Below are 72,089 nucleotides of genomic sequence, written 5' to 3' on the forward strand. Positions count from 1 at the left end.
GGGGGACTGAAACCTCCTCCTTAGCAGTCACACCGGATGGAACCGAGGATCCTAAACACTCCCGGTGGCAGGTTTCGCTCCACTGAACCACAACCCCAGACGGCCAGTCAATCCGGGGATTGTGTTTTAACACCCATGGAAAACCCAAAATCACTCGGGAGGTAGAAGGTGTTACATAAAACACAATCTCCTCCCTGTGATTCCCAGACACCACCAATGTCACTGGCTGTGTCTGGTGTGTGATTAGTGGAAGAAGGGTGCCATCTAGTGCCCGCACCGAAAATGGTGATGGTAAGGCCACTAGAGGGAGCCCAACCTCCTTTGCCCATCTGCTATCCAGCAGATTCCCCTCTGACCCCGTGTCCACCATTGCTGGGGCGTGAAGGGTTAAATCCCCACTCAGGATCGTGACTGGGATTCGTGCAGATCTTCGGGGTTTCCCCACGTGGGTGTTGTGACCCACCCTTAGCCCAGTCTCTAAGGACGATTGCTGTTGTTTTGACCGTTTGGGGCATTCTCTCTGTATGTGCTTGGTAGAGCTGCAGAGAAAACACTCTCCACGGATCAGCATCCTTTGTCTCTGATCTGATCATTTTTTGGCCCTGCTCGTTTCCATAGCAACGTCAGCAGGGGGAGCTGTTGTCACGTGGATAGCCCTGGCAGTGGAGCGTGGGGAAGTCGGCTTCCTTTCGGACCCGGGAGGAAGAGGGACGGCTTGTGCCTGGCCACGCCCCCTGTCTCGTTCCCGTCGGTGTTCAGTTAATCGGTTGTCTAACCGTATAACCAGGTCGATAAGCCCATCTAAATCCCGCGGCTCGTCCTTCGCCACCAGGTGCTCCTTAAGGACCAGAGACAGTCCATTTACAAAGGTGGCGCGGAGCGCAACAGCATTCCAGCCAGCTCGCGCTGCCGCGATGCGGAAGTCGACTGCATACTTCGCTGCGCTCTGACGCCCCTGCTGTATCGACAGCAGCACACTTGAAGCGGTCTCGCCTCTATGAGGGTGGTCGAACACCTGTCGGAACTCCCTCACAAACTCAGTATAAACTGTTAGCAGCCGTGAATTCTGCTCCCAAAGCGCCGTACCCCATGCGCGTGCCTCTCCTCGAAGCAAATTGATCACATAAGCCACCCGGCTGGCGTCTGCTGCGTACATGACGGGACGCTGTGAAAAGACGAGCGAGCACTGCATCAAGAAGTCCGCGCACGTCTCCACACAGCCTCTGTACGGCTCCGGAGGACTTATGTATGCTTCAGGGGAAGGTGAGGGGGTTCGTTGAACGACCAGCGGAATGTCTGTTTCTGGCACACGGTCAGCAGGAGGAGGTGCTGCAGCAGCGCGCTGAGCATGCGCTTCCACCTGGGCGGTGAGAGCCTCCATCCTACGATTGAGAACACTGCTCTGCTCAGTAATTAAATCCAACCGAGCGGTAAAGGCGGTCACGATGTGCTGCAGCTCACCCAACACGCCTCCTGCTGGCGCCTGTGCACCTCGCTCTTCCATTGGCTGTTCAAGCGATGGTTGACGCCCCTCGGGATCCATGACGCTGGCCGAGAAATCCTGTTGTGAAAGTGTCGTGACACGGACCCACAACAGGGGGCGTTAATGAACGGACAATGGATAAGCCAAAAAGTAACAATTTAATGTTGTGAATCACACAACGATGTACAGACAATAACAATATAGTGACTGTCAATCATACACCAGGTGACGTGTGGGCAGGCTCGACGATAGAAGACGCCTGGCGAGAGAGAAGCCGGATCCACACAGCTTCCACCACCAACGGAGCTGAAGAACACCGGAGCCGCCAAGCCCTGCACCCCAGGTGGCCGCTGTCTTCAGCAGTCAGACCCGGTACTGCTGGCAGAGAACAGAGACAGTCCAGATGAGTGTGAGGACACACACTCAGTAATCCCACAGTCTGTATGCAGTAAGGAGGGAGAACCTCCACCTCCAATCACACACTCGTGCAGCTCCTGTCTAACCACTTATCTGATTGGAGTGTGAAGCAAAGCCATCGCTGATCACACCAAACGCCAATCCCACAGATAAGGCAAGCACCACAGGAAAACGGCTGCAAAAGAAGTCAGATTATTACTCAACGTTTTGAGTCAGCAGAGACAATTACCTGATTGGTAGTTGATTTCTCGGCGGGGAGGTGGAGTTGCAGTCCGGCCTTTATGGTGGTGGTGATGAGTAGTGGATGAGTGACAGCTGGTACGGATGATGAGTGACAGCTGTCACTCCTGGTCGCTCCGACGCCCTCTCGTGCTTGAAGCCCGCACTTCAAGCAGGGCGCCATCTTGTGGTGGTGGGCCAGCAGTACCTCCTCTTCAGCGAACCACACAACAACTCCCATAATACTTTGGGATGCCTGTAAAGCTGTCCTTAGAGGAAAAATAATAGGCTATAGTTCAAATCTAAAACATTCAAGGCAGCATAAATTATTAATACTGGAATCTGAATTGGCAAAGCTGGAACATTATTACAAACAAAAAGGGGACCACAAAATAAAAACAGAAATACGAGGTCTATTAGAAAAATATCCTACCTTTTTATTTTTTAAAAAAACTATATGGATTTGAATGACGTGCGATTACACCAATCATGCTTGAACCCTCGTACGCATGCGTGAGTTTTTTCACGTGTGTCGGTGATGTCATTTCCCTGTGGGCAGGCCTTGAGTGAGATGTGGTCCCGCCCTCTCGGCTGAATTCCTTTGTTTCACACGCTGCTCGAGACGGCGCGCATTGCTTTATCAAAAAATTTTCTGGACCTGTGAGGAATATCCGAGTGGACACTATTCGAGAAATTAAGCTGGTTTTCGGTGAAAGGTTTAACGGCTGATGAGAGATTATGGGGTGTTTCTGTCGGTGTAAGGACTTCCCACGGAGCGGGACGTCGCGCAGCGCTTCCAGGCGCCGTCGTCGGCCTGTTTCGACCTGAAAACATCCTAATTTAAGGCTTAATTCACCCAGGACGTCATGAGAGAACAGAGAAGATTCAGAAGAGGCCGGCATGAGGACTTTATGCGGACATTCCACTGTTTGAGGACATTTTGTAATGAAAGACGTGCGCGCAAATTCGCCAAGTCGTTTCCGTGACGACTCGGCGAATCTGTGTGCGCCGCGACAGGAAAAACACCTCCGTGTTGAAAACCATTTGTAAAATTCAGGTGGCTTTTGATGGCTTTCAACAAGTGAGTAACTGAGAAATTGTTTAACAGCTTGGGCAACTTGCCCGTTAAGGTTTCCAACACGGAGGTGTTTTTCCTGTCGCGACCCCCCGCGGTCGGGTCCGACCCGATATGCGACTCTGCCCGCACGTTCTTTCATTACAAAATGTCCGTTAACAATGGAATGTCCGAATAAACTCCTCATGCCGACTTCTTCTGAAAGTTCTCTGTTCTCTGACGACTTCCTGGGTCAACAGAGCCTGAAATGTGGAAGTTTTCAGCTTGAAACGGCGAGATGCTGCCGCCTCGAAGCGCAGATCGCCGTCAGGCACCGTGGGCCGTCCTTAAAGCGACACTACCAGACCAAAATCTCTCATCAGCCATTAAAATTTTTACCGAAAACCAGCTGAATTTATCGAATGGTGTCCACTCAGTTGTGCCTTACAGTTTTGAAAAAATTTTGATCAAACAAAGCAGCAGTCTCTGAGCCATTCCTAAACAATGAAAAAATCGACGAGAGGGTGGGCGACTCCTCACTCAAAGACTGCCCACAGGCGAATGACGTAACCGACAGGCATGAAAAAACTCTCGCATGCCCACGAGGGTTCAAGCATGTCTGATGTAATCACACGTGATTCAAATCCATATGGTTTTTGAAAAAAATAATAAGGTCGGATACTTTTCTAATAGACCTCGTAGTCAAAAAGAAAAACAAAATAGATGAGCAGTACACTAAAGATATTCAGAAGAAAATGATGTTTATGAAGCAGACTTACTATGAGGGTGGGGCAAAAGCTACTAGACTGTTGGCTTACAAATTTAAAAAACAGCAAGCAGAAAACTCAGTTTACCAAATTCGAAATTCTGAAACAAAGCACATTGAACATAAACTACCACAGATTCAAAAATGTTTTGAAACACTATAAAAAATTATACTCAAAGGCTCCATGTGACCAAGTGAAAATGCAGAACTTTTTTGATCAAATTAATTTACCAAAATTGACTATAGAACAAAGAAAAGATCTTGTAAAACACATTTCAAAAAATTAAATTGAGGCAGCAATAAAACACCTTAAATCAAATAAAATAGCCGGACCAGATGGGTTCTCTCCAGAATTCTACAAGGAAATGACAGATTCCTTGGTTCCAATTTTGGAGCATACTTTCAACTGGATCCTGCAAGAAAACAGAACCCCTCCCTCGTGGAGTGAAGCAGTAATATCATGAATTCCAAAGGAAGGCAAGGACAAACTTGAATGGAGCAATTTTAGACCAATAAGTGTCCTGAATCAGGACTACAAAATTTTCACCCATATTCTAGCCAAAAGAATGGAAATAGTTCTCCCACAGATCATTAGTCTAGACCAGACTGGTTTCATTCGGGAACGCAGGACACAGGGCAACATACGCCGTGCCCTACATGTAGTAAATCACATAACAATGCATAACACACCTGCAATAGTAGGTTTAGATGCAGAGAAGGCGTTTGACTGTGTAAGCTGGTCTTTTCCGTATGAAACCTTGTGTAGATTTGGTTTTGATGATAAAATGATAAAAACAATACAAGCATTATACTATGAGCCAAAGGCAAAAATTAAGGTGAATGGGGCAGTATCTCAATTTATAAAACTAGAGAGAGGGTCAAGACAAGGCTGCCCCCTGAGCCCGTTGCTATTCGCTGTTTTTATTGAGCCATTAAGTCGGTGCATCACCCAGAATCAGGATATCAAGGGTATTGATATGAAAGGGGGTAATCAAAAAATGTCATTGTTTGCGGACGATGTATTACTTTATTTATCCGGTCCAGAGACTTTCTTTATATACTTTGGTTATGCAAACCGATTGTTTCAGCAGCTGTCCGAGTGGCTGGTCTCAGACGATCTTGGAGGTGAACATGCTGGATGTGGAGGTCCTGGGCTGGTGTGGTTACATGTGGTCTGCGGTTGTGAGGCTGGTTGGATGTACTGCCAAATTCTCTGAAACGACTTTGGAGACGGCTTATGGTAGAGACATGAACATTCAATACACGAGCAACAGCTCTGGTTGACATTCCTGCTGTCAGCATGCCAACTGCACGCTCCCTCAAATCTTGCGACATCTGTGGCATTGTGCTGTGTGATAAAACTGCACCTTTCAGAGTGGCCTTTTATTGTGGGCAGTCTAAGGCATACCTGTGCATTAATCATGGTGTCTAATCAGCATCTTGATATGGCACACCTGTGAGGTGGGATGGATTATCTCAGCAAAGGGGAAGTGCTCACTATCACAGATTTAGACTGGTTTGTGAACAATATTTGAGGGAAATGGTGATATTGTGTATGTGGAAAAAGATTTAGATCTTTGAGTTCATCTCATACAAAATGGGAGCAAAACCAAAAGTGTTGCATTTAATTACACTACTAGAAGACTATGGAACATTCTCTGGCTACAAGTTAAATTTATCAAAAACACAAGTTATGTGCTTTAGGTATAATCCCACAAAAAACATGTCTGAAAAATACCCATTAAATTGGGGAGCTACTAAAATGAAATACCTCGGGGTTGAAATCTCCAAAGATTTAACAAATTTATACTCTGATAACTACCTACCATTAAATAAAAAAACTCAAGGAGGATGTTCAGAGGTGGAGTGCCATTCCCCTTCTTGGTTTTGGACCCAGAGTACAATCAGTTCAAATGAATATTCTACCTAGACTACTTTACTTGTTTCAATCCCTTCCTGTGGAGATACCAGACCAACAATTCCATGGAGTGGGACAGACTAATTTCATGTTATGTCTGGCAAGGCAAAAAACCAAGAATCAAATACAAAAACTTACAATTATCTAAGAGTAGGGGGGGAGTGGCGCTCCCTCCCCTCAAAGATTATTATGTGGCTGCACAACTTAGACCACTTGTGTGCTTATGTAATCCTGACTACTTTGCTAAATGGAAAGAAATTGAAGAGGCATCAACAAACGGGTATCCAATTCAAGAGCTAATAGGAGAAAAAATTAGATTGGACAGATTAGACTGTTTGAAAAATCCATTTATTACTTTACCTATTAAATGATGGGAAAATGGGAAAAAGAGGGGAATTTACATATCTCTGATGAGGAATGGACAACAATCTGTGAGGTACAATGGAAAACTACCAACTCAGTAATCTGGAGAGAGTTTTGTTGGAAAAACTTGGTTAGGTTTTTCAAAACACCGGCACAAAGAAAACACTTCACCAAATCAGCAACCTGTTGGAGGCAATGCGGAGAACAGGAAGCAAACCATTGCCACATCTTCTGGACATGCTCTCTGATTGTTCCATTTTGGACTGATGTTCATAAAATCTTTGAAAAAGTGTTTCACATGGACATACTGTTCCAATTTACATCACTGTACCTAGGTTCCTTGCTAGATGACAATATATCATATAAAAGTAAATACTTATTCCAAATTTTAAGTGCGGCTGCTATGAAAGCAATTACTAGAAAGTGGTTAAACCACAAATACCATCAATAAATGAATGGTTTGATATCATATATGACATTTTCAAACTAGAGAGAATAACATTCAGTATTAGATTACAACGAGACAAGTTTGAAGACCAATGGAAGCGGTGGATTGAGTTTATTACAACCACTAGACCAGATTTTATTTAACTTCTCAGAGATTGTATTTCATTGTTTGTATTTATGGTAATCTTGTATTTACATCATCGGCACACCCTCTGTGTTATATGTTACTTGGAAAATGTTTATTTTTCTGCAAAAATTGAAAATAAAGAATTTCAAAAAAAGAAAGGTGGGGAGTCTGGTTATTGCCATGCAAATGCTCCCCTGAAGCATTTACTCATAATAGTCTGAAGAACCTAAATGACATGGTGAGATGCTGACGAGCTTCACTCGTTCATGTCCGCGACATATGCATATTAATAATAATTTTTTTTTTCTGTCGTTAAAAACACATTTCATAAAATTGGCCTGATCATGAACCCATCCAGGAAAGTATGTCACTTTCAACGAATCAATCAAAATGGCAACTCCAGAGGGAAAAAGCCTAATAAGCTAGAAAAACACTGGTAAAGCAAGAAATCTGCCTATTAATTAGCACACCCCCCCCCCCCCAAAAAAAAAAAAAATATTTCAAATAGAACAGCATGCTCATACAGCAAAAACCTCCACCAACACTAGTTTCTAATTCCACCATTTCTTACCTTGGAAAAAAAAATTCAAGGTCAAAGTCCTGTTAGAAGTGGCTTTTCATAAGCTAAAATATAAAACAAATATATAGATCAAAAGTGCTTTTCAATGTTAAAAAGAATCAAATATCTGCTAAATCCCCAATCCGGATCAGATATGGATCAAACTTAGTTTATTCATTGAGAGTGCCAGTTTGTACGTCATTGTCACAAATAAGAGTGATTGGGGCACTTTTGATTGAGATATAATTTAAAATGTACATCAAATGGGCCTTTCAATATTAAATTCAAATGTCTACAAAATCCACAATCCAGATCAGATCTGGATCAAACTTTGTTAGGTGATAGTGAGTGTCAGTCTGCACCTCACTTTCAAATATGACGTTTGATTAAGATATAATGTAAAATATACATCAAATGGGGTTTTCAATGCTACATTTAAATGGCCACAAAATCTATAATCTCGATCAGATTTGGATCACTACATAAGGAAATATGATGAGGGATTTGAACATAAAAATGACTGATTTCCACACTACACCATCCCCCCATTTGGATGTGTGTACCCTCAAATTACACCAGAAACACTGAAATGTGATCACACATTATTTATTTTCATTGAGCGCTAACATTTTATTATAAAAACTATACCCACAGCATTCCTCTCACATAACCAGCTTTCAGCTGTATGCGCTCATTCTGTGTATTATGGATCCAAATGGGGGTTGAAGTGGACTGGCTGATCAGCTGGGTTCTGTTGGAGAGGTAGCTGATGAAGCAGATGAAGGAGATGGCTACGACCAAGGAACTTCCAAACCCCACCAGCAGTCCGTACAGCAGTGGCAGGAACAAATCCAGAGGACATTTCTGGTACTCGGTGTTTGGAGTCCGCATTATGATCAGATCCAGATCACGCCATGACAGGTCCCTTACTAATCCAGACACAAAGAAAATATGGTTTTGTCAGTTCAGAATTCAACAGACTTAAAATAGTTGTAGATTTCATTTGACAGTGTGGAAGACAACAAAGGAACAAATAACTAAAAGAATGTGCATGACGCAGCTTGTAATGTTCTGATTCTGGCGGTCTGGTGACCAGGCATTGAATGTATGAACATTTACTGTATTTATTGGCTGCATAATAGCATCACTCTGGCAGGGTATTTGTTTCTCTTCCAAAGCCCCATTCAACTGTAGTTGCATGACTTCTAAGTGAGACTACAACAATAAAAAAATTGATATCAACCAATGCAATAACACCTTGATTCAATTTAATATGCGACAATCAAAGTGAAGGAACAGCGTTAGGTTTGAGTCTGCACATGGTTTTAAAGATGATACTGTATTTAAAACAAGTAACACTGATCTACAGCCACAAACCTCTAAGATAAATGTAATCACAGAGAATGAAAATGATGTTTGAGATTGCTGATTGGCTCGAGTTTTTATGATGTGCTACTGGGTCAGCGTATACAACCCTGACATAAGAACTACAGAGGACGCGTGAATTATAAAGGGAAGGGATCTTAATTTAAGTCAGAAGTGGCTAAATACGTCTTTGACTGAATCTAGGAATAAACCTAAGATAAATACGTTCAATGCTGTAGCGTAACAAAGAGCACGTGTTGTTTCTGAAGCACGCAAGTTCTAAAAATTTGGATATCAGTGTCATGTGCATGCTAGTGCACATGCACGCTGTGTTGATTGTAGCCTTTAAATATGAACTTCAAAAAGTACTTGTTTCAAATCATCTGCTGATGAACTGAGGTCTCTTCTAGCACCGTTAGTGATGTCTTCCATTTGATATGGGCTCTTGAACAATGTTCAAAACCTGTTTTGAAGCATTCCGGGACCTTGTTTTGCATCAGCACAACTAATTTGCAGCACTGACAATGTAGAGTGGTAATACCTATACAGAATGTGACATAGGTGCTTTTACTGACATTTGTTACTTTTATTTGTGGAAAAAGACGGAATCCACAGTGTGGATTTTGTTTTACCTTCTTTCACCTGTTATCATCCAACTTCTTTCCCAGAAGGTTAAATTGGAATCAAACGACGCTAGCGGCGAGGCTATAAATTCTCAAATTGCTTCACATATAGATGATAACAAACTTGTTGAAATTTCTTGCTACAGCTGACACAGATCATTTTATGAATCGATCAGACGGTGCATGTACAACGTCATTCATCTGAATGACGTTGAAAACATTCGCTTCTTCGCTCCCAAAACTAACCCAAACCTTGTCTTGCTTGTATTTTTATTTCCTTTCTTGTGTCAAAATGATGGTTCCCATACGGTATGAGTGAATATTACGATACCCACTTATACATTTTGGAGCAAGAAAGGAAACGAGTTCCCACAACATGATTAATTACAAGCACGCACACACCCACACACCCAAAACAGGACACACATTTTGAATCTCAAAGGACTGCGGCAGCATCCTTTGTCAAGTTTCATCTTTAATAAGGTGCCCAGGAGGATTCGGGGTGGAAAAAAGGACAGGTGATAATTACATTTTAAAGTTTCTGGGTGTCCCTATATTATGACAGATACATCAAAAATGTATTTTGAGTGTGCGTGTGCATGGATGCTTTGGATGAAAAAAAAAAAAAAGACAGCAATCCAAAGTCTTGGTAAATTAAAAGACAGCAACTATTCGCGGCGACCCGACCGCCATTTCTTTATTTTAATTTTTTATGTTGAACTGTTCTATGTGAGGTGCCTTGAGATGGCTTTTGTTGTGATTTGGCGCTTCATAAGCCGATTAAATTGAAATTGAATTGAACAACATTTTATTGAGTGTTAAAGTAAATAAATATGAAATTTGTCACTGGATCCTTAAACTTTGGACATAATAAACTCTATATGGTGGATCTTTGATCTCTGGACATAAATACAAATAAACAAAATCTGTAGTTTTTGTTAAAAGTATTTCCTTTCAGACATTTTGGCATGAATGTCTTTCCATATATCTGAGCTGAGCTCTTACAGCTGGCTGTGCTGTATGCCAGTATCAGTTTAATTCATAAAGAACACAGGACGTCTCATTTTGGAAAGAAAAAAAAAACAAAAAACGTTTTAGACGATTGTAGTTTATTTTCTGTTTTACAGCGTTTGGAAAGAGGTGTCATTTTATTTAAAGCAGCAATTTTGTGTCAACGGAACGGAGGACGATTCTCATTTCTTGACTACAACATGACAAGAGTCCCAGTTAGTGACTTTAATCCACACAAAAGCGACTCACGATATTTTAATGGCTTTGAGAGGAGTTAAGAAGCGGACTTACCGCTTCTCAAGAGCAGCGAATCAAAGAACCACAAGCCAGTGGTTCGAAGCATTGCTTCAATGGCTCACGCATCAAAGAGGAGTCGCGCTGCAGAAACAGTTGATTACAGAGCCGCTGGAGACCAAACCCTGAATATCCGTAAGACTTTATTCGTATATCCGTATGACTCTGATACTCGGAAAAATCCATATAATTTACAAACAATCCGTATAGGTTGACATGTATGGATTTGAGGAAATAAAAATTAATGTTTTGCTAGTTCTTTTAGACGGCGAGATTTTGACTTCATATTATAACTTCTTTGTGAATTGATCACAAATATTTTACTGATCAAAATGAGCTTTTGATCAAATCTTGAGCCACACTGGCAGCTGACATGTTAAACATGATTTTTTAAGCTATTTTTTTACTTTTACCTTGACCAATTTGCACCACAAGTTAATGATCTGCAGACACTAACCCGGGTAATATCCCAACCAAGGTTGGTGAAAATCCATCATGCCATTGTTTAGTTATTTTGTTCGCACACAGACACACACACATGGTTACAGTGACTATACCTTGTCTTTTAAACATCTTCAGCTGCCCATGCTGGTGCTCCTTCTTCTCTTCCTTTGCCTTTGGGATCTCGCGAGAGCTCACAAATCTGTGATAGTCTTCAACGTAGCGCTTCAGGGCCTGGATCTTATCCTGGTTAATGTTCTTCCCCACTTCTATAACAAGAACAATCAGAGAGATTGTCTCTGTGCCAAAAGTGAATGAATTTGTTTCTATAGTAGTTTGTCAATGCAAATATAATTGTTGTTTTATTTCCTTGAGTGTAATTAATTCTGGCAGTAGACTAGAGCTGAAACAACTAATCGAGTTAATCAATTAAAATCTATTATTAAAATAGTTGTCAACTAATTTAGTCATCGATTAGTTGCTAAATAACTTAAATCTTGAACCAATGAAGGAGTGCTTCGAGCTGCTGCTTTGTTGGTTTCATTTGTTTTATTTCACTTTATCTTAATTTTTTCCCACTAAAACCCTAAAGAGCATATGTCTGTGAGGAATATTTACATTTTTATGTTAAACTGACCTGTTATGGTCTTCTGAAAGAGTTGATAGATGTATTTTATGCTAACGCCGATGCTAATGCATTAGCATGTCTATGGCATTTTCAGTGTTAAAGTTAGCATTAAGCTGCTGGCATTTCAGCGTGTTTGTGCATTTGTTTTCTGTATAATAACTAATGGCTCAGGATTTGTTGTCATAAAAGAGTCAAATGTATTACAAATTCTAATATTTTTTAATATATTTTATTTATATATTAATTTGCAGTAAAACAAAGTTATTTAGCAACTAATCGATGACTAAATTAGTTGACAACTATTTTAATAATCAATTTTAATCGATTAACTCGATTACTTGTTTCAGCTCTAATCAAAAACACTGCACTGTGCACACAGCGTGATCCGTTGTAATTTGAAAGCACTGCATTAGAACCGCTATAAAAAAAAAAATCTATTTTAAACAGAACTGTTGAATGTCACAGAAAACCAACATTATTTGCTCTGTATGTTTCTCGTTGTGTCTTACCGGAAGCGATGTCTGTTCTCCCGATGTGGTGCAGGGCACGAGAAAGCCTGTCGAAGTAAATCTGCTCACCGTACCTCAGCAGCCATTCTGTTAGGGTCACCCGGCACTCGACTTCAGGATCTAGTAAACACAAAACATGTCACTCAGTCCACACTGTACTGCACATTTGGAAAAGAAATTCATAGCAGGCTTCAGTCATGCCCCTTGACAGCTCATATTTTGCTTCTTATTTCTGTAATTTAGCAGAATTTTCTTCAATTCTTTATATATAAAGTATGAATAGGCAGACATTTGTGAACTTTAACCCCCTTAGTTATGGATGACAGAGGAGAACCAAACAGAAGACTTATTATGCACTTGTTTGAAATCTGAGTTTCCCACAAGCATGAAAAAGCAAAAACTGTTGCAGCACAAATCTAACACAATCACAGGCCAGCCCAAATTGTTGGGCGCGGCTTGAGGATGGTGTCATTTGCTCCAGCATTTTTTTTAATGATGAAGCCAGAATAAACATATATTTAGGCCATATTCATTAGTGTAGTCAGATGATAAGCATTGCAAAATTACCCCAAGATCAACCTTCATAAAAGCCCAGATTATGAGCAATAAAAGTAGTTGTTTTTGACTTTTCCCAATTTGCTCATGGTTGCCACAGTAGTTTTGATGTGGCACAATTTCTCCTCCAGATCTTGACATATGCTGTGTTCAGAACCCTCAGAAGCTCGGAAAGCCCAGACATAAAATCCCCTACTTCCAGAAAAAGTGAAATCATGCGATTTCCTCAGAGACACATATGGATCAACTACTTAGCCTATCACAGTAGAGCTAGGCTAACATTATCTTTTGGGCTAAATGAATTCGCCACTGACATTTTTTTTGCTGATGTGTGGTGCTGGAAATGTAACTAACGGCACATGGAATGTGAAAATATTATATAGTAGTGTTGAGAATAATAGTAGTGCTATGTGACTAAAAAGATTAATCCAGGTTTTGAGTATATTTCTTATTGTTACATGGGAAACAAGGTACCAGTAGATTCAGTAGATTCTCACAAATCCAACAAGACCAAGCATTCATGATATACACACTCTTAAAGCTATGAAATTGGGTTATTAGTAAAAAAAAGTAGAAAAGGGGGTGTTCACAATAATAGTAGCATCTGCTGTTGACACTACAGACTCAAAACTATTATGTTCAAACTGCTTTTTTAGCAATCCTGTGAATCACTAGACTAGTATTTAGTTGTATAACCACAGTTTTTCATAATTTCTTCACATCTGCGAGACATTAATTTTGTTGGTTTGAAACCAAGATTTTGCTCATTTACTAGTGTACTTGGGGTCATTGTCTTGTTGAAACACCCATTTCAAGGGCATGTCCTCTTTAGCATAAGGCAACATGACCTCTTCAAGTATTTTGACATATCCAAACTGATCCATGATACCTGGTATGTGATATATAGGCCCAACACCATAGTAGAAGAAACATGCCCATATCATGATGCTTGCACCACCATGCTTCACTGTCTTCACTGTGAACTGTGGCTTGAAATCAGAGTTTGGGGGTCATCTCACAAACTGTCTGCGGCCCTTGGACCCAAAAAGAACAATTTTACTCTCATCAGTCCACAAAATATTCCTCCATTTCTCTTTAGGCCAGTTGATGTGTTCTTTGGCAAATTGTAACCTCTTCTGCACATGTCTTTTATTTAACAGAGGGACTTTGCGGGGGATTCTTGCAAATAAATTAGCTTCACACAGGCATCTTCTAACTGTCACAGCACTTACAGGTAACTCCAGACTGTCTTTGATCATCCTGGAGCTGATCAGTGGGTGAGCCTTTGCCATTCTGGTTATTCTTCTATCCATTTTGATGGTTGTTTTCCGTTTTCTTCCACGCGTCTCTGGTTTTTTTGTCCAATTTAAAGCATTGGAGATCAATGTACATGAACAGCTTATAATTTTTTGCACCTGCGTATAGGTTTTCCCCTCTCCAAACAACTTTTTAATCAAACTACGCTGTTCTTCTGAACAATGTCTTGGACGTCCCATTTTCCTCAGGCTTTCAAAGAGAAAAGCATGTTCAACAGGTGCTGGCTTCATCCTTACACAGGGGACACCTGATTCACACCTGTTTGTTCCTCAAAATTGACGAAATCACTGACTGAATGCCACACTACTATTATTGTGAACACCCCCTTTTCTACTTTTTTTTTTACTAATAGCCCAATTTCATAGCCTTAAGAGTGTGCATATCATGAACGCTTGGTCTTGTTGGATTTGTGAGAATCTACTGAATCTACTCGCACCTTGTTTCCCATATAACAATAAGAAATATACTCAAAACATGGATTAATCTTTTTAGTCACATAGCACTACTATTATTCTGAACACTACTGTATATAGCAGTAATGCATTTTCAACATTAGTAACATTGTTGCCTCACTAGTCGCAAATGCGGCTCCCGTGACTGTGATGTCAAGCCAAATATCTCTGGTTCCTCAATTTACTCACATATTTTGAGTGAAAATTCCAGCCCGACAGAAAGTTCAAGGCTAGAGGTTGGAATTTCTATATATGCACATCAGCTGGTAGGAAAACATACATTTTAAGCTAACCATCATGCTAACAGCTCGGGCAGTGCTTTGCTAATATACATGTGCAAGAGCAGGCATGGCATAATACTAGCTCAACTCAACCTTTATTTCTAAAGCACGTTTAAAACAACGACAGTCTACCAAAGTGTTAAAAATGGTCACCAAGTTACCAGTTTAATATATATATATATATATATATATACAAGGTCTGTGATAAAAGTAACGGACCTTATTATTTTTTTCAAAAAACATATGGATTTGAATCACGTGTGATTACATCAGACATGCTTAAACCCTCGTGGGCATGTGAGAGTTTTTTCACACCTGTCGGCTACGTCATTCGCCTGTGGGCAGTCTTTGAGTGAGGAGTCGCCCACCCTCTCGTCGTTTTTTCATTGTTTAGGAATGGCTCAGAGACTGCTGCTTTGTTTGATCAAAAAAATTTTTTCAAAAACTGTAAGGCACAACTGAGTGGACACCATTCGATAAATTCAGCTGGTTTTCGGTAAAAATTTTAACGGCTGATGAGAGATTTTGGTCTGGTAGTGTCGCTTTAAGGACGGCCCATGGCGCCTGATGGCGATCTGTGCTTCGAGGCGGCAGTGTCTCGCCGTTTCAAGTTGAAAACTTCCACATTTCAGGCTCTATTGATCCAGTAAGTCGTCAGAGAACAGAGAACTTTCAGAAGAAGTCGGCATGAGGAGTTTATTTGGACATTCCATTGTTAACGGACATTTTGTAATGAAAGAACGTGTGGGCAGAGTCGCATGTCGGGCCGGACACGACCGCGGGGGGTCGCAACAGGAAAAACACAGTTACTCACTTGTTGAAAGCCATCAAAAGCCGCCTGAATTTTACAAATGGTTTTCAACACGAAGGTGTTTTTCCTGTCGCGGCGCACACAGATTCGCCGAGTCGTCACGGAAACGACTCTGCAAACTTACAGACAGAAACACCCCATAATCTCTCATCAGCCGTTAAACTTTTCACCGAAAACCAGCTTAATTTCTTGAATAGTGTCCACTCGGATATCCCTCACAGGTCCAGAAAAAATGTTGATAAAGCAACGCGCGCCGTCCGCAGCGGCTATTCAGACAAAGAGATTCCGACGGGTGGGGTGGAGCACTCCTCACTCGAGGCCTGCCCACAGGCGAATGACGTCACCGACGCGTGAAAAAACTCACGCATGCGCACGAGGGTTCAAGCTTGTCTGACGTAAAAACATATGAATCAAATCCATTTATTTTTTGAAAAAAATAAAAAGGACCGCTTTTTTCATCACAGACCTCGTGTGTATATATAGTGTCCATATATATATATATACACTCAACAAAAATATAAACGCAACACTTTTGGTTTTGCTCCCATTTTGTATGAGATGAACTCAAAGATCTAAAACTTTTTCCACATACACAATATCACCATTTCCCTCAAATATTATTCACAAACCAGTCTAAATCTGTGATAGTGAGCACTTCTCCTTTGCTGAGATAATCCATCCCACCTCACAGGTGTGCCATACCAAGATGCTGATTAGACACCATGATTAGTGCACAGGTGTGCCTTAGACTGCCCACAATAAAAGGCCACTCTGAAAGTTGCAGTTTTGTTTTATTGTGGGGGGGAGATACCAGTCAGTATCTGGTGTGACCACCATTTGCCTCATGCAGTGCAGCACATCCCCTTTGCATAGAGTTGATCAGGTTGTCAGTTGTGGCCTGTGGAATGTTGGTCCACTCCTCTTCAATGACTGTGCAAAGTTGCTGGATATTGGCAGGAACTGGTACACGCTGTCGTATACGCCGGTCCAGAGCATCCTAAACATGCTCAATGGGTGACATGTCCGGTGAGTATGCCGGCCATGCAAGAACTGGGACATTTTCAGCTTCCACGAATTGTGTACAGATCCTTGCAACATGGGGCCGTGCATTATCCTGCTGCAACATGAGGTGATGTTCTTGGATGTATGGCACAACAATGGGCCTCAGGATCTCGTCACGGTATCTCTCTGCATTCAAAATGCCATCAATAAAATGCACCTGTGTTCTTCGTCCATAACAGACGCCTGCCCATACCATAACCTCACCACCACCATGGGCCACTCGATCCACAACATTGACATCAGAAAACCGCTCACCCACATGACGCCACACACGCTGTCTGCCATCTGCCCTGGACAGTGTGAACCGGGATTCATCCGTGAAGAGAACACCTCTCCAACGTGCCAAATGCCAGCGAATGTGAGCATTTGCCCACTCAAGTCGGTTACGATGACGAACTGGAGTCAGGTCGAGACCCCGATGAGGACGACGAGCATGCAGATGAGCTTCCCTGAGACGGTTTCTGACAGTTTGTGCAGAAATTCTTTGGTTATGCAAACCGATTGTTTCAGCAGCTGTCCGAGTGGCTGGTCTCAGACGATCTTGGAGGTGAACATGCTGGATGTGGAGGTCCTGAGCTAGTGTGGTTACACGTGGTCTGCGGTTGTGAGGCTGGTTGGATGTACTGCCAAATTCTCTGAAACGCCTTTGGAGACAGCTTATGGTAGAGAAATGAACATTCAATACACGAGCAACAGCTCTGGTTGACATTCCTGCTGTCAGCATGCCAATTGCACATTCCCTCAAATTTTGCGACATCTGTGGCATTGTGCTGTGTGATAAAACTGCACCTTTCAGAGTGGCCTTTTATTGTAGACAGTCTAAGGCACACCTGTGCACTAATCATGGTGTCTAATCAGCATCTTGATATGGCACACCTGTGAGGTGGGATGGATTATCTCAGCAAAGGAGAAGTGCTCACTATCACAGATTTAGACTGGTTTGTGAACAATATTTGAGGGAAATGGTGATATTGTGTATGTGGAAGAAGTTTTAGATCTTTGAGTTCATCTCATACAGAATGGGAGCAAAACCAAAAGTGTTGCGTTTATATTTTTGTTGAGTATATGAACCACAATATTTAAGAGCTTCATGAGCATTTATAATGTCACCATAAGTTGGATAAGAGGTTGAATTTACTCTATGGGACATGTTACTTATGTGGTTACAGTGATATTAGCTTAACTCAGCAACTGGTTTTCTTGTTAAAACGATGGGAAACATAACCCAAGTATGTAATAGCACATCCACTTTTTGCATGTAAAATTAATATAATCTCCTACAAACTATTCCTTGGTTCTGAATATTTTGGTCTAAAGTCTAAAAGGATTCAGGATGATGTGAGCTTTTGGCAAATATAATGTACCGGTATCCACAGAAGAAGCAGTTCTTTTGGTTCGATGCTGGCTGGTGGGTGGATTTGTAGTTGTAGATGCTGAAGCACCCACAGCCGATGAGATGTCCCTCTTGCCTCGAGACGATAAACCAAGAGGATTACTTTCAGCGGAGAGTTTATTAATCCTCTGGATGATGTCTTCCTCTGGATTTGAGAGGATAGCCAGGAGGTTCTCACACTCACTGATGGTCAGCATGTCCACTAATAGCTCCAGCTGATGGGGACCCATGTTCTCTAACACTGAAAAAGAAGAAGAAAAACTATTTTTAAAAAGTGTACAGAGCCAGTTTAATAGGAAAGGCACCAGATTCAGCCATGTGATCTGTACACTAATGTGACCTCGGCTAATGAAGCTTACGGCTGATCTGACACAACTCTACTGCAGCATGGTTGTTCTCTCAATTAGCAAGGCTTGCTTGCATGGTGTCAAACTGTCACATTACCCTCCTTTGGTTGCAGAGAACAGATACTGAATAATGAACATTTCCCAACACTCAGAACAGAGAAGCCAGAAAGTTCTGGCTCACTTTGACTTTCTTCAAATGAACCCATATTTTAATGATTGCTAAAGTTGTAAATTAAGATGCTCTCACCGGTGTCCTCTGCTCGAGTTGAAATACAAGTAAGATGAAAGCACACATTATCAAGACTGTCATTATCCAGAAGTCTGAAGGACCTAAATGACATGGTGAGATGCTGAAGAGCTTTGCTCCTCATGTCCGCAACATATACATATTACCTGCTCTGAGCTTGATTTGGCACAGGTTTTATGTCACATTACCCACCATCCCTGGTTCTCAAGACCAGGCACCTAAGTGGCTCTACTCTACTCTTTACTACTCTTCTATTTCACTCTTCCTTTTTAGATATACCTTAGTATACTAGCATAGTTCCACCTTAGACTTGGAATATAATATATAACTTACTGAATTTTCATGAAGAACAGACAAGCACACTGACTGGTACGGGGCATAATGTAGTTAGACTGTCACATTGGAAAGCCAATCAGATTTGTAGTTTGCAATAGTGGGCTGCTAGCTAGCGTGTATCTACATCAGCAGTATGGGTGGTCAGAGAGCCAGTTAGCTAGCTAAAAACAAGGCTAACGCATAAAGTAGCCTTTAAGTTCAGGTTCTAATTGAACATGAACATGAAATACCACAAAAAGAAGGCCAAGTTTCTTTCTTGGCCTTCTTTTTGTGGGCGTTTATTTATTTATATATTTTTGGTCCATTTTTTCTTTTCTCCTTAGCTCTGTTTTTTTTTTTTTTTAAACACAGAGCGGCTGGAGGGGTTAAAAACAGATTCGGTGGTGAACGTAATGGGCAGCTGTGTAATGCACAATGTTGTCAGTGGACGTTTTATGAAAAAAGAAAGGACAACAGACTGTTTTCAAATGAGGAGCAGCTTTCTTATGTTGAAATGATTCTTATGTGTGATTTCTTGCTGCTTTTTATTAGAGCCCAACCGATATATCGGCTGGCCGATATTATCGGCCGATATAAGCCCTTTTCAAAGTACTCACTATCGGTCAAAATTTTGCCGATAGAACGCCGATAATTTCTCATAAACAGAACAGTTAATGAAATAATGTTTGTGTCGGCAATGTAAAATGTCCTTGCACCGTTTGTCCAGTAGATGGAGCTCTGACTCCATTCAACTGAGAGCTGCTTACACCCCTGCTTAAATGTGTTCATCGCCGGCCCCCGTAGTTCGCTGTTACACTGCACTGATTGGCTGACAAAAGCATACAAGGGTGATTCTTAGACTACGGGCACTTATTATGTCCTTTGATCATATTGTATGAAAAACAGAAAAAAGGGGAAATTTCACACTTTTATAGTTATCTTTACAATGAAAGTGTGTTAAGAAATTTGTTCTAGTAGTCTATGATGACTTTTTCACCTTTTTTCAGCATCATTATATGCAAATATTGCCGTTTTGTGCTTGTCCCACATCCAGACTTTTGATCTTCAATGATAAAAATGAATGGTAAAGAAACATTTTTTCTAATGTTTTAAAATATCTCTGAATAAAATATCAGTAAAATAATCAAAATAGAATTGGGGTATTCAATGTCATACAACTGTTGTGATTTTTCCCACACTATTGCTGTAATTTCTACCACAACACTGTAATGTCCCTTTAAACATTTGTATGAAAGATTGGTTGGGTAGTTTCTATGGAGATAAACAGCGACATCAGAGCACATGTATATAGCGCCAAATCACAACAAACAGTTGCCCCAAGGCGCTTTATATTGTAAGGCAATGGTGTGGTGGAAATTACATTTACAAGGCCAATAGTGCCCGTAGTTAAAGAATCACCCACAACTAAGTTTAGAAGGATCTATACCCTTATCCTGAACCTATATCTAAGTTGCAGCAACAAGAGGTACAAGATCAGATGTATTTCACAACTCTTTTTAAGGATATGTATTTGCTAATTTCACAAAGGTTTAATTCTTGATGGCATTTTTTGAACTTCAAAATTCTTCTCTGTTATAAAGTTAATCAATATGAGGACAAAGCTTCAGCTTTTAGCTCATAGCTTTTTTGTTAAGGGTCCAAAAAAGAACATTTTATTCATTTAAAAAAAAAAAAAATATCGGCTGATTTATTGGCTATCGGCAAATTAGCTGATTTATCAATTATCAGCATTTTTTTCATCCAAATATCGTTATCGTTATCGGCCTCAAAAAATCCATATCGGTCGGGCTCTACTTTTAATTGCTCGTCTCAGACCACAGCTGCTGGGGTGAATGACGTCTGTGTCATTGTGTCATGTGGCTCTGTTTAACAGGTGTATTATGTCCAGCTTACCTGACAGCATCATGAAAATGTCACACATTTTGTGGCAGTATCATGAAAAAAAAGAGTGAGACTGGGCTGTTTTTTCATGCCTCCATCACGAAATGTGTCACATTTTCATGACACGGTCAAGTTTCAGTCATTATTTTTAACTCTAATCCGAACCACAGAGGCCTGCTGTGTCAAATTTTGTGATACAGTCACAAAATAATTTCACAAACTCATTAAATCATTTTTCATGACACCATTACAAATGTGGGGTGGAGATTGGAGAAAAAAAAATACATGAGACTGGGCTGATCCAGCAGTATGGCTGGAACCCCCTGCCCCACCACACACACACACACACACACACACACTGCAACTTGCATACTCTACCATGTCCACATTACTAAATATAAAATTCCATTGCAATAACACACCTGCCCAGCGACAATATTCCTCCAAATTATTTACATTTACATCCAACTGATTTCACATCAGTTTGGGACATTTGCATGATGTCAATAAATTATACATTTGGAACCTGATTTACTAAAGGTTTGTGTGAGGTAAAGTGTGCACAAACACCACTGCACACTCACAAATACGAACAACTGCATACTTGGTAAAAACAGGGCACAATGAGGACAGTGCCTATCAAGTGCAAAAAATAGCACAGATTTTCAAATTAGCCCATTTGCAATCATGCAAATGCAATTTGGGATTTGTCCACCTGAGTGTACTTAATATGCTAAAATTAGTTACTTAGTTAAAATTAACATTAGTATAATTATATTCAATATATATATATATATATATAATTTAGGGTGTCCCAAAAAATGCCAACTTTAAAAAATTTCGAGTCTCACCCACCAAAATTGTTTGCCAATCAGAAATTATTTAGAGGTGGCTCAAGGTCACCAAACATTCTAAATCTACCTGCGACAATCGGCATTGGTGCAATATTTGAAATGTCATATCTCAGCCACTGTTAGAACTATTAGATAACTACTTTTCATTTGTGTACAATTTCCTTTGGTAATTTAGAAATTGATGGTTCGTGCCATTCTCCTACAAAAATAGCAAAGAAATGGTAAAACCTGGTTTGGCAGTTTTTTGCAGATCTGAAACCTGGAAGACTGGGAAGTGAAAGAAAACTATAGCACTGTATGGACACTCAGCAGTTTTGGTCTCTCTAAACACTAGAAACATTGATATATTCCATATGAAAGCATCATAGTAACATATTACATACCTTTAACCAGCAGCTGATTTTCAGTATTCACATAAGTATTTTCATTGCACTAATTATACAGAAATGATAAAAATGGCTCAAACAGAGTGTTTTTTTTTTTACATTTATGATTAATCTGTAAGCACTTGCAGAATGCAGTTATCAACAAAGTACCAAAAAATATTAAACAAAGCCATAAAGGCAAAATAAAAAGTAAGTAAACACAGTATTGTAAATATAACATGTAAATAAATTGTCTAACTGACCAATATCATAGGCTGACTGTGAAGCCCAGCTTCTGCACAAATTGGGTTTGGAGCCAAGTTTGGACCTGTGTAGTCACTGCAGTAAACACTGAGCACCCAATCTGCTGCTATAATTTCTAAATTACCAAAATAAACTGTACACATCTGAAAAGTAGTGATCTAATAGTTCTAAAACTGGCAAAGATATGACATTTCAATTATTGCACCGATGTCGATTGTTGCAGTTAGATTTTCAGTGTTTGATGAACTTGAGCCACCTCTAAATAATTTCTGATTGGCAAACAATTTTACATGTGAGAATGACTCACCAAAAGGAAACTTTCTGGTGGGTGAGACTCGAAATTTTTTAAAGTTGGCAATTTTTGGGACACCCTAATATATATATATATATATATATATATATATATATATATATATATATATATATATATATGCTCTTACCTGTGTCCTCTGCGAGGACTGAATTCATAAATACAAAGAAGAAGGCACACATTATCCAGATTTTATTGTCAGCTACCTTGGTGTAAACACCACACATGCTTCTCCTGATCAAGTATGTCAAACTCCAAGTCAGAATATTAAAATTTATCTGGCAGGTTGATTGTTTTTTTATTATTATTAAATCCACACAATCAAGCTATGAAAATGATATTGTGCAAAAACATGTTGTGGTTGATCTCCTGAGACAAAGTTGGTGTTGAGCAAAGAGCTCATATGCAAATTTATTGCTCAAAGGTCATAAAGCCACTCACAGTGCACTGCTGTATTGTACTTGACTTTATGACATCGCTCACCGCCCCCTCCCCTACCCACTCATTCCAGTTCAGGGTTATTGTGGGGGGGGGGAGCTGCAATCCATGCACATATTATAATTATAGCTTCTGATGCAGATGGAAAAACATCATAAATGCAGTCCATTTAAAAATAGCAATCTGGGGCTTTCCCACGAGCCCATCCAAAAAAAGTGTAACATGACTTATCTCAATATATAAGTCGGCCTCTACTGGTGGTTGGCTGTCACTGCAGTATTGTATCACTTCCTGTTCCGGAGCACAGCGGTGTTTTGCTGTATCTGTTAGCTGTTTAATCTGCGCAGTTAGATTGATCTAGTTAACTAGATAACGATTTGTTTCATAGTGTAATCTTCACGTGCCTTAACTAAAGCACTCCCTCTGCTGAATCACCTCTAAATTATTTACACATTATTCACTTTGTGTGTTTTTAGGAATCCGCTAGCTTAGCGCAGCTACTAGCTCTTAGCCGGTTTAGCATGGCGGCTTCTCCTGTCTCTCCCGCACTTTTCTGCTCTGGGTGTGAAATGTTTAGTTATTCCTCGGCCTCCTTTAGCAGTAATGGTACTTGTAATAAGTGTAGCTTATTCGTAGCTTTGGAGACCAGGCTTGGCGAATTGGAGACTCGGCTCCGCACCGTGGAAAATTCTACAGCTAGCCAGGCCCCTGTAGTCGGTGCGGACCAAGGTAGCTTAGCCGCCGTTAGTTCCCTTCCAGCAGATCCCGAGCAGCCGGGAAAGCAGGCCGACTGGGTGACTGTGAGGAGGAAGCGTAGCCCTAAACAGAAGCCCCGTGTACACCGCCAACCCGTTCACATTTCTAACCGTTTCTCCCCACTCGGCGACACACCCGCCGAGGATCAAACTCTGGTTATTGGCGACTCTGTTTTGAGAAATGTGAAGTTAGCGACACCGGCAACCGTAGTCAAATGTCTTCCAGGGGCCAGAGCAGGTGACACTGAAGGAAATTTGAAACTGCTGGCTAAGGCTAAGCGTAAATTTGGTAAGATTGTAATTCACGTCAGCAGTAATGACACCCAGTTACGCCAATCGGAGGTCACTAAAATTAACATTGAATCAGTAGGTAACTTTGCAAAAACAATGTCAGACTCTGTAGTTTTCTCTGGGCCCCTCCCCAATCGGACCGGGAGTGACATGTTTAGCCGCATGTTCTCCTTGAATTGCTGGCTGTCTGAGTGGTGTCCAAAAAATGAGGTGGGCTTTATAGATAATTGGCAAAGCTTCTGGGGAAAACCTGGTCTTGTTAGGAGAGAAGGCATCCATCCCACTTTGGATGGAGCAGCTTCTAGAAATCTGGCCAATTTTCTTAAATCCTCCAAACAGTGACTATCCAGGGTTGGGACCAGGAAACAGAGTTGTAGTCTTACACACCTCTCTGCAGCTTCTCTCCCACTGCCATCCCCTCATTACCCCATCCCCGTAGAGATGGTGCCTGCTCCCAGACCACCAATAACCAGCAACAATCTATTTAAGCATAAAAATTCAAAAAGAAAAAATAATATAGCACCTTCAACTGCACCAAAGACTAAAACAGTTAAATGTGGTCTATTAAACATTAGGCCTCTCTCTTCTAAGTCCTTGTTAGTAAATGATATAATAATTGATCAACATATTGATTTATTCTGCCTTACAGAAACCTGGTTACAGCAGGATGAATATGTTAGTTTAAATGAGTCAACACCCCCGAGTCACACTAACTGCCAGAACGCTCGTAGAACAGGCCGAGGCGGAGGATTAGCAGCAATCTTACATTCCAGCTTATTAATTAATCCAAAACCCAGACAGAGCTTTAATTCATTTGAAAGATTGACTCTTAGTCTTGTCCATCCAAATTGGAAGTCCCAAAAACCAGTTTTATTTGTTGTTATCTATCGTCCACCTGGTCGTTACTGTGAGTTTCTCTGTGAATTTTCAGACCTTTTGTCTGACTTAGTGCTTAGCTCAGATAAGATAATTATAGTGGGCAATTTTAACATCCACACAGATGCTGAGAATGACAGCCTCAACACTGCATTTAATCTATTATTAGACTCAATTGGCTTTGCTCAAAATGTAAATGAGTCCACCCACCACTTTAATCATATCTTAGATCTTGTTCTGACTTATGGTATGGAAATTGAAGACTTAACAGGATTCCCTGAAAACTCCCTTCTGTCTGATCATTTCTTAATAACATTTACATTTACTCTGATGGACTACCCAGCAGTGGGGAATAAGTTTCACTACACTAGAAGTCTTTCAGAAAGCGCTGTAACTAGGTTTAAGGATATGATTCCTTCTTTATGCTCTCTAATGCCATATACCAACACAGTGCAGAGTAGCTACCTAAACTCTGTTAGTGAGATAGAGTATCTCGTCAGTAGTTTTACATCCTCATTGAAGACAACTTTGGATGCTGTAGCTCCTCTGAAAAAGAGAGCCTTAAATCAGAAGTGCCTGACTCCGTGGTATAACTCACAAACTCGCAGCTTAAAGCAGATAACCCGTAAGTTGGAGAGGAAATGGCATCTAACTAATTTAGAAGATCTTCACTTAGCCTGGAAAAAGAGTCTGTTGCTCTATTAAAAAAAGCCCTCCGTAAAGCTAGGACATCCTACTACTCATCACTAATTGAAGAAAATAAGAACAACCCCAGGTTTCTTTTCAGCACTGTAGCCAGGCTGACAAAGAGTCAGAGCTCTATTGAGCCGAGTATTCCTTTAACTTTAACTAGTAATGACTTCATGACTTTCTTTGCTAATAAAATGCTAATAAAAGCCAAAATTATCTTTGGCTGCTTTCAGTGATGCCAATATTTGGTTAGACTCTTTCTCTCCGATTGTTCTGTCTGAGTTATTTTCATTAGTTACTTCCTCCAAACCATCAACATGTCTATTAGACCCCATTCCTACCAGGTTGCTCAAGGAAGCCCTACCATTAATTAATGCTTCGATCTTAAATATGATCAATCTATCTTTATTGGTTGGCTATGTACCACAGGCTTTTAAGGTGGCAGTAATTAAACCATTACTTAAAAAGCCATCACTTGACCCAGCTATCTTAGCTAATTATAGGCCAATCTCCAACCTTCCTTTTCTCTCAAAAATTCTTGAAAGGGTAGTTGTAAAACAGCTAACTGATCATCTGCAGAGGAATGGTCTATTTGAAGAGTTTCAGTCAGGTTTTAGAATTCATCATAGTACAGAAACAGCATTAGTGAAGGTTACAAATGATCTTCTTATGGCCTCAGACAGTGGACTCATCTCTGTGCTTGTTCTGTTAGACCTCAGTGCTGCTTTTGATACTGTTGACCATAAAATTTTATTACAGAGATTAGAGCATGCCATAGGTATTAAAGGCACTGCGCTGCGGTGGTTTGAATCATATTTATCTAACAGATTACAATTTGTTCATGTAAACGGGGAATCTTCTTCACAGACTAAGGTTAATTATGGAGTTCCACAAGGTTCTGTGCTAGGACCAATTTTATTCACTTTATACATGTTTCCCTAGGCAGTATTATTAGACAGCATTGCTCAAATTTTCATTGTTATGCAGATGATACCCAGCTTTATCTATCCATGAAGCCAGAGGACACACACCAATTAGCTAAACTGCAGGATTGTCTTACAGACATAAAGACATGGATGACCTCTAATTTCCTGCTTTTAAACTCAGATAAAACTGATGTTATTGTACTTGGCCCCACAAATCTTAGAAACATGGTGTCTAACCAGATCCTTACTCTGGATGGCATTACCCTGACCTCTAGTAATACTGTGAGAAATCTTGGAGTCATTTTTGATCAGGATATGTCATTCAATGCGCATATTAAACAAATATGTAGGACTGCTTTTTTGCATTTGCGCAATATCTCTAAAATTAGAAAGGTCTTGTCTCAGAGTGATGCTGAAAAACGAATTCATGCATTTATTTCCTCTAGGCTGGACTATTGTAATTCATTATTATCAGGTTGTCCTAAAAGTTCCCTGAAAAGCCTTCAGTTAATTCAAAATGCTGCAGCTAGAGTACTGACAGGGACTAGAAGGAGAGAGCATATCTCACCCATATTGGCCTCTCTTCATTGGCTTCCTGTTAATTCTAGAATAGAATTTAAAATTCTTCTTCTTACTTATAAGGTTTTGAATAATCAGGTCCCATCTTATCTTAGGGACCTCATAGTACCATATCACCCCAATAGAGGGCTTCGCTCTCAGACTGCAGGCTTACTTGTAGTTCCTAGGGTTTGTAAGAGTAGAATGGGAGGCAGAGCCTTCAGCTTTCAGGCTCCTCTCCTGTGGAACCAGCTCCCAATTCAGATCAGGGAGACAGACACCCTCTCTACTTTTAAGATTAGGCTTAAAACTTTCCTTTTTGCTAAAGCTTATAGTTAGGGCTGGATCAGGTGACCCTGAACCATCCCTTAGTTATGCTGCTATAGACTTAGACTGCTGGGCGGTTCCCATGATGCACTGAGTGTTTCTTTCTCTTTTTGCTCTGTATGCACCACTCTGCATTTAATCATTAGTGATTGATCTCTGCTCCCCTCCACAGCATGTCTTTTTCCTGGTTCTCTCCCTCAGCCCCAACCAGTCCCAGCAGAAGACTGCCCCTCCCTGAGCCTGGTTCTGCTGGAGGTTTCTTCCTGTTAAAAGGGAGTTTTTCCTTTCCACTGTTGCCAAGTGCTTGCTCACAGGGCGTCGTTTTGACCGTTGGGGTTTTTCCGTAATTATTGTATGGCTTTGCCTTACAATATAAAGCACCTTGGGGCAACTGTTTGTTGTGATTTGGCGCTATATAAATAAAATTGATTTGATTTGAATAGTGGATTTTATGCATTCCCCATGGTCTGTGTATTAATATCTTACAGTCTATAGCACCTTGCTAGGAAATTTAAAAACTGACCCTTGTGTCACATTTTGGTGACCCCTTTTCATAAAATGACTCATTTACATGGTATCAAACTGTTATATTAGCCTGAGTTCCTTCAAATGAATACTTATTTTAATATTTCCTAATTAGATTAGATAGAACTTTATAGGGCAGCGCAGTCTCCTTTGAAACCCCCACGTGACATCGTGGGATTTGACCACATCTGAGGACAGCTGGCATGAACACAGCAGAGAAACCCCCAGGCACAGTGTAGGAGTTACAGCACAAACCATTCAGCACGCCTCAGTAAACTTAAAAGCATACTTGCACCCGCCCAGGTATTAGTCTGTCCCCACAAACAGCGTCAATTCTATCGCAAAAATGGTGTAATCACCGAAGCAGCCACGAAAAGTGGAGTTTTTTGGTTCCCAGTGGAGAAGGGAAGACGAGGAAAATGGGAGAGATTGTGTCGGTAAGTGTTAGCCTGCACAGCTAACGAGAGTACCTGCTTTCTCTCACCTGCACAACTGCCTTGACATATTTCATGTCATAAACAAACCATAACACATGTCCACTTTCCACAGCATCATCACTTTTTCTTTGCATTTTCACTTTGTGTAATTTGCCCAAAAACTCAGAGAAAGTGCGGCGTTTCTGTGCCCAGAAATAGAGAAATTACATCATATGCAGCATATGTTACCCCTTTAGCACCCGCCCTCAAACGAGACTGCGCTGCCCAGTTCATCCCTTGGGAAGAGTCCCTCGGGAAAATTGAGGTTCCAGCAGTATTGTGTAGCAACACACAGGGTAAGAAGCACACAGAGAAAAATAAAAAAATAATTAAAAAAAACAATTATGTAACCGCAGAAGTTCTTACCTGTGTCCTCTGCCAGAGCTGAAGTAAAAAATACAAGGTAGATGAAGGCGCACATAATCCAGACTTTCCTATCAGATGATTTGGTGTAAACACCAAACATGCTGCTCATGATCAAATATTTCACAGCCCAGGCCACAAATACTAAAGTCTAACTTGTAAAGTTAATCCACACAATCCAGCTAAAAAATGATCAAATGTGACCAAATGTGTTGTTCAGGTCAGCCTCCTTACAAACAGCTGCTGTTGAGACAAAAGCACAAAGGCTAGCTAACGTTTGGCTCACACATCATAAAGCCCCTCACAGCGCACTGCTCTGTTGTGGTCTGTTGTCGTCTTTGTGACGTCACGGAATGGGCGCGAAGAATTTCAGACGGGGTGGGGCGACGTGGTGGCGTATTTACGTCAGCGTCGTACGTTGACGTAAGTACGTCGATATACGTAACGTCGATGTGCCACAAGATGGCTGCCTGTAGTAAGAGCGTTGACTGGTGATCAAGCAGCTAAAACAGAGATTAAAAAATAAATAAAAGCTTGTCCACGGTCTTCTCAAGTGTGGGAGTATTTTAAGAAGACACCGAATAACATGGTGTTTTTCAAAGTCTGCACGTTAGAAATGGCTTGTCGCTGCAGTGCTACCGTCACGCTGTCGTACTGTATAGCTGAAACGTCCCATTACGGAACAAAACTGCGTCTTAGTCGTGTATAAACTTTGTCCCCGTGTTTGTTAAGGTTCTTAAAACTAACGTTACATCGCTTCAATTCATCCATATTTGAGCGCGGTCCCCGTCGATGACGCTTTTATTTTTAAAAACGTGACTTGTGTATGTGAGTTGAGAATATGTGACGAAGCTAATTACAAAAGTTGACGTTTTTATACGATTTGGTTAAGATTTCACGGATGGGATGTGCGCCGAATAGTGACGCTGCCAAAGATGATTTTAAATCTGTGCAGAATGATGTTTTATGATATGACGTAATTTGCGCAAAATCAAATAAAATTACAATTGACAAAATATTGAAGGCAGTCTGGGTTAAGCGCGTTAACAGTGAAAGTACATCAAAAACCTCTTACCGAGCGAGGAACTTCATCCAGCACGACAAACTAAATGTTAATCCATTTCAAAAACGCTTCATGAAAAAAGAAAGTTCACATTTATACACCTTCTCACGGTAAGACGAAGAGGAAAAACTCTGCTCCCTCGATGAACAATTGAAAATAAAGTTTTGAGTTTAATAAAGCTACTGTATGTATGTAAGCTGTGTCCATTCAATATTAATGTATTTTTAACGTTTTAAAGATTATTTATGACCTATATAACATCAAATCTTTGAAACATAACACCACATATTTTACTGTCAGATGTTTTGTTGTGTTCATAGATTTAAGGTTACACTTTTGTTATTACTAAAAATGACTTGAATTATTTATTAATTAAAAATTATTTATTTTACTGCATGATTGCTAAATCCAGCACTACAGTACTTACTGTGAAAGACACATTACCAGGAAAGACTGGGCTTTTTTTTACATTTATTTTCTTATTTTTGGTAGAATAATGTCCAGCGGTGCATACTGTACCATATATTTTTTGATATGAGAAAAGTAACCTCAATAAAATATTGTGATGTAAATGACAAGTTGTTAGAATGTCATGTCGGTAAATTAAGTATTATATTACTCAAGTAATGAAAATAATATATTACAGGATCATAAAATCATAAAAAAATCTTTAGGTGCAGATTCCTGCCCAGTTAGTTACTTTGTTTCCATAAGCAGTTTTGATGGCCCAATCCACTCCCACTACAATTCAGGGCACTTAATTCATTCAATCAATCATTGATTTTTTTTTTTTTTTAACCCACTTATTCCAGTTGAGTCATGGGGTGTTGGTGCTGGAGTCCATGAACTTAATTTATTATCAAAATGTTTATGCTTTACATGAAGGCATTCTACTCCTCCCAAAATGTGTGGAAAAATGTGACATTGAGATGCAGTAAAACTCGTCTAAACTGTGGTATCATCCGGATAGTCGCACTCTGTGGAAAAAAGCAAAAGTCCCAATTCATTTGTATGGTTTTCCATGTAATAAACACCATATGCAGTTCTGTGTATCACCCCTTCAGCTTTTACATGCTTTAAATTTTTTTTAGAACATCAAAAAAACAAAACAAAAATTGAGGCTTGTTATGTTAAAATTTCGAAAATTCTGCGCTTTAAATTCACAGTGAAAAGTAATCTATACATCATGAATCATGAATTAAAAGAAAAAAAATCTATGGTAGACGAAGGCACAAACTGGAAATCACACACAAAAAAAATCTCCCCAGTGGGGAAAAAGTCATAAACCGTTGTCGTTAAAAGCCACAAACCTACGGTACACGAACATAGACATTATAGACAGTGCATTGGTTGCTGAGACCATGGAAATAGACTGGAATGTACAACCCCTGGCAAAAATTATGGAATCACCGGCCTCGGAGGATGTTCATTCAGTTGTTTAATTTTGTAGAAAAAAAGCAGATCACAGACATGACACAAAACTAAAGTCATTTCAAATGGCAACTTTCTGGCTTTAAGAAACACTATAAGAAATCAAGAAAAAAAGATTGTGGCAGTCAGTAACGGTTACTTTTTTAGACCAAGCAGAGGAAAAAAATATGGAACCACTCAATTCTGAGGAAAAAATTATGGAATCACCCTGTAAATTTTCATCCCCAAAACTAACACCTGCATCATATCAGATCTGCTCATTAGTCTGCATCTAAAAAGGAGTGAACACACCTTGGAGAGCTGTTGCACCAAGTGGACTGACATGAATCATGGCTCCAACACGAGAGATGTCAATTGAAACAAAGGAGAGGATTATCAAACTCTTAAAAGAGTAAATCATCACGCAATGTTGCAAAAGATGTTGGTTGTTCACAGTCAGCTGTGTCTAAACTCTGGACCAAATACAAACAACATGGGAAGGTTGTTAAAGGCAAACATACTGGTAGACCAAGGAAGACATCAAAGCGTCAAGACAGAAAACTTCAAGCAATATGTCTCAAAAATCGAAAATGCACAACAAAACAAATGAGGAACGAATGGGAGGAAACTGGAGTCAACGTCTGTGACCGAACTGTAAGAAACCGCCTAAAGGAAATGGGATTTACATACAGAAAAGCTAAACGAAAGGCATCATTAACACCTAAACAGAAAAAAACAAGGTTACAATGGGCTAAGGAAAAGCAATTGTGGACTGTGGATGACTGGATGAAAGTCATATTCAGTGATGAATCTCGAATCTGCATTGGGCAAGGTGATGATGCTGGAACTTTTGTTTGGTGCCTTTCCAGTGAGATTTATAAAGATGACTGCCTGAAGAGAACATGTAAATTTCCACAGTCATTGATGATATGGGGCTGCATGTCAGGTAAAGGCACTGGGGAGATGGCTGTCATTACATCATCAATAAATGCACAAGTTTATGTTGATATTTTGGACAATTGAAAGGATGTTTGGGGATGATGAAATCATTTTTCAAGATGATAATGCATCTTGCCATAGAGCAAAAACTGCAAAAACATTCCTTGCAAAAAGACACATAGGTTCAATGTCAATGAGCAGATCTGATTTGATGCAGGTGTTAATTTGGGGGATGAAAATTTACAGGGTGATTCCATAATTTTTTCCTCAGAATTGAGTGATTCCATATTTTTTCCCTCTGCTTGGTCTAAAAACGTAACCGTTACTGACTGCCACAATCTTTTTTTCTTGATTTCTTATAGTGTTTCTTAAAGCCAGAAAGTTGCCATTTGAAATGACTTTAGTTTTGTGTCATGTCTGTGATCTGCTTTTTTTCTACAAAATCAAACAACTGAATGAACATCCTCTGAGGCCAGTGATTCCATAATTTTTGCCAGGGGTTGTACGTCACGTGACTCGCGGCGTGCTGCACGGCGGCCATTACTAAGGTTGGAGAGAGCACCTTGAGCCAGTTAAACAGAAGCGAAATGAGGGGAAAAGGGCAGCCAGTGCTTCACCATCAACTGCACAAACTACAAAAACAAATTCTCAAATACTAAAATGAACTGTACAAGAGCCTTAATGAAATTATGTAAAACAAATGTCTATTTTAAAGTCATTATGTCGCAATTTAATATCAATATACTGAGACGATAACTCCTAAGTTCTTTTCATTAAGCTGCGTTCACACGCATACAGATATAGAAACAAAAATGTTTAAATATATTTATGTCTATATACTTGTAGTTGTTTAATATGATATGTACATGGTGGTCACAGACGGCATTTAAATTTTAACAGTGTGGTTGGAGGGGATGGAGGAGGTACTTTTTGACTGAGGGTCAAAAGTCATAAATTCTGAATGGCTTTATATGTACTTGTAATAAAATGTTAGTAAAAATCATATATATATATATGTTGTTGTCATTAAAAGACTAGCAATAATATTACAGTGGAAAAAGCAGCAAGGTAAATGACCACAATGGCAAGGCATACTTCAGATTTATATTTTAATACATAAGGATTTTTTTATCCAGGCATGTATGGGTTTGTTAGAGCTTTTAATCAGCATGAATACAACTGGCAAGGCTTCATTTATAAAAATCCATCGAGAATTATGACAGAAAAAAAAACATCACAGTAAATGAACAGAATGGCATATTTTCCCCAAATTTCCACACTTTACATAAAACATGTTTTTTCTACCCAGACATGTATGGGTTTGTTAGAAAGAGCAATTAAAGGGCTTTAAAACAAGCCTATTTTTTTTTTTATTAAAATCTGTTAACAAATAGCGACAATAGAGAGAGAGAAAAGCAGCACAGTTTGTCATAATTTCCCCAAATTTCTGCATTTTACATAAAAGTTTTTTTTTTAACCCACACATACATAGGTTCATTGGAAAGAGCTTTCAAGTGGCTTTAAAACAAGCCTACATTTATTAAAATCCATTAAGAAATAGCGGCGCTAGTGCAAAAAAAGCGGTCAGTTTATTATTGATGATCGGCACATCTCTTGTGTTGGCGACCCTCCTGTTCTGTGCACCAACAGCAATTCTCGTATATTCGTCCGTGAATTGTTCTGTAACTTATGTTTGTATCATGGCCCAAGCAGATGGTCACCCCTTTGAGTCTGGTCTGCTTGAGGTTTCTTCCTCAGAGGGAGTTTTTCCTTACCACTGTTGCTCTGGGGGTTGGTAATGTTGGACCTTACCTGTGTGAAGCACCTTGAGACAACTCTGTTGTGATTTTGCGCTATATAAAGGAAAATAAATTGAAATTGAAAATGAATTGGCTAACAATTACTCGCACCTCGGAAAAGCACCTTTTAGAGTTGCACTCAAATCCCGTTGCAATGTAAATTACAATGACAATAAAAGCGATACTGATTCTGACCCCCCCCCCCCCCCACACACACACACACACACACAGAAGCTGAAAGGTTTTAGCCATGCTCATGCTCCCCCGAAACATTTACTCAAAAAAAGTCTGAAGGACCTAAATGACATGGTGAGATGCTGAAGCGCTTGGCTCGTCATGTTCACAACATATACATATTATTTCCACGTTTGAAGAGTCTGGGGACAATTCACTCATTAAATACACACACACACACACACACATTTTCAACCGTTTACTCCAATTAAGGGTCACGGGCCGCTGAAACCTATCCCAGCAGTCATAGAGCGTGAGGTGGGGTTCACCCTGGACAGGACGCCAGTCTGTCACAGGGACACATACAGACAAACAAATGCATTCACACCTGCATATACAGACAATTTAAAGTTTCCAGTTCACCTAACCTGCGTGTCTTTGGATGTGGGAGGAAGCCGGAGCACCCGGAGAGAACCCACGCAAACACAAGGAGAACACGCAAACCTCACACAGAAAGGGCACAGGTGAGAATCGAACCCATGACCTTCTCACTGTGAGGCAACAGTGCTAGTCACTAAGCCACCGTGCTGCCCACTCAGTAAATAATAAATAAATAACCAATAACACTGTGATCAATGTTACAAATGGGGGCGGGGTCTTTGGTAAACCCAAATGAGTGAGTTTGTTGTTGAGCCAGGGGATGCTGTTGGTCTACAATGTGGGACTCCGTGAGAGTTTCGATGCATCGAAACTCGAGGGCTGGGGAAATGAAACAGGAAATGGGTTCTCAGGCCAACATGGACAGCATCGTGTTCATTGTCTGCGCCAACAAGGTCGCACACTCTGAACTCTGTATTGATCACAGGGCTGGATCCAGAGTGAAAATCTGACAGATGCGTTTTTGCCCAATGATAAAATAAAAATCGTACGCGTTTTGTTATTCAATAATCTTCATTCTTTTATTCATGTGCAACATACACTGTCACACTTCTTTTAATATATTTATTATACTTCATGGACCATAGTGAAGACTTCTTATTTTTATAAATATGATGTCCTAAAAAAAACCCACTATAACAAAAACTGACTGTAAACAGGATCAAATTTATTGCCAAAATATTTCAATTATACCTGAATCTATATATGATTTTTTTCCAATTGATAAAATCAATAAAAATATGACTGCATATATTCTTAATAATAATATACTGAGCTACAGACAGTTCACAGAAGACATTTTCCACTGATACCAATCAAAATTAGAAACAGTCCAGCAGGTGACAATATTCATCATGTCCATGACTAAATATACTAAAAGAAATACATCACAATTGTACACATATCACAGTTGTAGTATATTTAGATTTTGTTGTGATTTGGCACTTTATAAGCTGATTAAATTGAAATTGAATTGAAATTGAACATTTTATTGAGTCTTAAAGTAAATAAATATGAAATTGGTCACTGGATCCATAAAACTTTGTACATAATAAACTCTACATGGTGGATCCTTGATCTCTGTGTTGTATGGCTGGGGTGCCTGGCTGCCTTTTGTTTCTGTCTTCTGTTCTGTCTTTTGTTTTTCCTTCCAGGTGGCATGCGTTCAGGACTGAGTGGCTGTGTGGCTGAGTTATCAGGACCTCACCCTGATCACCTGAAGCTTGTCATGTGCAGCTCGTCAGGACTCACAGCTGTGGTGCATCTTTATGGATTGGGGCATGGTTGCATTTAAGTCTGGAGTACACAGTGTGTATTTGCCAGAGACTCGACCTTGTGACCAGACGGGTGAGATCGTCGTCTAGAGAGCCATCTCATCATCATGGATGCAGAGACTGTACCAGGTTTGATGCCATGGTCTGTGAAAGAGGAGGGGGTGAGGTCTCACGCTCGTCAGCACACTTCCTGAGGTACTTTAGGTTTTGTGACTAACATGAGTACAGTCAGTAAATGTGGTGTCCCTCACACCTTATTATATTGAGCTGTTATGTTAGTCGTTTAATCAGCTTCCACTGCAGTGGAGAATTGAACTGGGTGTTCCATGCCTGCAGGGTGGGAAGCTGATTGGTGATTAAGCCAGGAAGTGTTTGCTGTTTATGTACACCTTTGAGTGGTCTCTCTGTGTGTTGAGTGGTGGACTCACATGATGGTTTCTTCTTTCACAGACTCGGTTGGTCGCAGTCACCTGGGGGGTGTCGGCGGGGTCCTTGGGTCCGAACTGTTCTGGCTCCGGACCGTTTGTGCTGCTGGGAGCGCACCGTTATTCCACCTCGCCAGACCGTGCACTCATTCGTTGTTATTTAGCACTCACTGTTGTGTTATTAAATTCTGTTATCCTTTGTACCGTACTCTGCTTATTTCATGCTTGGTCCTTCAAACGCTGGTCAGTCCTCTGCCTGCGTCCGACACATAACACTCTGGACATAAATAGGAATAAACAAAATCTGTAGTTTTTGTCAAAAGCATTTCCTTTCAGACATTATTGGCATGAATGTCTTTCCATATATCTGAGCTGATTCTTACAGCTGCTGTGCTTCACTTCAGGATGTAATTTGTAAAGAAATACAGCACATTTCATTTGGGGAGGAAATAAAACGTTTTAGTTGATTGTAGGTTCTTGTCTGTATTACAACGTTTGTAAGAGGTGTCATTTTATTTAAAGTGGCAATTCACTTTGAATTTATTAATTCCGACCGGACTCTTTCTCAACAGAGAGCCATGCCGTGTTTCGAGCTGTGTGAACGGAACGGAGGACGATTCTCTTTTCTTGAATGCCACAAGCCAAGAGTCCCAGTTAGTGACTTTAATACACACTAAAGTGACTCATAATATTTTAAAGACTTTGAGAGGAGTTAAGAAGCGGACTTACCGCTTCTGAAGAGCAGTGAATCAAAGAGCCACGAGCCATTGAATCGAAGCATTGCTTCAATGGTTCACGGAACTCAGCCACATGGGGTGTGCAGCCAGTACATTCTTTTTGAATTTTTATGCTTAAATAGATTTTTGCTGGTTATTGGTGGTCTGGGAGCAGGCACCGTCTCTACGGGGATGGGGTAATGAGGGGATGGCAGGGGGAGAGAAGCTGCAGAGAGGTGTGTAAGACTACAACTCTGCTTCCTAGTCCCAACCCTGGATAGTCATGGTTTGGAGGATTTAAGAAAATTGGCCAGATTTCTAGAAATGAGAGCTGCTCCATCCAAAGTGGGATGGATGCCGTCTCTCCTAACAAGACCAGGTTTTCCCCAGAAGCTTTGCCAATTATCTATGAAGCCCACCTCATTTTTCAGATGAAGAGCCTTACAGCTTTGCACTTCCTAAGTTGTTTTTTTTTTTTTTTTTTAATTGCTAGTCTGATCTACTATCAAGAAGAAGAAAGAGAGACAACTTAGAAGGCGAGCCCAGCGATTCTGGGAGACAGAAAGAGAGACAGAGAAAGTTGGAGATGCAGTGTGGCCAGCGGAAGAACCTACCTTGAATACTCCAGAGCATTTGAATCAGTCATTCTTGGAACAGATAAAACATACACACTCTTCACCTACCTGGGTGGTAGTAGTAGTAGTAGTAGTAGTAGTAGATATTGATTATGAAATCATTGTCTGTACATTAACACAGAACACACACATTGGGATCCATTTGCAGAACTGAAGTACATCCAGGGCCTTGAGGCAAGAAAGGAAGATAGTGGCCGATCCCACTCACCCAGGACACAGAATTTTTGTTATCATCCCCTCTGGCAGACGGCTGAGGTCCATCAGGACTAAAACCTCAAGACACAAAAACAGCTTCTTTCCATCTGCAGCTAGACTTATAAATAATGCCAGATGCCCCAGCCACCCCCACCCCCCACTGCCACAAAATACAGACTGATCATCCCTGTACAGTTCATCTGTGGGCCTGCACAGCCCCATTCCACCATTCCATTATATCTATGTGACAGTAAACACATATTTCCCCATTTATCTATTTGACTCCATTACTTCTTACAGAAGTATTTTATTTCCTTTTCTTTGTATTGTTGCTTATGCACATATTATTTCTTAAATAATTATTTTCTTTTATTGTTGTTTGTGCACCAATGACACCAGATCAATATTTTGTTACATGAAAGTTCAGCAAAGCTGTCACTGTTATTATTTGTTCCATACTGACATTAAAGTGTCACCTGTTCAAATAAACCAACACCCACTCCTTTTTGTGAGTAACTTCCTACCAGATGTAGAGCGATGTGATGTCTCTTTAACCAAAAACATAGGAATAAAGGTGCCACACAAGCCAGGAAACAGGTATGGCCATAGATTTATCCTTCTGTAGAGTGATTCACTTGAATGTATTTTTTTTTCTGTGAATTGGCAGATCAACTGCACTGCAGGTGTCTCAATTCATTTAACTGAATGAGAGAATCCATCATTTCTTGCAGCAGAGAAAGTACTGCAGGAGGAGTGTTGAACAAAAATCAATCAAATAATAATTTTATTTCCTGCCAACACGGTGGACATGTAGTGGGCATTAAGATAGCTGTGCAGAAGCTGCAGAAGTGGGCATTATGCTCCCCACCACACAGACACACACGCACACAGTGTACCTACCCCACAGTACATGTGTTATTGCTCATTTCTTGCTGATGCAGTTGTCCTTTGTAAGTCCATCAGTCATGCTGTTTAACTACGTTACTGCCCAAAAATACCACAATGTATTTTTTACCCCACTATACCACATCCCAAATCAAAAAACCCTCCAAAGATGTATAATGTTTTGTATTTCAACCATCAAGACTCAGGTGAAGTGAGATTGAGCTTTTCTTGCATCTGAACTTGCAGCTATGAATAAATATTTTCTTTCACTAAAATATGCAGATCTTGGCTTGCATCTCAGATGTGCATTCTGGCAAATGGTAGTTAAACTTTCAGGTCTTATTTTTAAGAAAATCCTCATCTACAGTGAGGAAAATAAGTATTTGAACACCCTGCGGTTTTGCAAATTCTCCCACTTAGAAATCATTGAGGGGTCTGAAATTTTCATCTTAGGTGTATGTCCTAATCTAGCAGCTTGGTAGAAGACAACTGTAATGATTATTTATTAGAAAGTGGAAGAAACACAAGATGACTGTCAAGCTCACTCGGTCTGGGATTCCATGCAAGATCTCACTTTGTGGGGTAAGGATGATTCTGAAATAGCTCAGAACTACACAGGAGGACCTGGTCAATGAACTGAACAGAGCTGGGACCACAGTCACAAAGATTACATTAGTAACACATGATGCTGTCATGGTTTAAAATCCTGCAGGGCAGCAAGGTCCCCCTGCTCAAGCCAGCACATGTCCAGAACCGGTGAAGTTCACCAGTGACCATCTGGATGATCCAGAGGAGGCATGGGAGAAAGTCATATGGTCATATGAGACCAGAATAGAGCTTTTTGGAATCAACTCCACTTACCATGTTTAGAGGATGAGAACAACCCCAAGAAAACCATCCCAACCGTGAAGCATGGGGGTGGAAATATCATATTCTGGGGGTGCTCTTCTGCAAAGGGGACAGGACGACTGCACCGTATTAAAGGGAGGATGGATGGGGTCATGTGTTGCAAGACTTTGGCAAAGAACCTCCTTCCCTCAGTAAGAGCATTGAAGATGGATCATGGCTGGGTCTTCCAGCATGACAGTGACCCCACACAGCCAGGGAAACTAAGGAGGGGCTCCGTAAGAAGCATTTCAAGGTCCTGGAGTGGCCTGGCCAGTCTTCAGACCTGAACTCAATAGAAAATCTTTGGAGGTAGCTGAAACTCCAAACCTGAAAGATCTAAAGAAGATGTATATGGAGGAGTGGACCAAAATCCCTGCTGCAGTGTATGAAAACCTGTTGAAAAAACTACAGGAAGTTTGACCTCTGTAATTGCAAACAAAGGCTACTGTACCAAATATTAACATTGATTTTCACAGGTGTTCAAATACTTATGTGCAATGTATGATTTTAAAAAATCATACATTGTGATTTCTGGATTTTTTTTTTTTTTTTTTTTTTTTTTTTTTAGATTATGTCTCTCACAGTGGACATGCAGCTAAGATGAAAATTTCAGACCCCTCCATGATTTGTAAGTGGGAGAACTTGCAAAATCGCAGGGTGTTCAAATACTTATTTTCCTCACTGTATCTCAAAATTGCACCCAGTGAGTCAAAACTTCCCATGTTTTTGAGAAATGTTCATTTCTCAGAATTCAAAAGATGGAGAAGCACACCCCACTTATTCTGAGTCAGGCTTAAAATATCTCAATCACCACTTTTATATGTGGCCATGAGATGGACTGGCATCCTGTCCAGGGTGCACCCTGTCCCTTGCCTTATGACTGCTGGGATAGGCTCCATTCCCACCATGACCCTTGATTATGAGTAAGGAAGTATGGAAAATGAATGAATGGAAACTAATAACACTTTACAATAGGCTGGAGTTTTTTAGCAGCTGTTTATCAGTATGATGTTCCAGTCATCACTCTCACCAATGCTTCTGGTCTGTGCATGAGAAATCATCTTCATCAAACAATCATGAACCTTTCACCTTCTGCATTGCTGCCTTGGCAGCAGGTACTCAAAGTTAAAGTATTCCATATGGCACAGACTGTATTCACACCATGTATGGTGTACAACAGGCAGTCATCCTCTGTGAAATGCAAACAGATAAAATGAGATGCCTCCATGGGCAATCATCAGTGCAAATAGTCGGAATCATTTCAGTATTTTCAAGCTTGATCAAAGGCAGATGAGCTCGGTGTACGTTCATCGCCTGTTCATCTTCCCACCACAGTAGCATGGTGAACAACTCAGTGCCTTGTCATCTCATTTATTTGTGCAATGCATCCATTTTTTTTCCCCACAGAGTTCAGACACCCACTGGTGTACAAACTATACTGGTTCTTAGTCTGACACACACACACGCTGCAGAGTTTGCTGATTGAAGTTCTGTGAATGCAATATATATATATATATATATATATATATATATATATATATATATATATATATATATATACACGCTTTTTTTTATTGAGTCTTTTATCAATCTGTAAGTATTTTTTTATCTTTTCAGATGAGGCAGACAACATAAAACTTTACTGAAACCATAGAACAATATCAATTTGAAAAAGAGTTTGGAAATGGAGATGTCAGTACTTGCTAATGACTATGCAAACCCAGAACTCAATTGTTAATTAATCCCAGAACATCGTATGGTGGTGGAGCAATGGCAAAGATGTCTCCCTGCTGCCCCTTGCAGCTGACCCTAAGACTCTTGCTTTCCCCACACCTGGTCCGTCCTTCTCAGCAAAAGCCAGAACCTTCCTGCTCAACTTCCTTGGTCAGATCTTTCAGGGCCTCTCTCAGTTTTGGGGCCTTTGACTCAAACCCCATGCTCTTCAGGAAGCACTGGGCAGATGCTCCCACAAACCCCCTGCAGCTGATGTCAAGTGACATCAAGTTGGTGACAGCTGACCACCCAGCCTCTCTGCACAGCTGTGAGGTCGAAGTGCTGCTCTTTTTTCCTCTGAAAGGCTTCCTCCATTCTTTCCTTCCAATGGCACAGTGAGCTCTGCCAAGAGCCCTTACCAAGCTGTGGCAGACTGGTCAGGAAGGGCCCACATGCCCTGGTGATCCAAGTAAGATGTTCTTTTCTTGGTCATTTAGCTGTTTCTTGATATGTTCCTCAAGCTCTTGCTCAGTAGCTTCCAGCTGTCTATTCTTATTCTTTTCCAACAGGTTCCAGGCGAGTCTAAATGGATCCCAAAAGAACCTCACACGCTCCTTCTCTTTCTTCCCTCTCCACTTCCGGATCTGCTCTGCACTTCTCAGTGTCACAAGCCTCCTTCTGATCTGGTCCCAAAGCACTTTCAGACCCTCCTTTTCATTATCCTCTGCTTTTCGCCATGACTTCCTTAGCAGCCTTCTGTCCTTCACAAGCTTATGAATGTTTTGCTCATACCATCCCACCTCCCTAGGTATGTTCTTACTCTGGATCACCTTCCCAAGCAAGGAGTTGCAATCTCCATAAGCATTGCTGCCAAAGAGGTTTAGCTTGGTAATTGTGCTGCCCCATAGTGAGTTCTCAAGGATGATATGCAGATCCTGGTCAAAGCTTTCCTAGGCTGCTTTTTTGATGGATTTTGGCTGGGTGACTTTGGCTTGTCTGGCTGGTCTCTCCCTTCCTTATCTTGTGGGGTTGCTGCTGGGTGTCTCTGTGTGACAGTCATGCATTGGGCTGTGCACCAATTGTAGGCTTTGGGCCTGCTGCTGGTACAGCTGATCCTCCTCCCTATGACATCTGCAATGGTGAAATCAGTTACACTGTGGTGATCAACCAGGCTCTAACTTCTCCTTGTCTGACCTGTTTGTGCAGGGCAAGTTTGCCTTTGGTCCGACCCTTCCTGTTTAGGCTTCCCTTTGTGAATCTGCATGCCTCTATAATTAAGCCAGGTCACATGAGGGACCCTGCATGGGTGTGGTGCACTACCACATCATCCACATTTTTGAACCACATTGAGTCCTGAATGTCAGTGACACAGGCAGTCAACCATCCATCCCCACCTCTTAAAAATAACCATCAGTCTGTTGCAGCCACGTGGAACATGCACATCCTCTTGGGCTTTTTGACCCTCTGATGATCTCGCTTCTGAGGCACCTGTGTGCTGGATCATTCCAAAAGAGATATACCACATGGACAGAATATTGTAGCTGACATTCCCTTACAATACAAGCAGTACTGCTCCTAAATCTTTCAAAGTACTGGGGTGACTGAGAAGATTTGAATCTGACCCAAAAAAGGTCCTAACAGTAGTTCAGCAAGCCATTCCAGCTCTACTCAAGGAACCTGGCAAAAACAATATCTAGTTATTGCTTGTAATCACAGGATAACATCAAATTTTCATAACCCCCCCCAAAAAAAGACTTGGGCCTTTGTTCTCCTACAAAGAGTCCAGTGACCTTGATTCCACAAAGTCTTACAATGCACATGAATGTCACTGCTGAGATAAATAAATCTCTCGACAGGTTCAACACTTTCAAAGGATGCAGATACTCTTCTGAAGTCCAAGTCTGGATCTAAGTTTTGATGCAGGACAGTCGCCAACCCGGACATGTCGATTCTTCACTCAGCTTCTCGAGTCTTGAAATCAGGGCAGTTATTGATTCTGGAAAGATGACAGCATCATCTGTAAACCTTTCCTCAGCAACGAAGGCAATTCATCTGTTACAGCATTACCCTTTCATTAAAATCTTGAAGAAGCACCAACACACACACACACACACACACACACACACACACGTGCGCACATCTCTGCCCCCAAAATAGTTTTCAGTTCATTTCAAGTCCTAGCACCCTGTTGTTTGGCAAAATGTGTTTATGACTCAGATAGCGAGACTCATGCACAGAATGACACAATGAGTCATCTAAAAGAAAAGGCAATATAACTCAACTGTGCATGCACATAGTATGCACTGTAGAGGTGCGGAAAGTGTGTGTGCCTACCAAATGACTCACAATATTTTGTAAATAATTTGCTTCAAAAAGTGTTCATGATATTTTTGGTTTGTTTTTGGACATTTATCACATACCCCTGGCACAGTGCATCCACAAAGTATTCACAGCGCTTCACTTTTTCCATATTTTGCTATGTTACAGCCTCATTTAAAAATGGAGTAAATTCATTGTTTCCCTTCAAATTCTACTCAACACCCTTAATGACAACATGAAAAAAAAATTGACATTTCTGCAAATTTATTAACAATAAAATAAGAAAGAAACCAAATGTACAGTGAGGAAAATATGGATTTGATCCACTGATGAGTTTGCAAGTTTTCCATCCTACAATGGAATGGAGACGTCTGTCATTTTTTTTTTATCGTAGGTACACTTCAGCCTACCTTTATTTGCATTTTATTACATGAAATAAGCCTAACCCTAACCACTTACCAGCCAGCAAGAATTCTGGCTCTCACAGACCTGTGAGTATTTCTTCAAGAAGCCCTCCTATTCTGTATTCACTACCTGTATTAACTGCACCTGTTTGAACTTATCTGTATAAAACACACCTGTTCGCACACTCAATCAATCACACTCCAACCTGTCCACCATAGCCAAGACCAAAGAGCTGTCTAAGGACACCAGGGACAAAATTGTAGACCTGCACAAGGATGGGATGGACTACATGACAATAGACAAGCAGCTTGGCGAGAAGGCAACAACTGTTGGTGTAATTATGAGACAATGCACAGTAAATTTTGCAAAATAAAATGTACTCTGCCGGGATAACATTTGGTTCCAGTCTAAATATAGTAAAATACACTCTATTATAGAGTGAAATGAGCTCTACTGTCTTGTCAAATCAACTTTTTCTACTCCAATAAGAGACATTCACAGCATTATGGAGTCGATTACCTCCGCCAAGGAGGTTATGTTTTCGGTCGCGTTTGTTTGTTTGTCTGTCTGTCTGTCAGCAGGATAACTCAAAAAGTTTTGATTGGATTTTGATGAAATTTTGTGGAGTTGTTGGAAATGACAAGAGGAACAAGTGATTACATTTTAGTGGTGATCTGGATCACAATCCAGATCCAGGAATTTTTTAAAGGATTCTTCACCATTGTGGAATAGGGGGAATTTTGACATTCTATTTTCTAACTCCACAAAAACAAGGTAGAAAGGCTTGAAAAACATTAGGGTGTAACATTGTCAAATGCTCTATCTAACAACAAAGTTTGGTGATGATCGGATCCGGATTCCGGATCTGGTGATCCAGAATATGCAAAAATATAGGGAAAATAGAAAATGTGTCAGTGTGAGGTGACAAATGAAGCTAGAGATGCACAGCTAACACCAAATTGTAGCTGAATCTGTACTGATTCAGTAAGGTGTCATCAGATTTGACGTAGCTTCAAATGTTATGGAGCTAGATCCAGAAGAAAACCACCATTACCAAAAAATCATTTTTATACAATAACTTTTGAACTAATAAAGACATAAAAGTGATTCAAAGTTCTAGTGGTATGTTTTCATGGTCAAGGATGTCAAATATAAAAGAAAGAAAAGTGTATGTATCATAGTTTTGGTTGTAACACTGAATTGTTGAATAGGTGCCTCTACTGGTGGTTGGCTCTCACTGCGGTATTGTATCACTTCCTGTTCCGGAGCACAGCAGTGTTTTGCTGTATCTGTTAGCTGTTTAATCTGCACAGTTAGATTGATCTAGTTACCTAGATAACGATTTGTTTCATAGTGTAATCTTCACGTGCCTTAACTAAAGCACTCCCTCTGCTGAATCACCTCTAAATTATTTACACATTATTCACTTTGCGTGTTTTTAGGAATCCGCTAGCTTAGCACAGCTACTAGCTCTTAGCCAGTTTAGCATGGCGGCTTCTCCTGTATCGCTGCACTTTTCTGCTCTGGGTGTGAAATGTTTAGTTATTCCTCGGCCTCCTTTAGCAGTAATGGTACTTGTAATAAGTGTAGCTTATTCGTAGCTTTGGAGGCCAGGCTGGGTGAATTGGAGACTCGGCTCCGCACCGTGGAAAATTCTACAGCTAGCCAGGCCCCTGTAGTCGGTGCGGACCAAGATAGCTTAGCCGCCGTTAGTTTCCCTCTGGCAGATCACGAGCAGCCGGGAAAGCAGGCCGACTGGGTGACTGTGAGGAGGAAGCGTAGTCCTAAACAGAAGCCCCGTGTACACTGCCAACCCGTTCACATCTCTAACTGTTTTTCCCCACTCGGCGACATACCCACCGAGGAACAAACTCTGCTTATTGGCGACTCTGTTTTGAGAAATGTGAAGTTAGCAACACCAGCAACCATAGTCAATTGTCTTCCGGGGGCCAGAGCAGGCGACACTGAAGGAAATTTATAACTGCTGGCTAAGGCTAAGCGTAAATTTGGTAAGATTGTAATTCACGTCGGCAGTAATGACACCCGGTTACGCCAATTCGAGGTCACTAAAATTAACATTGAATCGGTGTGTAACTTTGCAAAAACAATGTCGGACTCTGTAGTTTTCTCTGGGCCCCTCCCCAGTCGGACCGGGAGTGACATGTTTAGCCGCATGTTCTCCTTGAATTGGTGGCTGTCTGAGTGGTGTCCAAAAAATGAGGTGGGCTTCATAGATAATTGGCAAAGCTTCTGGGGAAAACCTGGTCTTGTTAGGAGAGACGGCATCCATCCCACTTTGGATGGAGCAGCTCTCATTTCTAGAAATCTGGCCAATTTTCTTAAATCCTCCAGACCATGACTATCCAGGGTTGGGACCAGGAAGCAGAGTTGTAGTCTTACACACCTCTCTGCAGCTTCTCTCCCCCTGCCATCCCCTCATTACCCCATCCCCGTAGAGACGGTGCCTGCTCCCAGACCACCAATAACCAGCAAAAATCTATTTAAGCATAAAAATTCAAAAAGAAAAAAATAATATAGCACCTTCAACTGCACCACAGACTAAAACAGTTAAATGTGGTCTATTAAACATTAGGTCTCTCTCTTCTAAGTCCCTGTTAGTAAATGATATAATAATTGATCAACATATTGATTTATTCTGCCTTACAGAAACCTGGTTACAGCAGGATGAATATGTTAGTTTAAATGAGTCAACACCCCCGAGTCACATTAACTGCCAGAATGCTCGTAGCACGGGCCAAGGCGGAGGATTAGCAGCAATCTTCCATTCCAGCTTATTAATTAATCAAAAACCCAGACAGAGCTTTAATTCATTTGAAAGCTTGACCTTAGTCTTGTCCATCCAAATTGGAAGTCCCAAAAACCAGTTTTATTTGTTATTATCTATCGTCCACCTGGTCGTTACTGTGAGTTTCGCTGTGAATTTTCAGATCTTTTGTCTGACTTAGTGCTTAGCTCAGATAAGATAATTATAGTGGGCGATTTTAACATCCACACAGATGCTGAGAATGACAGCCTCAACACTGCATTTAATCTATTATTAGACTCTATTGGCTTTACTCAAAATGTAAATGAGTCCACCCACCACTTTAATCATATCTTAGATCTTGTTCTGACTTATGGTATGGAAATTGAAGACTTAACAGGATTCCCTGAAAACTCCCTTCTGTCTGATCATTTCTTAATAACATTTACATTTACTCTGATGGACTACCCAGCAGTGGGGTATAAGTTTCATTACACTATAAGTCTTTCAGAAAGCGCTGTAACTAGGTTTAAGGATATGATTCCTTCTTTATGTTCTCTAATGCCATATACCAACACAGTGCAGAGTAGCTACCTAAACTCTGTAAGTGAGATAGAGTATCTCGTCAATAATTTTACAACCTCATTGAAGACAACTTTGGATGCTGTAGCTCCTCTGAAAAAGAGAGCTTTAAATCAGAAGTGCCTGACTCCGTGGTATAACTCACAAACCCGCAGCTTAAAGCAGATAACCCGTAAGTTGGAGAGGAAATGGCGTCTCACTAATTTAGAAGATCTTCACTTAGCCTGGAAAAAGAATCTGTTGCTCTATAAAAAAGCCCTCCGTAAAGCTAGGACATCTTACTACTCATCACTAATTGAAGAAAATAAGAACAACCCCAGGTTTCTTTTCAGCACTGTAGCCAGGCTGACAAAGAGTCAGAGCTCTATTGAGCCGAGTATTCCTTTAACTTTAACTAGTAATGACTTCATGACTTTCTTTGCTAATAAAATTTTAACTATTAGAGAAAAAATTACTCATAACCATCCCAAAGACATATCGTTATCTTTAGCTGCTTTCAGTGATGCCGGTATTTGGTTAGACTCTTTCTCTCAGATTGTTCTGTCTGAGTTATTTTCATTAGTTACTTGATCCAAACCATCAACATGTCTATTAGACCCCATTCCTACCAGGCTGCTCAAGGAAGCCCTACCATTATTTAATGCTTCGATCTTAAATATGATCAATCTATCTTTATTAGTTGGCTATGTACCACAGGCTTTTAAGGTGGCAGTAATTAAACCATTACTTAAAAAGCCATCACTTGACCCAGCTATCTTAGCTAATTATAGGCCAATCTCCAACCTTCCTTTTCTCTCAAAAATTCTTGAAAGGGTAGTTGTAAAACAGCTAACTGATCATCTGCAGAGGAATGGTCTATTTGAAGAGTTTCAGCCAGGTTTTTGGAATTCATCATACAGTAGTACAGACACAGCATTAGTGAAGGTTACAAATGATCTTCTTATGGCTTCAGACAGTGGACTCATCTCTGTGCTTGTTCTGTTAGACCTCAGTGCTGCTTTTGATACTGTTGATCATAAAATTTTATTACAGAGATTAGAGCATGCCATAGGTATTAAAGGCACTGCGCTGCGGTGGTTTGAATCATATTTTTCTAATAGATTACAATTTGTTCATGTAAATGGGGAATCTTCTTCACAGACTAAGGTTAATTATGGAGTTCCACAAGGTTCTGTGCTAGGACCAATTTTATTCACTTTATACATGCTTCCCTTAGGCAGTATTATTAGACGGCACTGCTTAAATTTTCATTGTTACGCAGATGATACCCAGCTTTATCTATCCATGAAGCCAGAGGACACACACCAATTAGCTAAACTGCAGGATTGTCTTACAGACATAAAGACATGGATGACCTCTAATTTCCTGCTTTTAAACTCAGATAAAACTGAAGTTATTGTACTTGGCCCCACAAATCTTAGAAACATGGTGTCTAACCAGATCCTTACTCTGGATGGCATTACCCTGACCTCTAGTAATACTGTGAGAAATCTTGGAGTCATTTTTGATCAGGATATGTCAGTCAAAGCGCATATTAAACAAATATGTAGGACTGCTTTTTTGCATTTACTCAATATCTCTAAAATTAGAAAGGTCTTGTCTCAGAGTGATGCTGAAAAACTAATTCATGCATTTATTTCCTCTAGGCTGGACTATTGTAATTCATTATTATCAGGTTGTCCTAAAAGTTCCCTGAAAAGCCTTCAGTTAATTCAAAATGCTGCAGCCAGAGTACTAACGGGGACTAGAAGGAGAGAGCATATCTCACCCATATTGGCCTCTCTTCATTGGCTTCCTGTTAATTCTAGAATAGAATTTAAAATTCTTCTTCTTACTTATAAGGTTTTGAATAATCAGGTCCCATCTTATCTTAGGGACCTCGTAGTACCATATCACCCCAATAGAGCGCTTCGCTCTCAGAATGCAGGCTTACTTGTAGTTCCTAGGGTTTGTAAGAGTAGAATGGGAGGCAGAGCCTTCAGCTTTCAGGCTCCTCTCCTGTGGAACCAGCTCCCAATTCGGATCAGGGAGACAGACACCCTCTCTACTTTTAAGATTAGGCTTAAAACTTTCCTTTTTGCTAAAGCTTATAGTTAGGGCTGGATCAGGTGACCCTGAACCATCCCTTAGTTATGCTGCTATAGACTTAGACTGCTGGGGGGTTCCCATGATGCACTGAGTGTTTCTTTCTCTTTTTGCTCTGTATGCACCACTCTGCATTTAATCATTAGTGATTGATCTCTGCTCCCCTCCACAGCATGTCTTTTTCCTGGTTCTCTCCCTCAGCCCCAACCAGTCCCAGCAGAAGACTGCCCCTCCCTGAGCCTGGTTCTGCTGGAGGTTTCTTCCTGTTAAAAGGGAGTTTTTCCTTCCCACTGTAGCCAAGTGCTTGCTCACAGGGAGTTGTTTTGACCGTTGGGGTTTTACGTAATTATTGTATGGCCTTGCCTTACAATATAAAGCGCCTTTGGGCAACTGTTTGTTGTGATTTGGCGCTATATAAATAAAATTGATTGAATTGATTGATAGATCACTGTGCCAAGGAGGGAATCTCTTTAGGGTCAGTGACCCTATGGCCTTGTTTAGAGAAGTGTTTCATAAATGTTAAAAAATTCATATATTTGCAGTTTAGTTGAATAATAAATTGAATTTTGTCTCTTATTTGTTTTTGTCTATAAGCACATGCAATATCAATATCAGTGCTCAGATGACAGTAGCTTCTGGGAAAGGTGCAAGTTGCAATAAACTGTGATGCCAAGCGCTAAGGATACATGCTATCCAGTTACAGCAGATGAAACTTTTTTTTACTACTGAGCAACATCATTGTTAGACTTTTTTAGGTTCAATGATTCCACAGCGTGTAGATGTTATGGTGTCAGTGACCCCATGGCGTTGGCGGAGGTTTGTACTCTCTGAGTGCTTCTAGTTTTACACTGTGATAGAGATGATTTAGCACTGTGACAGAGTATATTTAACTCTATTTGGACTGGGACCGAATGTTATCCCGGCAAAGTATATTTTACTCTGCAAACTTTACTGTGTGGAAGAAACACAAGATGACTGTCAAGCTACCTCGGTCTTGGGCTCAATGCAAGATCTCACCTCATAGAGTAAGTATGATTCTCAGAAAGCCCAGACCTACATGGGAGGATGTGGTCAATGACCTGAAAAGAGCTGGGACCACAGTCGCAAAGATTACATTCATGACACACTACACCATCATGGTTTAACATCCTGCAGGGCACGCAAGATTCCCTGCTCAAGCCAGCACATGTCCAGTCCAATTTGACGTTCCCCATTGACCATCTGGATGATCCAGAGGAGGCATGGGAGAAGGTCATGTGGTCAGGTGAGACCAAAATAGAGCTTTATGGTATCAACTCCAAGAACACCATTCTGACCATGTAGCACAAACATCATTTCTGGTGGTGCTTTTTTGCAAAGGGGACAGGATGACTGCCCTGTATTGAAGGGAGGATGGATGGGGTCATTTATCAGAAGATTTTGGCAAGCAACCTCCTTCCCTCAGTAAGAGCATTGAAGATGGGTCATGGCTGGGTCTTCTAGCATGACAATGACCTGATACACACAGCTAGGGGAACTAAGGAGTGGTTGCATAAGAAGCATTTCAAGGTCCTGGAGTGATGTAGCCAGCCTCCAGACCTGAGCTAAATAGAAATTCTTTGGACGGGGCTGAAACTCGAAACTTGGAAGATCTGGAGAAGATCTGCATGGAGGAGAGGACCAAAATCCCTGCTGCAGTGTGCAAACTTGGCCAATAACTAAATCAGACCTCTGTCATTGTAAATAAGGGTTTCTGTAGCAAATATTAAGGTCTGTTTTTGTATTCTATCAAGTCCTTATTTCATGCACTAAAATACAAATTAATTATTGAAAAATCATACAATGTGATTTTCACAATATTTTTTTTTCATTCTTTTTCTCACAGTTGAAGTGTACCTATGATGAAAATTACAGATGTCTCCATTCTTTGTAGGTGTGAAAACTTGCAAAATTGACAGTGGATCAAATACTTATTTGCATTGCTGTACATATGCATACACATATCTGTACACAAATCCCCCGATGCTGCTCCTCGACAACCCCTGCAGCTTAAGAAAGCTTCAGGAATCTAACTGAGGTAGAAACAAAAGAGTTCTTGAATCTCTTCAGTTTGCACTTGGAGACTCTGTATCATCTACCAGATGGTAAAAGTTCAAATTCCTGATGGAGTATTTTCTGTGCTTGCCTATAGACAGACTGCTCATAGATGTGCTGTAGGGTTCCAGTCCTTCCCATAAACTTTGCAGCAGTCTGCACCAGACGAGAAAGCTTTGATTTTAGCTGAACCGACAAGTTGCCATACCATGCTGCCATCCCGTACCTAAGATACTCTCCAACTTCTTCTTTGTCTTTCGGCTGTTCCCGTTAGGGGTCGCCACAGCAGATCAATCGTTTCCATCTCACCCTGTCCTCTGTATCTTCCTCTGTCACACCAACCACCTGCATGTCCTCTCTCAGCACATCCATGAACCTCCTCTTTGGTCTCCCTCTTCTCCTCCTGCCTGGTGGCTCCATCCTCAGCATCCTTCTCCCTATATACCCTGGGTCCCTCCTCTGCACATGTCCAAACCATCTCAATCTCGCCTCTCTGACTTTGTCTCCAAACCGTCCCACCTGAGCTGTCCCTCTGATATGTTCATTCCTAATCTTGTCCATTCTTGTCACTCCCAAAGAGAACCTCAACATCTACAGCTCTGCCACCTCCAGCTCTGCCTCCTGTCTTTTTGTTAGTGCCACTGTCTCTAAACCATACAACATAGCTGGTCTCACTACTGTTTTGTAAACTTTCCCCTTCACTCTTGCTGATATTCTTCGGTCACAAATCACTCCTGCCACCTTTCTCCACCCACTCCACCCTGCCTGCACTCTCTTCTTTACCTCTCTACCACACTCTCCATTACTTTGAAAAGTTGACCCCAAATATTTAAACTCATCTACTTTCACCACTTCTACTCCTTGTAACTGCACTATTCCACTGGGCTCCCTCTCATTCACACACATGTACTCAGTCTTGCTTCTACTGACTTTCATTCCCCTTCTCTCCAAAGCATATCTCCACTTCTCCAGACTAGACTCAACTTGCTCTCTACTCTCACTACAGATCACAATGTCATCTGCAAACATCATAGTCCGTGGGGACTCCTGTCTGATCTCATCCGTCAACCTGTCCATCACCACTGCAAACAAGAAAAGACTCAGAGCTGATCCTTGGTGTAATCCCACCTCCACCTTGAATGAGTCTGTCATTCCGACTGCGCATCTCACCGCTGTCACACTATTCTTGTACATGTCCTGCACTACCCTAACATACTTCTCTGCCACTCCAGACTTCCTCATACAATACCACAACTCTTCTCTTGGCACCCTATCATAAGCTTTTTCTAAGTCCACAAACACACAATGTAACTCTTTCTGTCCTTCTCTGTACTTTTCCAACAGTATTCTCAGAGCAAACATTGCATCTGTAGTGCGCTTTCTCGGCATGAAACCATATTGCTGCTCACAGATCTTCACCTGTTTTCTAAGCCTAGCTTCTACTACTCTTTCCCATAACTTCATGCTGTGGCTGATCAGCTTTATGCCTCTGTAGTTACTGCAGCTCTGCACATCACCCTTGTTCTTGAAAATAGGAACCAGCGCACTTCGTCTCCACTCCTCAGGCATGCTCTCACTTTCCAAGATTTTATTAAACAATCTGGTTAGAAACTCTACTGCCATCTCTCCTAGACATTTCCATGCCTCCACTGGAATGTCATCTGGACCGACTGCCTTTCCACTCTTCATCCTCTTCATAGCAGCCCTCACTTCTTCCTTGCTAATCTCTTGTACTTCCTGATTTACTCTCACTACATCATCCAGCCTTTTCTCTCGCTCATTTTCTTTATTCATCAACTCTTCAAAATATTCCCTCCACCTTCTCAGCACACACTCCTCACTTGTCAGCACATTACCATGTGCATCTTTTACCACCCTAACCTGCTGCACATTCTTTCTAGCTCTGTCCCTTTGTCTGGCCAATCGGTACAACTTCTTGTACAGCTCGCAATATGCCTTTTCCTTTGCTTTTGCCACTTCTCTTTTCACCTTACGCCGCATCTCCTTGTACTCCTGTCTACTTTCTTCATCTCTCCGACTATCCCAAAACTTTTTCACCAACCTCTTTCTCCTTATGCTTTCCTGGACCTCTTCATTCCACCACCAAGTCTCCTTGTCTTCCTTCCACTGTCCAGATGTCATACCCAGTACTGTCCTAGCTGTCTCCCTCACCACATCTGCAGTACTTTTCCAGTTGTCCAAAATTGCTTCCCCTCCAACCAGTGCTTCTCTCACCTGCTCGCTAAATTTCACACAATAGTCTTCCTCCTTCAGCTTCCACCATCTGATCCTTTGTTGAGCTCTCACTCTCTTCTTCTTCTTTACCTCTAAAGTCATCCTACAAACAACCATCCTATGCTGTCTATTGACACTCTCTCCTGCTACCACCTTACAGTCTGTGATTTCTTTTAGCTTGCATCTCCTATAAAGAATGTAGTCCACCTGTGTGCACCTTCCTCCACTCTTATATGTTACCCTGTGCTCCTCCCTTTTCTTAAAGTAGGTATTCACCACAGCCATTTCCATCCTTTTTGCAAAATCAACTACCATCTGTCCTTCCCCATTCCTATCCTTGATACCATATCTACCCATTACTTCCTCATCACCTCTGTTCCCTTCACCAACATGCCCATTGAAGTCTGCTCCTATCACCACTCTTTCATGCTTGGGCACACTCTCCACCACCTCATCTAACACACTCCAGAAATCTTCTTTCTCCTTCATCTCACAACCAACCTGTGGGGCATATGCACTGATGATATTCATCATCACCCTTTCAATTTCCAACTTCACACTCATCTCCCTGTCAGACACTCACTTAACCTCCAACACATTTTTAACATACTCTTCATTTAAAATGACCCCAACACCATTTCTCTTCCTGTCCTCACCATGGTACAACAACTTGTACCCACCGCCGATGCTCCTGCTCTTACTTCCCTTCCACTTGGTCTCTTGCACACACAATATGTCTACCTTTCTCCTCTCCATCATATCAGCCAGCTCTCTCCCTTTACCAGTCATACTACCAACATTCAAAGTCCCCACTCTCATTTCCACCCTTCTAGTTTTCTTCTTCTCCCGCTGTTCGTGGCAACGTTTTCCTCCTCTTCTTCGTCGTCTTTGCCCAGCAGTAGCCCAATTTCCACCAGCACCCTGTTGGGCAATAGCACCGGTGGCGGACGTTGTTAACCCGGGCCGCGACCGATCCGGTATGGGAATTCGATTCTGAGTCTGCATAGTTCGGTTGGCTTGTTTTACGCCGGATGCCCTTCCTGACGCAACCCTCCTCATTTATCCGGGCTTGGGACCGGCACTCAGAATGTACTGGCTGCACACCCCATGTGGCTGAGTTACCTAAGATACTCTCCAACACTGCCTGATAAAATAAAAACATTTACTGGTTAACGCCAAACACCCTGAGTCAATGTAAAAACTACATTATTTGCTATAAGCCTGCACACAAACTATCAATATGGGTTTCCCAGCTAAACAGAACATCTAAGTGAACACCTAGATATTTGTAAGAGCTTACCAGACAGATTTTTATTTTATTTTATTTATTTATTTAATAATGAATTAGAACTGGAGTATGGTCCCTGATAGACTGAGGATTTAGAGCCATCTCCTGTGTTTTATTTACATTTATATCCTGGTTGGCATCACACCACTGAAAAAAAAACATCTCGACCTCAGAGAAATAAGATGAGGGATCTATGTCCTTGTGCAAAGGCTAAGGATGGCAGTCTCATCAGGAAACTTAAAAATTAGGTTACCCAGAAGGCGACTGCTGCATTCATTTGTATATAAAGTAAACAAGACAGGGGAACTCATACAACCCTGATGTACTCCTGTACTGATAAATCTGTAGTCTGAGACTATATTGTATACTTTGACGAACTGAGTTCTATTAGTTAAAAAAGAATAAAACCATTTCACAATGAGCAAATCTACAATCATCTGAGACAGTTTGTTTATCAACAGATGAGGCTGCAGAGTATTAAAGGATGAGAACAACCCCAAGAATACTGTCCCAACCGTAAAGCATGGGGGTCAAAACTTGATTTTTATGGGTGCTTTTTTGTAAAGGTGACAGGACAGTTGCATCACATTGAAAGGAGGAAGGATGGGATCGTGTAGCGCAAGATTTTGGCAAAAAACCTTCTTCCTTGAGTAAAAGCATTGAAGATGGGTCGTGACCAGTGTTGCCACAGTTACTTTGAAAAAGTAATCCAATTACTGATTACTGATTACTCCTTGAAAAAGTAACTTAGTTACTTTACTGATTACTCAATTGGAAAAGTAACTAAGTTAGATTACTAGTTACTTTTTTAGTTACTTTTCCCAGCTGTCAACAACAACCCTCTGCCACCTCAACATGACAATGATACCTGTTTTGCCAAAACTCACTTTATAGTCACCCTTTCTTGACTTCAATGAAAATAAATACTTGTTTTATAAAAAGTAAAATAAAGACGTCTTTCTTGACCTCATATTTAACTGTTGACAGCACTGTAACAGTAAAACTTGCCATTTCTAACCTACATTGTTTATAAATGTAACTATTGAATTTTTTTCTAACATTTTTCTAACATTTAAATTCTCTCTAAACATTTTACTTGTCCAAATTATTATAAGTAGTATTAGTAGTTGTAGTAAACAAAAAAGGCTTCAAAACTGGACCTTTAATCTAGGGGTGTTGTGGGGGAGGGGAGCACATCCTTGCCCCACGCCCCCATTCCATCTGGATTCGTCCCTGCTTTGGCGTCTGAGCACAAAGAATGGATAACATTTATTTATGAAGAAAACATGACCAGATTTACAGGTAAGAAAGTTTTATTGCGTTTTCACATCATGTGGTCCTCAGAAAGAGAGTTTAGGTGCATTTGAGTGGAAAATAGTGTTAGTTGTTGACGTGTCGCGGAGGATCAGCTGTTTTTAGCAGCAGATACGGAGCGGCTCAGCTCAGAATTCTAAATAAAGGAGGGAAAAAAGTATAAAAATGTCTTTGTAAATCTCAGTGCAGGTGTGCTGTTATCACTGCGCTTTAAGAGGTGAGGACGAGTTGTAGCTGCTGCTGCGGATGAAAAGCTCACAGCTCGTTTAAAGTGGGCAGTTCAGTCGAACCCTGACCTCCTGCCCACGGACCAAGTTTAATGCTGCTATCGACCCACAATGCAAAAATAATAGTAACGCACAGTGACTTGGAGAAGTAACTTTAATCTGATTACTGATTTGGAAAGATTAACGCGTTAGATTACTCGTTACTAAAAAAGTGGTCAGATTAGACTAACGCGTTACCGGCATCACTGGTCGTGACTGGGTCTTCCAGCATGACAATGACCTAAAACCACATCCAGGGCAACAAAGGGCTCTGTAAGAAGCATTTAAAGGTCCTGAAGTGGCCTAATTTAATGCATCACAAATGTCTTTTAACATTATATTATAGTTTAGTTTATCCATATTTAAGTTATTGTAATATTGTATGGGGAAGTACCTTTGCGACTTATCTAAACAAAATATTTCTTCTACAGAAAAAATTTGCTCGAATAGCTACTCGTTCAAAACCTTGAGCTCCAAGTGCACCTCTGTTTTTTAAATTGCATTTTAAATATTTTCCATATAAATATTTTCTTGACTTGTACAATTGTTTTCAGAGCTCTGTATGATATTAAGTGGCCTTCCTTCACTAAATATTATTTTGTGCATAACCATCAAATTCATAATTATCCGACCAGGCAGGCTGCACATTTGCATTTACCTTTGCATAGAGCAACTCGTTATCAGCATCACATCAGATATCATGGCGTTAAATCTTGGAATGACAATGTACATCTCGTGAATCCATCTATCACCTTATATACATATAAAAGTGGACTAAAAGCGAAGATCCTGCAGGAGTATTTACAATGATTTGTTTTAATCTAACAAATCATTTGTTCTGTTATGTTTGCTTTGTTTGGGAGTGGATTCTTTATAAACCTTTAGGCTTCCACCACTCCCTTGTATTTTTTTCTCTTATTCTCTCTTTTGTTGTTTTAATGTATATACATTATTTTGCATGAGTTTTATTTTGTGCTAAATAAACAAATCAAAATCAAATCAAATCAAACCAGTCTCCAGATCTGAACAAAATAGAAAATCTTTAGACACTGCTGACACTTGAAACCTGAAAGATCTGGAGAACATCTGTACAGAGGAGTGGTCCAAAATGCCTGCTACAGTGTGCAAACCTGGTCAAGACTACAGGAAATGCCTGACTGCTGTAATTGCAAACAAAGGTTTCTGTACCAAATACTAAGGTCTGTTTTTTTTTCTATTATATCAAATATTTATTTCATGGACTAAAGTACAAATTATTTAAAAATCATACAATGTGATTTTCAGATTTTTTTTTTATTTTTTTAGATTTTGTTTTCTTTGTAGGTGGAAAAACTTGCAAAATTGACAGAGGATCAAATGCTTATTTGCCTCATTTGCCTCACTGTAAGTATTCACACCTTTGCTCAATACGTTGTTGATGCACCTTTGGCAGCAATTACAGCCTTACGCAGTTTTGCCCATTCCTCTTTACAGCACATCTCAAGCTCCATGAGGTTGGATAGATGAGAGTGTCGGTGCACAGCCATTTTCAGATCTTTCCAGAAATGTTCAATTGGATTCAAATCTGGGCCACTCAAGGACATTCACAGAGTTTCCCTCAAATCACTCCTTTGATATCTTGTCTGTGTGCTTAGGGTCATTATCCTGCTGAAAGATGAACTATAACCCTAGTCTGAGGTCAAGAGCGCTCTGGAGCAGGATGTCTTTGTACATAGCCACATTCATCTTTCCCTCAATCCTGACTAATCTCCCAGTTCCTGCCACTGAAAAACATCCCCACAGCATGACTGTAGAGATGGTGCCTCGTTTTCTTTGAATCTGATGCATGACATTCACGCTAAAGAGTTCAATATTTGTCTCATCAGATCAGAGAATTTTGTTTCTCATGATCTGAGAGTCCTTCAGGTGCCTTTTGGCAAACTCCAGGTGGGCTCTTACTAAGGAGTGGCTTCCATCTGGTCACTTAACCACATAGGCCTGATTGGTGGATTGCTGCAGAAATGGTTGTCCTTCTGGAAGGTCTTTTCAAAGGCCATCCAAAGTTGTGGTCATCTAACTGAATTTCACTGCTGCACTCGTACATTAACACATTACACACTCTGCAGCAGTTTTTGATACAAAAAAATAGAATCAACTGTACAAATTGTGGAAATCACATATGGGTCAGACACTTGTCTCAATTTCCTGACTCTGTTCTCATCATGTACACTATGAATCTGACAACGACCCAAACATCACGTTCCACACACGCATTGTCACACCGCAGCAATGAAACTGGACAGTTTGAAAAATTGAGTCTGTTTGTTCTGAATATACAGTATAAACCACAAACATGCTAGGTGTGTGAACGCTCCTTTGTGGATTTGACAAATCCAGCTGTAGATGCCAAATAAATGTATCGTCTTGGCGTGATGACTTTGTATCTCCCTTCACACTTAGATGTGGCTGTGCAAAACCATAGTGGGCATGTCTACTGACTGAGAGCGGTGATTCCACTTGTTACATTGCAAAAGTCTTGTCAAAAGATACGGCCTCTTAATGTAGGTGGGTTGGTAAGTCCCACACTCCCAAGCATGGGAGTTAGGTTGGCCCATGCTCACGGCCTTTGTACCCCCAATCTACAACCAGTCAGGTTCCCTTTTTAATGTAGTTTAAGCAGGAGGTTGGCGTTGCATGCCAAGCCACTAGGACTTAATCTGGTCACTTTCTGCACAAAATAGTTTGTAATATGGACTATTTGGTGTTTACCTAAAGTATTACTTTAGGATGTCCCTTAACTGAAGGTTCTGTGATTTGTTTTCTGGCTAACACTGTCTGTGTGTTAAAGTCTCTTTCAGCAAGACACCGAATGACATATTGTTCCCGTCAGCTTGCACAGAAGGTCTTGACATCATTGTGTGGGTGGATATATTTTCAAAGCATCTGCAAAATGCATCAGTGCACTCTGTCTACACAGACACATTTATTATTGATGAAACACTTTGACTCCTCCTGCATACTGAAATCCATCATGATGGAATCTGTCACACACTAAATGTGGGTTGCTGGAAAATTTTGAAAGAGACCTTGTGTGGCAATGGGTGGTTCTGGATGAAGCATTGGGCCGCTTTCTCTCTGGGATATCACGTCTTGTCAGATGTTTGGACTGGGAACTTGGGTACTACTTCTCATGCTCACAGTGCTGCTTCACTCCTGCCTGCATGCTCAAAAGATGCACCCTTTGGCTGGGTAATTGGTCTGTGCTCTCCATGGTGATTTCAAGTTTCCTGGTAGTACCCTGTATGGTGTCGTGTCTAATGCTGTGCATGTCCTCTCCCATGAGGTAGGGCTGGGGCCCTCTGTGTCATGTGGTGGTTGTTGTGGCTGCAGGTCTACTGCATTCCAACAAGGTCTCACCTGTGGGCATTGAGGAGACCTGCAGCTGAGGTGTTGTGGATGTGGCACCGAAGTAGCACCAGTGCATCAAAGAATCAAATTGTGATTTTACTGAACCATATGAAAAGTATAAACAAATGCTCAAAAACAAACCCCAAAATTAAAAAAAGAAAAAAACAACACAAAGCAAACAACCAAAAATGCACACATGCAGGATCAATCAGTAATTAAAAGGAAAAAGAAGCACCAACTCTTGTGGCAATGACTGTGGCAGGCAGCCACAGTGAAGCATGACCAAGACTGAGATTATCACAATTACCAATTCTTGAGACTTTTTTTGGGGGGGGGCAGCCTTTTTTGTGAATCAAATCACTTTGTCTTTGACTGACCTTTTATTCATTATAACAAGTTTTGTTCTGTTCAAGTTATTTTGATCAAACAGAGACAGATGGATGACCAGACACACAGGACTCAAACTCTACACCCAGGATGAGCCACTCCTGGAAATGCGTTCAAATATGACCCATTCTCTTTGTGGGGGATGTGGTGTAACTGTGCTTGATTTTTCTCTTGATCCATCCTGTTTATCCCCAGAGAGGTAGACAGTGAAACTGTCTCTATTCCACAGGTAGAAAAGCACTTCCTTACTCTGGAGGGGGCTCCTCAGTGTTTTCTTTTTCCCCTGAGGAGTAATAGGAGTGACAAAGAGATGCCTCAATGTCAGCTGCTATGTGGTTTACGGCGGCAATGAATAAATTGAACGCGCTGCTTTGAGGTTAGAGTTGGGGAGTTGGGAGAGGTAGGCAGAGGCAGATGAGAATAGGTCAAAAGTCACACTTTGATGCGGGACACAGGCAGGCCTCAGGCGAGATTTAATGGTGCAGTCCAGGTGTGAGGAAAAAGCACGGAAAAGCACTGATGATAGGGCTGGAGAGAATTACTGCTACTGCTTGATGAGTGTGCGTGTCGACAAGGAGGTATATGGAAGCTTACGTATCTGTGTTACAACACACTGAGCTTTTGATCACTTCACACGGTGCATTTTGAAAAAAAAAAGTCCTGCTGAGAGCTTTTAGTCACGCCGACAAAGCAATAACAGAGTCATCGGACACAGGAAGGCTATGGGTAAAAAATGGAAACCACAGCATCCTCAAGACAGTACAGTCATGAGGTTGCAGTCTTTGGTGAGGAAGTAGAGTTCCGGTCAGAATTACTGTGCTGGAACAGTAACACAGAATTAAAAATATAATATGTTCATAAATGCAACCAGTATTGGCACACTTTGTTGAATTCACAGTAAACCATTACTTTCACAGCCATTTTTCTTTCAACAACTCAGGAGATGGATGCATGAACATTTGCAAGTGAATGGATTTCATTTACACCAGTCATTAAGAAACGCAGAGTGCTACTTTATGGCAAATCTGTCTGGATGAGGCATCATGCTTGAATTTGAGAAATGTTTGTGTTTGTTAATGAGTTCCTCCCAGGTTCATTTGGCAATATCCACAAAACTTGATATGTACGTAGATGGCCAACCCACCTTGGCACAGATATGTATATCAGTCCTAGAATTGCCCTGGGAAGATCAAATTTACCAGATGTGAATCATTGGAGTCATGGTAATTAGCGTCAAACGTCAAGTGAGTGTCCTCTGTGTCTGTCTGAACAAAATGACGAAGAGTGTTGATCTGACTTGATGAAGCTTGGTGGTGTGACTGAGGGTAAGCCATAAATATCCCTAACAGCCAATCTACTTGGTGTACACCTGATTATATCACATCTCAGAACCTAAGTACAGTAAGTTCTGATTAATATTTGGGTGTTAGACATCTTAGGAAGATGATGGGCAATGCAAAACGCTGTGACTTCTCACTTTCCAGTTTCACTCCTTCCTCTCCTGTCATATTTTATAGGTTTTTGTGGTGCGCCCGCCGATTACATTTCAATCATGGATCATGTACGTTTGTCAGAAAAATCTGCAAATATGAGCAACTTCACGACACTGAGTCAGAAAAAAAGATACTCAAATGATCCGCAATTCATGGAGAGAAATTGTATGTACCATACCATTGGTTTGTAGGTTGATTATTGTATAAAGAAGTGGAGCTCACTGAGGCACAAATTAATCCAGAAAAAGCAACTGCTCCTGCGGCAAACTGCATAAAGACGTGATGGAGAACTTTATGTGCACTCTGCCATCATTGCATGGCAACAGAGTTGCAGAAGGATAAATCAAGGCAAGTGTAATTTTTTTTTCAGTAAAGTTTTCACCTGGTCATTAAATAAGGCAGGTCCCGGTTCAAGGTCAGGCTTTTAATCAAGGAAATACATAAGACTAAGTGGAGCTGGGGAGTCCCCATAGATCGTTTTGTGCCTCCTGACTGTAACTAATCTGTTCCACACATATAATGGATTTTGTCCATTTTATACATATAACGGATGTCGATTATAATGAACAAAATTCACTGCTACACCTGAATCCATTATATGCGCATTTCACCATTTCATGATCCCCCGCCCCCTATGACTGATTATCCGCTATCCATCTATGGCACGTCTTGGGCTGCTAATGAAATGTTGGGCTGGCAGACATAGATGGATGACCGATGATCAACCATAACACCCACCAAAATCACATTGTTGTGTAAATATAAACTCCAGTATCATCTAAATAATGGTCACACAATATATGCCCTTAGGAACTCTTGAAAAGTAAAACTCAGGGATCCATATGCTTGGCATAGAGTTAGTGCCCCTTCACACATAGTACGAATGTGGTCAAATTGCACATGAATTGCGCATAAAGCTGGAATCGTATGCAATACGTGTAAAACCTTAGCTGCCTCCAAAACCTCATGCACCTGTTGCTATAGCTATTTGCGTACATCAGAGGCTGAAAGACAGAGGGTGCCCAGTGAGAGCCGATTTGATCCCTCTCACGGCAGGTGTCACACAAATTCCAAGTGACACACATGCACATCTAACACCGCTCTCTTGGCACTTAGGAAATGTGTGGCCATTCACGCTATTAGCACAAAAACAGTCAGCAGACGATCACGTTCGAGTTGGCAGTGAAATTTGTCTTAGTGCCCCCACAACTGTGGAGATGCTATATCATGAGAGCTGATCAGCTCCCCTCACAACAAGTGCTTGTGTTTCACGTGATCCAACTGCTCCCCCCTCCAACACGTGCGTGTGTAAGGTTTGTCCCCTGCAGGTGAGGCGCTGCTCATATGATCACAAAGTGACACCTTGGTCTGTGCGCTGAACCTTAGGGGGCGTGGCTGGCTGCCAACAGCAGCAGCTGTTGACAACTCTGGTCCTGGACGTCACAGCTGCAGAACACATACCATGTTTTGATGGACAAGCGCATGTCTGTGCTTGCTGTCCTCACATGGAAATAGATAAAAAACATTTATCATATACCTATAATTGATACGCCAATATGATTGGATAAAACACTAAAGAATAAATAGCAATGCACCCTTTTCGCAGACGGGTAATATTTTTCATACCACCTGAGTAATCAGCCAATCAGGTGTCATGTACAATTCTTTCCACCTCGCTTAGAACTTGAGGTGGATTGATGATGAAAGAAGCAAAACACCTTCACAATTTATGTCGATATTTTGATGAATTTCTTCATTTACAGCAGCTTTATTAAACAAATGTACTCGAATGATTATCAGCATGATGGCGAGCTTACAGGCTAACCTCTGCTAACACTAGAAGACAGTTGCCAGTTATGGCTTCTGAAACAAAGGAGAAAAATAGACACAGCACCGTTCAGCTGAAGCATTAGTGGACGTAAAATATTCTGTCTGTTAAGAACTTCACCTCTTGTTCCACGTGTGTATTTCCCACTGGTGTCACGTACTTCGGCCTCAGGGTGTTTGGTTTTCTTCAGGGTGTATAAAGCCATATTCATTGGTGAACAACTTGATAACTGATAATATCACTTTTGCGACGGGCTGAAACGGACTCCCAGCTGAAACGGACCATAAGTTCATGTGGACATGCAGCAGGCGATCTGAATGTCCTGTCTGTCTGACAGGACACGCATGTCCTGTGAGTGGCACGCTGCAGGACTATATGACTATGGCAGCCCACCAGTGCCACAAATATACCACTTTCAGTCACGTATCAGCAGAAATACGTCATAACAAACAATGTTCTCTTTTATTTAAAAATACAACCCCTGGCAACAATTATGGAATCACCGGCCTCAGAAGATGTTCATTCAGTTGTTTAATTTTGTAGAAAAAAAGCAGATCACAGACATGACACAAAACTAGTCATTTCAAATGGCAACTTTCTGGCTTTAAGAAACACTATAAGAAATCAGGAAAAAAAATTGTGGCAGTCAGTAACGGTTACTTTTTTAGACCAAGCAGAGGGAAAAAAATATGGACTCACTCAATTCTGAGGAATAAATTATGGAATCACCCTGTAAATTTTCATCCCCAAAACTAACACCTGCACCAAGTCAGATCTGCTCTTTAGTCTGCATCTAAAAAGGAGTGATCACACCTTGGAGAGCTGTTGCACCAAGTGAACTGACATGAATCATGGCTCCAACACGAGAGATGTCAATTGAAACAAAGGAGAGGATTATCAAACTCTTAAAAGAGGGTACATCATCACGCAATGTTGCAAAAGATGTTGGTTGTTCACAGTCAGCTGTGTCTAAACTCTGGACCAAATACAAACAACATTTGTTAACAAGGTTGTTAAAGGCAAACATACTGGTAGACCAAGGAAGACATCAAAGTGTCAAGACAGAAAACTTAAAGCAATATGTCTCAAAAATCGAAAATGCACAACAAAACAAATGAGGAACGAATGGGAGGAAACTGGAGTCAACGCCTGTGACTGAACTGTAAGAAACCGCCTAAAGGAAATGGGATTTACATACAGAAAAGCTAAACAAAAGCCATCATTAACACCTAAACAGAAAAAAACAAGCTTACAATGGGCTAAGGAAAAGCAATCGTGGACTGTGGATGACTGGATGAAAGTCATATTCAGTGATGAATCTCGAATCTGCATTGGGCAAGGTGATGATGCTGGAACGTTTGTTTGTTGCCGTTCCAATGAGATTTATAAAGATGACTGCCTGAAGAGAACATGTAAATTTCCACAGTTATTGATGATATGGGGCTGCATGTCAGGTAAAGGCACTGGGGAGATGGCTGTCATTACATCATCAATAAATGCACAAGTTTACGTTGATAATTTGGACACTTTTCTTATCCCATCAATTGAAAGGATGTTTGGGGATGATGAAATCATTTTTCAAGATGATAATGCATCTTGCCATAGAGCAAAAACTGTGAAAACATTCCTTGCAAAAAGACACATAGGGTCAGTGTCATGGCCTGCAAATAGTCCGGATCTTAATCCAACTGAAAATCTTTGGTGGAAGTTGAAGAAAATGGTCCATGACAAGGCTCCAACCTGCAAAGCTGATCTGGCAACAGCAATCAGAGAAAGTTGGAGCCAGATTGATGAAGAGTACTGTTTGTCACTCATTAAGTCCATGCCTTAGAGACTACAAGCTGTTATAAAAGCCAGAGGTGGTGCAACAAAATACTAGTGATGTATTGGAGCATTCTTTTGTTTTTCTTGATTCCATAATTTTTTCCTCAGAATTGAGTGAGTCCATGTTTTTTTCCCTCTGCTTGGTCTAAAAAAGTAACCGTTACTGACTGCCACAATTATTTTTCCTGATTTCTTATAGTGTTTCTTAAAGCCAGAAAGTTGCCATTTGAAATTCAATTCAATTCAGTTTTATTTATATAGCGCCAAATCACAACAAACAGTTGCCCCAAGGCGCTTTATATTGTAAGGGAAGGCCATACAATAATTACGTAAAAACCCCAACGGTCAAAACGACCCCCTGTGAGCAACACTTGGCGACAGTGGGAAGGAAAAACTCCCTTTTAACAGGAAGAAACCTCCAGCAGAACCAGGCTCAGGGAGGGGCAGTCTTCTGCTGGGACTGGTTGCGGCTGAGGGAGAGAATCAGGAAAAAGACATGCTGTGGAAGACAGCAGAGATCAATCACTAATGATTAAATGCAGAGTGGTGCATACAGAGCAAAAAGAGAAAGAAACACTCAGTGCCTCATGGGAACCCCCCAGCAGTCTAAGTCTATAGCAACATAACTAAGGGATGGTTCAGGGTCACCTGATCCAGCCCTAACTATAAGCTTTAGCAAAAAGGAAAGTTTTAAGCCTAATCTTAAAAGTAGAGAGGGTGTCTGTCTCCCTGATCTGAATTGGGAGCTGGTTCCACAGGAGAGGAGCCTGAAAGCTGAAGGCTCTGCCTCCCATTCTACTCTTACAAACCCTAGGAACTACAAGTAAGCCTGCAGTCTGAGAGCGAAGTGCTCTATTGGGGTGATATGGTACTATGAGGTCCCTAAGATAAGACGGGACCTGATTATTCAAAACCTTATAAGTAAGAATAAGAATTTTAAATTCTATTCTAGAATTAACAGGAAGCCAATGAAGAGAGGCCAATATGGGTGAGATATGCTCTCTCCTTCTAGTCCCCGTCAGTACTCTAGCTGCAGCATTTTGAATTAACTGAAGGCTTTTCAGGGAACTTTTAGGACAACCTGATAATAATGAATTACAATAGTCCAGCCTAGAGGAAATAAATGCATGAATTAGTTTTTCAGCATCACTCTGAGACAAGACCTTTCTAATTTTAGAGATATTGCGTAAATGCAAAAAAGCAGTCCTACATATTTGTTTAATATCTGCTTTGAATGACATATCCTGATCAAAAATGACTCCAAGATTTCTCACAGTATTACTAGAGGTCAGGGTAATGCCATCCAGAATGCTCGTAGCCTCGGCCCGTGCTACGAGCATTCTGGCAGTTAGTGTGACTCGGGGGTGTTAAATGACTTTAGGTTTGTGTCATGTCTGTGATCTGCTTTTTTTCTACAAAATTAAACAACTGAATGAACATCCTCCGAGGCCGGTGATTCCCTAATTTTTGCCAGGGGTTGTACATTTATGTCCTTGTTGATTTCAGGCATTTTTCCACACCTTTTATAGTACAGCAATAGTAGTGCAGTGGTAAAGGTTCTGGTTGGCAACCAGAGCTTTTGTACATTGAAGGTTCAAATCCCGTGGGTGGCACGCATTTTTCTTTTTCCCCCTCACAGCAGCTGCGTGACGTGGGCACACACACCTCAGCCACCCGCACCATGTTCCCACTGTGACAGATTCATGCACACTCATGCACGACACTGTCGCACACATGAAACTGTCTCAGCGGGTTAGTTCATGCCTGCCCGTTGGCTCGATGTTTTCACGGTCCACTCATACGAGCTTTTCTGCCGGGATTCGCCCTGATTTGTACTTATTTGTACTATGTGTGAAGGGGCCCTTACCGGTCACCTGCAAAACCAATGTATAATTTGCATCTAAATATGTATGGGTAAATCTATCATAAAATTAACTCTGAAAATGTAGTGATATATTTGCATTATTAATTTAAAGGGATGAAGGAAGTTACATACATTTAGAAAGCAGCCCTGTTCTTTTAATAAGACATGGACTAGCTTTTCATACAGAATATGTGTATGTTATGCATTCACCGAATCACAGAAATAACCTGTATGAGTCTCATCCTAGTTTAAATCCTGTAGTTAACAATGAAGGGGGCCAGAACTGTGTTTGTCTGAGGATGTTGAATGTTGCACACTTTGAAGGAGGCTCTCCTGTTCTACAAGTGGATGAAAAACCATCATTCCTCCAGAGGGCAAACTCATCATTCCAAACTTGAGGCAGTTTTTTTTTTTGGTCATAGCTGAGTGCACATACAGACAGAAAGGGAGCGAGGTTCCACAAATCACCGTAATAACAACTCCAAAAGTTTGCCGACTGAGTGACCATTGAACACAGTGGCTGAGCAGAAGAGGAGGAGGGGAGTGGAAGAGAGAGCCGGAGAGGTGAGTGTGTCCGTACCTCCCTCTGACCTGTGGTTCTGCTTCATTGAAGTGCAGGAATCCATGGAGGGTGAAGGCTTAGGGAGGGCCTCACAGAAGGAGTAGATAAAGGGAAAAAGTGATCTGACTGCAGCAGGAGTGTCTTGAAGGTGATGAAACTATGGATTTGCTTTGCTTGGTTTCAGTGAGTAATTTCCTTAGGGGCTTTTTGCGGAGATACTCAATATGAGCCATGGCCTTCTATCAATCTTGCTGAAATTTGAGGATGATTAAGATACACCTACACATTTCAACAGAAAACCAGCTAATCCCTCACTGACAAAAACAGATTATGAAATATTTTGTGAATCACAAACACCGAGCACTTGGAATGGACAGCCAAATGTTTCTTTCCCATGTTTGAGGCTCGAAACACCCTCTGCCTTGTTTATCAAGCATCAGGATTTTCATTCAAGAAAACTTGTTGTGAAAGTGTAGGAACACCGACCCACAACAGGGGGCGCAAATGAACGGACAATGGAGGAAGTCAAATAACAACACTTTACTGTTGTGAATAAGCACAACAAACACAGCAGATTACAATAATAGACAAAGAAGTCAATTCACAAAATGTGTCACGTGGGCAGGCTCGAAGATAAGAGACGTCTGTCCAAAGCAGAACCGGAACCACACGATTTCCTCTGCCACCGAGCCCCGGGAATACTGGAGCCGCCAAGTCCCGAACTCCCAGGTGGCCACTGCCTCCGCTTGTCGGATCTGGTACTGCTGGCGAGGAACAAAAACAGTTAAATGTGGGTGCGTTTGCACCCAGCAACACGTATGGTGGGAAAACCACCTCCACCTCTCGTCGGAAGAAATGTCTGCTATCCAACGCACAAGGTAACAAAGTATTAATGTCAGAAAGACAACACAGTCAGCTGAGTACTTTACCTCCTTGGTAGAGCGATATCTCGGCAAAGAGGTGGAGATGTCGTCTTGCTGATATACCACTGCAGATCAGATGATTGGTGACAGCTGTCGTAGGTGATAAGTGACAGCTGTCACCCCGGCTGCTCCTGTGAGGCGGCAGCGCCCTCTGGTGCCTGGAGCCCGCACTCCAGGCAGGGCGCTCTCTGGTGGTGGTGGGCCAGCAGTACCTCCTCTTCAGCGGCCCACACAACAAAACTGATCAGATCTGGGCTTGATTCTTCCAACTTATTTTAATGGAAATCCTTTTTCACCTAGGTTTGTCTCGTATTTATGCAGTCTTTGGTCACTACATGATTAAAACAAACAAACAAACAAATGTTTTCCCAGAAAATGTGCTTTTACTACAGTTTTTTTTTTTTTTTTTTTTTTTTTATAATACCTTTTATAAGACTTGGTCTTAAAAAATGCAAGTGTGTCTTCAAAATGGGAGGCGGGGGGCATCCTTACCAGATACCCGAACCACTGCAGCTGTCTCCTTTCAACGTGAAGGAGCCGTGGCTCTAGTCTGAGCTCCCCACGGATGACCAAGCTTCTCACCTTATCTCTAAGGGAGACACCAGCCACCCTCCTAAGGAAGCCCATTTTGGCTGCTTGTACCTGCAACCTAGTTCTTTCAGTCATGACCCAACCCTCAAGACCATAGGTGAGAGTAGGAATGAAGATTGACCAGTCGATCAAGAGCTTTGCCTTTTGTGTCAGTTCTCTTTTGATCATAACAGTATGGTAGAGCGAATGTAATAACCACACCTGCTGCGGTGACTCTCTGGCCAATCTCATGCTCCATTGTCCCCTCAATTGTGAACAAGACCCAGAGGTACTTGAACTCCTTCACTTGGGGCAAGACCGCATTAAACTAACCAGAGTAGGCAATCCATTGGTTTCCTGCTGAGAACCATGGCCTCAGATTTAGAGGTGCTGATCCTCATCCCAGCCGCTTCACACTTGGTTGCAAACCGATCAAGTGAGTGTTGGTCACAGTCTGATGAAGCCAACAGGACCACATCTTCTGCAGACAGCAGTGATGAGACCCTGAGCCCAACAAAGTGGAAACCCTCCTCCCCACAACTACACCTCGGTATCCTGTCCATGAATATCACAAACAGGATAGGTGAGAAGGTGCAGCCCTGGTGGAGGCCAACCCCCACCAGAAACGAGCTGACTTAACTGCCGAGCACCTGAAAACAGCTCTTGCTTTGTGAGTACAGAGATTGGATGTCCCCAAGAAGGTACCCCCTCACTCCATACTCCTGCAGCACATCTCACAGTATCTCCCAGGGTACCCAATCATATGTCTTCTCTAAGTCCACAAAAATGGACAACTGCATAGACTGTTGGTAGAATGATATGCTCATTTTAAGACATTTTATTATTGCATTTTTACTGACAGCTATAGATTGTTGGTGGTGTTCTTTTGGAAACCTTCCCACATCCTCAGTAGGTATCTCTGTGCCAATTAATGTTTTGCCTTTTAACCTGAAAACTTCACCTGAATGGGGCAGCAGAGGCTAAACTAGCTTTCACCTGCAAATGTGTACAAAATGTTCCCTGTCGTGACCCACATACACTTTCAGCAGGCGACTTATAGGCATGATAACAGCACAGGTCCAAAGGTTTCTTCTCTGGTACAAACAATGCTAATGTTCAGTGCTTAACCTGACCTACTGTTTGTTAAAACATCATGGCATACAACCCCTGGCAAAAAATTATGGAACCACCGGCCTCGGAGGATGTTCATTCAGTTGTTTAATTTTGTAGAAAAAAAGCAGCATTTCAAATGGCAACTTTCTGGCTTTAAGAAACACTATAAGAAATCAAGAAAAAAAGATTGTGGCAGTCAGTAACGGTTACTTTTTTAGACCAAGCAGAGGAAAAAAATATGGAATCACTCAATTCTGAGGAAAAAATTATGGAATCACCCTGTAAATTTTCATCCCCAAAACTAACACCTGCATCATATCAGATCTGCTCGTTAGTCTGCATCTGAAAAGGAGTGAACACACCTTGGAGAGCTGTTGCATCAAGTGGACTGACATGAATCATGGCTCCAACACGAGAGATGTCAATTGAAACAAAGGAGAGGATTATCAAACTCTTAAAAGAGAGTAAATCATCATGCAATGTTGCAAAAGATGTTGGTTGTTCACAGTCAGCTGTGTCTAAACTCTGGACCAAATACAAACAACATGGGAAGGTTGTTAACGGCAAACATACTGGTAGACCAAGGAAGACATCAAAGCGTCAAGACAGAAAACTTAAAGCAATATGTCTCAAAAATCGAAAAATGTACAACAAAACAAATGAGGAACGAATGGGAGGAAACTGGAGTCAACGTCTGTGACCGAACTGTAAGAAACCGCCTAAAGGAAATGCGATTTACATACAGAAAAGCTAACGAAAGGCATCAGTAACACCTAAACAGACAAAACAAAGTTACAATGGGCTAAGGAAAGCAATTGTGGACTGTGGATGACTGGATGAAAGTCATATTCAGTGATGAATCTCAAATCTGCATTGGGCAAGGTGATGATGCTGGAACGTTGTTTGGTGCCTTTCCAATGAGATTTATAAAGATGACTGCCTGAAGAGAACATGTAAATTGCCACAGTCATTGATGATATGGGGCTGCATGTCAGGTAAAGGCACTGGGGAGATGCTGTCATTACATCATCAATAAATGCACAAGTTTATGTTGATATTTTGGACATTGAAAGGATGTTTGGGGATGATGAAATTATTTTTCAAGATGATAATGCATCTTGCCATAGAGCAAAAACTGCAAAAACATTCCTGCAAAAAGACACATAGGGTCAATGTCATGGCATAGGGTCAATGTCAATGAGCAGATCTGATTTGATGCAGGTGTTAATTGGGGGATGAAAATTTACAGGGTGATTCCATAATTTTTTCCTCAGAATTGAGTGATTCCATATTTTTTTCCTCTGCTTGGTCTAAAAAGTAACCGTTACT

General features: G+C 41.1%; 1 protein-coding gene across 1 annotated transcript; it reads right to left on the bottom strand.

Annotated features, from left to right (window-relative positions):
• Positions 1-7,739: 7,739 nt before the first annotated feature.
• Positions 7,740-29,204, bottom strand: LOC117524949 (transmembrane and death domain protein 1-like). The gene is made up of 5 exons (XM_034186760.1): positions 28,928-29,204; positions 18,067-18,336; positions 12,225-12,344; positions 11,204-11,356; positions 7,740-8,282 (listed from the first exon to the last, which is right to left on the bottom strand). The coding sequence occupies exons 1-5, from the start codon at positions 29,034-29,036 to the stop codon at positions 7,996-7,998; spliced, it is 939 nt and encodes a 312-aa protein (XP_034042651.1). The 5' UTR covers positions 29,037-29,204; the 3' UTR covers positions 7,740-7,995.
• Between the last annotated feature and the right edge of the window lie 42,885 nt (positions 29,205-72,089).

This window comes from Thalassophryne amazonica, chromosome 14, assembly GCF_902500255.1.
Source record: "Thalassophryne amazonica chromosome 14, fThaAma1.1, whole genome shotgun sequence".
Classification (NCBI taxonomy): Eukaryota; Metazoa; Chordata; class Actinopteri; order Batrachoidiformes; family Batrachoididae; genus Thalassophryne; species Thalassophryne amazonica.

Coding starts and splice junctions, on each gene's coding strand:
- LOC117524949 (XM_034186760.1), bottom strand. CDS start 29,036: ATGAGCAGCATGTTTGGTGTTTACACCAAATCATCTGATAGGAAAGTC. Junction 18,337..28,927: donor AGCTCTGGCAGAGGACACAG/GTAAGAACTTCT, acceptor CTTCTTTTTCAG/TGTTAGAGAACATGGGTCCC. Junction 11,357..12,224: donor GAGAACAGACATCGCTTCCG/GTAAGACACAAC, acceptor TTCTTGTTATAG/AAGTGGGGAAGAACATTAAC.